This window comes from Tachysurus vachellii, chromosome 7, assembly GCF_030014155.1.
Source record: "Tachysurus vachellii isolate PV-2020 chromosome 7, HZAU_Pvac_v1, whole genome shotgun sequence".
Lineage (NCBI taxonomy): Eukaryota > Metazoa > Chordata > Actinopteri > Siluriformes > Bagridae > Tachysurus > Tachysurus vachellii.
In genome coordinates this window covers 13218554-13290642 of record NC_083466.1, presented here as the reverse complement: position 1 = coordinate 13290642, position 72089 = coordinate 13218554, and the positions used below count along the sequence as shown (strand labels likewise).

The 72089-nt window shown below is 39.9% G+C and overlaps 2 protein-coding genes across 2 annotated transcripts; one reads left to right on the top strand and one right to left on the bottom strand.

Moving 5' to 3' along the window:
• Nucleotides 1-13264: 13264 nt before the first annotated feature.
• Nucleotides 13265-48616, bottom strand: LOC132848574 (adhesion G protein-coupled receptor A3-like). The gene is made up of 19 exons (XM_060874411.1): nucleotides 47672-48616; nucleotides 38758-38829; nucleotides 33554-33625; nucleotides 27227-27298; nucleotides 26291-26362; nucleotides 25048-25208; nucleotides 23811-24024; nucleotides 21695-21859; nucleotides 20905-21106; nucleotides 20502-20651; nucleotides 19687-19842; nucleotides 19334-19534; nucleotides 18956-19145; nucleotides 17639-17847; nucleotides 17173-17297; nucleotides 16719-16842; nucleotides 16336-16481; nucleotides 16031-16126; nucleotides 13265-15101 (listed from the first exon to the last, which is right to left on the bottom strand). Exons 1-19 carry the CDS (start codon nucleotides 47878-47880, stop codon nucleotides 13622-13624), a joined length of 4116 nt encoding a protein of 1371 aa, XP_060730394.1. The 5' UTR covers nucleotides 47881-48616; the 3' UTR covers nucleotides 13265-13621.
• A 3468-nt stretch (nucleotides 48617-52084) lies between these two features.
• Nucleotides 52085-57098, top strand: LOC132848573 (cytosolic beta-glucosidase). The gene is made up of 5 exons (XM_060874409.1): nucleotides 52085-52254; nucleotides 52352-52576; nucleotides 53438-54240; nucleotides 54349-54472; nucleotides 55187-57098. The coding sequence occupies exons 1-5, from the start codon at nucleotides 52170-52172 to the stop codon at nucleotides 55393-55395; spliced, it is 1446 nt and encodes a 481-aa protein (XP_060730392.1). The 5' UTR covers nucleotides 52085-52169; the 3' UTR covers nucleotides 55396-57098.
• The last annotated feature ends 14991 nt before the right edge of the window (nucleotides 57099-72089 follow it).

The following is a 72089-nucleotide window of genomic DNA, read 5'->3' as shown; positions in this document are numbered from 1 at the left end:
GTATGCCATACTTACAGCCTGTTAAAAATTCCACAAAATGGGAAGCTAAACATAAGACAGTACCTTGTTTGTCTATAAATTTAGATGATCTACATACATTAGCTGACGATTAGATTTGTAGTCCATCTTGAACATTGTCCCAATGTTCAAGGTCTCAGAAGTGAAAGTTAATGTGGGTCACTGGCAAAGAGCTCTACCCATCTGGTCTTATGAAGTCACGACAGTTAGTTCCACGACAGTTATTCGATAGGTTCTGCTGTGATGGAGTGAGCTGGAGTGCTTTGATTGCAGGCCAAACACAGGTCAGCTATTAACACTGTGACTTCCAGTAACACTTGGCTTCCATTAACCCACCAGCTAATAGAGAGAAAAAGCTCAGAAAAGCATTAAAATGAGTCTAAACTAATGCTTTCACACCAAAGCCATTCCAGGTGCTTTAATACTACCCGGTAAGAAACTGTTAATTAGTTTCTGTTGGAATAAATGCATGCTTAATTCGTTTTATTTGTAAATCAGTCAAATCGCTAAAACGCTAAATATGGCATGAAGATCTACATATTGCTGCATATCAGTGACTGCTTCTGCTTTTTATTAAAAACAACCTAACAAACAAACAAATAAACAAACAAACAAACAAACAGAAAAAAAAACACTTTTTCATAGCAGAGTAAATTATTAAAGTAAAATCTTTAACCCTAGCACATCGAATCATTAAGCTTCATATATTTAAAAGATGTTCATCTCAAAACAAAGGTTTTCTCTTATCTTATCTTATCTTATAGGCAGCACCAGGTAGGGGCTAGCAGGTGCTTCAGCATCCCCAAGAAAGAACAAAGCTCCCCATAGCAACCCCAAACATTTTTTTTTTCTTAAAGCATTAATATAAAGACTAATTCATAAAATGTTCTAATTCATAATTTAGTTAATAAAATAAAATAAAATAAAATAAAGTTAACAAATAAAATAAAGTAAAAATGCTTACTTATTACGTAACGTCACGTGACATGAGTTGCAGCTACACTGGCATAAGCATAATATCATTACATTTTATCTTAAAAATGGATCGGTTTCTTGTGCCAAATAAGCCACCTAATTCTAATTCAAACCTACACATAAACATACATCAGCCCGAGATACAGAGCGGTCCAGATGTTGATTGATCTCTTTATTATTAAATAGTACAGTTTGTGTTTAGTAAAAATTACAAAAGTATAAAGCATGATTCATGATGCTTCGGGAAAACATGCATGATGAGATGTTCTGTATAAATGAAAAGGAAAATCTGAATTCAGGTTAAAAGAAAATCAGGTGGTAGAGGATTCAACAACTTGCAGTTTATTCTGGTAGCTTTGTAAATCCAGATAATACAAACAAAATGGACCAAAGGACCATCACGTCTGAATAAATCACTCAAGTTCTAGATGTAGAGATGACCGGAAAAATGTTTTTTGTTCCATTATTATTGTATAAAACTTAACTCCAATAGTGAATGTGACTACATCACATCATCAGACTTCATCAGTCATCTCACAGGAGGCGTTTGGTCTCCACACAGGAAGTTTCATCATGGCACATTAATTTTCTTGTAATACCAACATTACCTGGTTACAAAGAAAATGAAATTACAACCATTATTACACTATGACTTATGTCTGGTGTCAGTCATGTACAGGGCAGAACTCAACTCTCTGGGAAACTACTTAGTTTGTAGGCTAAATATTACAGTTTTACAGCACCAGTAAATGTTTAATAAATCAGTTGCTTAAACTTATCAGTTGCTTTCGCTCTTAAAAAGGAAAAGACAATGAATGTCATGTCATCATTCTAAATACCTACAGGATGTAGTCTTGATTGTATATGACTATGGTCTACGATACCACCAGATGGTGTTGAAGAGAGAACACATAGTGACAGATGCATAATCCACATCATTTAACATTTATTATTGTAAAAACACACCGAGTTGAGCAGTTCGGGGGACGTGCAATGAATAACATTTACACATAAGTAAGTTGCTGCTCAAATAGAACAATCAACAATTAACAATATTAAAATTATTTTTCTGTTCAACAGCAACACATTGGAATTGTAAGAAATATATAATAATATATAGTAATTATACTATTATTAATGTCAGGACTCAGCCCGGACTTTTGGTCATGTGCCTTTGTTTACGTTCTTTACGTTTACGTGCCTTGCTCCCCCCACCTGCCTCGCCGTGTGTCTTGCTCCCCACACCTGCCTCGCCGTGTGCCTTGCCCCCCCACCTGCCTCGCCGTGTGCCTTGCTCCCCCCACCTGCCTCGCCATGTGTCTTGCTCCCCCCACCTGCCTCGCCGTGTGTCTTGCTCCCCCACCTGCCTCGCCGTGTGTCTTGCTCCCCCCACCTGCCTCGCCGTGTGCCTTGCTCCCCCACCTGCCTCGCCGTGTGCCTTGCTCCCCCCACCTGCCTCGCCGTGTGCCTTGCTCCCCCACCTGCCTCGCCGTGTGTCTTGCTCTATCTGGGTCCGTTTTATCCTGCGTTCATGACAATTAAAATATAAAAAAAATTGCAAAAATTGAAAAGCAATTATAATTAAATAATAAAAAATTGAAATAAATCAATAATAAACTATTGATTTTATTGTTGTTATTGTTATTATTATTATTATTATTATTATTATTATTATTATTCAATAATAATTATTATTATAATTCAATTACAAAAGTCATCTACTTTAATATATCATAAAAATAAACTTCTGGGAGTTTATTCATTCATTCAACTTTTCAGTGATAAAGTCCCAGAAACATTGAGCACAAGGTGGGAAAATCCACTTAGAGAATTTAGAGAAAACCCACATAAACTCCACACATACTGTACAGTAACTTGAGCTCATGATCAAACCTGGACGCAACAAACACTACTTTCTGTAAATAATATAATGATCATGTATCTGGTTAATCCCAGTTTAATTTTAAGTCTAGTTTTAGTCAGGTGTTTTATTTGCACACAAATGGATGTGGCTATAAAAGCAACAAGTCCCAAGTTAAGAGAATATTAATATCAATATTTAAAAATAGACCATATTTTTTCATTTTTGAACATAACGTTTAAGATTTTGTCACCATTTGCTGTTACATTAACCTTCAGCTATCGAAAATAACCTTTTATAATAGCCTTAACATGGGGTGCAGTGTTCCAGTTCAGGTAGTAGGGTTGAGATCAGGGTTCTGTTCAGGCTACTCATGTCCTTCCACTTCCACTTCCATGTTTGGGACTTTTAGTTCCAGGGAAGAAAAAAATCTTAATGCTACAGCATTCTATAGATTTGGAACACAAGGTCCTTCAAACTCTTTTTATTTACTGTCGTATTATCAGTATAAATATACCAGTGAATGCTGAGCATGAGATGGTACACTGTACAGTCTAACCTTTAATGTGTTTTGCGATGTTATGTGATGTGAGCAAGCGAGAGTTATGAACAAATGTGTTCTTTATAGCTTATTATGTTCATGAACTGTTCCTATTAATTTCCTTCATCTGATTTTTTTAGTGTTACGATAATCTCACAACACTGTGCATTACAGGAGGCTATTTTTATACTCTATACAGATATCATACTAAGACTTAGAACTAAACAATGACAGTTCTGTCTGTAGGTGTTGCAGTGGAAGCATGTCTGCAATTCTTTGAGCTAGCATGTAAAAAGTTCAGCCACTGGATGTCAGTCTAACACGCAATTACAGCAGGTACAGCACAGATTGGGCTAAACTACATCGGTTTTCCAGGCAATTTGCATGATCAATTTATTGAACAGCTCGGAGAAAATAATTAAATGCTACTTTTCCTTAAAATTACAAAAGCTCAAATAAAATGTTAAAAATATCAGTGCACATAAGTGTGTTTGACTTACCGAGTACTGAGAACACTCCTGTGTTGGCTCTTATCTCTCCACATCAGAGATGCTTCCATGCACTTAAAAATCGGATGTTTGTTTGAAATAATCAGAACTAGCTAGCTAAACTGCAGTGTAACATACAAAATTATGTCTGGTCACTTCTGATGTGTGTGCTTCTATTTGAATATCTGTGCATTTACCTCTATATCCTGCCAAACACATAAGACAATAGCTAAATTGTGTGACACTAGCCAAAACACAGCAATAAATATATACACACAGAAAAAACAAGCAGTTGCCCCTGATGACTCACACTCACCCAATATAACCACGTTTGAAATAGGCCTACAAAAATACACAGGAACTCACCAGCACCTATGTCACTGGCCAATGACAGCATGTAAAGTCTGAATGGGAGAAATTGCCCAAATTCAGGGATGCCGGACTTGCAGAGACTTGTCCTAGAAGATCCAAAGTTGTAATTAACGCAAAATGTACTACTAAAATTATGATTTTCAGTAAATCCCTGCCCCTATTCATTTGTTGTTATGGAATATTATGTCTAGATTGATGGACATATTTCAAATTAAATTCAAATGAAAGTGTGTGTACACGTTTGCAAATCTGTTGAGCTCTGAATACTTTCCAAACCCACTGTACTGTATCACAATCTCTCATACTCCTCTTTGCATTGCTTACACTATCACAGTCTCTCCTCTATCTCTTTCGTTCATCAGATTGCCCATCGATCACCATGTAGTCAGATTTCTTCTGATCCTCATGTTAATGTATTTGAGTCAATTGATGAAACATGCGTAAATAATTCCCACTAAATTCATTCTGACACCCCCGACAGAGCACTTACTGTCAATTATTATTACAAGACTGTCAGGGCAACTCACAGACGCTCATGAACATCTTATTACGCAGAATTTTCTGTCTATTAAATACACAGTAATCTCAGTACCCAATATCCAGTAGACAGTAATTGCAGTCCTACTACTGCATGTTTCAACCGTTAGTTTCAAACCACATCAGTTTGCTATGTATTTAATGCATTTATATTATTCCCCTGCATATGTATAAGTGCTTTTAGATTCTTTGGACCGTGACATGATTTAGTGCTGAACAGGAAAACTACTGAATAAGAACTATGTTCAGATGACAGACAATTGCATCAGTGGTTTTTAATCTTCTGCAGTTGTTTGGTCTTTGATTTTGTCATCTTTTATTTAACTGTAGTCTGTACACACATTCTGATATAATGGGTTGTGTAATATTATTATGTCATAGTAAGCCGGGTATACTCAAAACCAAAACCAGTTTTAAACTAGAAATCCTTTAAGGACAAACCACAGAAAATAAGCTGTTAAATTACATGATATAAATCTAACACACAAATGTAAACAACTTTACAATTCCCCAGAAAGTCAAAGAGATGCAGTTTAAAGTGATGCTCAGAATAAATAATGGAGGATATTTTCTGGCAGTAAATCTGTACTAGCTGGCATGAAAACTGAATTCATCAATGAGGGAGCGAGTACACGGTATAAACAAGCCTGGCAGGAGATTCTAAACACGAAAGCATGTCCACTCTCATTTTGGCGCAAGGGGAACATAAACAAACGCCTTCTGTTGGTTACTGCGTGGAAGTTTATTTCTGAATCTGTCTTGTCCCACCACCCATCTCGCCTGGCACAGATCCGACACCAAGCAGCCATATTAGCAGATGCTTACTAGGCCAGCACATAACAAGCAAAGACACAACAATTGGCCACAAACCAAACAAACCTTATCAGAGAAAGCCTGAGAAGGAAAAGTTACTGATTAAGGAAATTAATGTCAGAAGTCCAAAGCTTAAACCAAGGGTATTTTTCTATGATCATTAAAAAATGAATATTGTGTTTGTATGTGTTTGTGATTACAGAGCTACTAAATTACTATCACTAAGGACAAGAGTATGTTTAAAGTACATCATTGTCTAAAATGTCTTTGAATGCTGAAGCATTAAGATTTCCCTTTATTGGATTATCTCTTTATTTATTTAGCAAAGTTTTTGTACAAAAACATGGTGTAGCAAGGTTATAATTGAAGTGTTCTGTTCAAAACTATGACCTCAATCCCACTGAACACCTTCGAGCAGATCTGGAGCACTGACTGAGCCCCAGGCTCATTGATGCCTGACCTGACAAATGCTCTTGCGGCTGAATGAACACAAGTCCCCAGAAGCCTTCCCAGAAGAGTGGAGGTTAACAGTAAAGGTTACTAAATCTGGAATAGGAGGTTCAGTAAGCACTTCTGGGAGTGATTAATCAGCTGTCAGCATATTTTTGCCCATACAGTATATGTCGAAGACAAGTAAGTTGAATCATTGGGTTTGTTTGATCATCTATGGCTTGTGTACTACAGTTCTCAGTTCCCAAACACTATACTAAACTAAGTGGCTCGTATTCCATAATGGTTTACCTCTGCATTCTCTGGGTCCCAAGCTTTAGCCTTGTTTGCTTTTCAAGCATGGCAGTATGATTCAACATGAATGAAGTTTCAAATTGATTTGTATGATTGTATTCCTTCGTGTAGACTTTGTAGATTTCACAACACTGATGCAAAATTCAGAGGTGTAAGATTCATCTTCCCAAACTGACATAAAGCTTCATTTTATGACAGATTCAGGACAAGGTATTCACCACTGTTTTGGAAGAAAACACAGCACAGCTTCAGTAAAGGCTGTGAGACTGAAAGAGCAACTCATTAGAATGCAGCTTTTCATTGCATATTAAGACTCATGGGGATAAAATTGACAACATGGGGACTCGGTTCGCTGCAAGAGGAGCTCACAATCAACAGAATCAACATATTTTGAACTCTGCACCCACTTATAGGGAATAAATTGTATTGAATCATTGTATAAAATCTACAGGTAGAAGCACAATCCAGTTCTCTTAATGGACATCAATCTAACATCTTTAGGGACTGAGAAAGCTCTCAAGGTAAAACCTCACTATTTAGTCTAAGCTTTTATTTATCAGAGCATTTATTCAGACTTACAGAACAAAAGTCAAAAAACAGTTTGTCAGTTTATTTGATTCCATTTTGGAGAAAAAAACACAGCAAGTTAGTCTCTAATTACAGCTTCTTTTTTTTTTTACAATAAACATTGATATTCCATGTGAAGCCTTGAAATGTTGTGATTTATCTGCTTTTTTCTGACTTTTATTTTTTCAGTGTTGACTTTCATTAAAGTCAAGCCATATACAAACTTCCAGCTTTATATTTTTCATATGTAAAGCTTAGGTTCTGTAATATATCCATAATCACAGACACAATTATTATATTATATATTAAGTCCTAACAGTCTTTTTCTTCACACTACTACTATATTACACTCTTCTAAGATAGTACTTAATGTGCACCAAGTCCACATGAAGCATGTAAAGTAAGACATTCATTCCTAGGGCTTTTATGGTTGATTGTATGGGAGTCCAATACCAGTGCACACATTAAAAAAAGGAGGAAAATAACCACTGGTGGCATTAATAAAGTTATTTTTTACCACCTCTGTAGAATTAAATGCAGCAAATTGTCCAGGATTTTTCAGTATTTCTCTCTGCTGGGGAGAAAGAACTAGAAACAACTGCTTCTAATAAAGCAACAATGTTTATATTCATGGATTACATGAGAATTGAGTTTTATATGTATATCCAATTATGACCTTTATTACAGGGCAAATATTACTGCACAGCAGAAGGTTAACTATAGCAGAGGGATGAGAATTGAACTGCTTTTTGAGCATTATGCAATGTGTTTGACTCTAATGGCATCATTTTGCGGAATGCCAAATGGTACAAACAGAAAAAACAAAACACTGGCGTAATATATCAGATAAGCTGAGCCAGTACTTAATGAAGTAAACTAGGATGTATGCACTGCATGACACACTCTTATTGATACGGGTGATACTTCCACCGTTTTTCAAATGCTGTTGTAGAACCTAAATGTGATTGTTTGCTCATGCGGCATGAGAAAATCACGGATTCATTCAGGAATGTCAAAGCAGATATTGATCTTGATCAAATTTCAAATTCATGTTGGAGGAAAATGTTCTATTTCTTTCGATTTTTTTACAGTTTCTGTAATTTTCCAGGCATGATGTTTTTGATATCAAGACTAAAAAGATACAACGTTCAGCACAATATGGATAGGAGTTCATTTGATACTAGAGTGGAAGTGAGAAGCTGAAGTGTTGTGACAGTGCTGTGGTAACTCTGCCAGGAATATAAAGTGTCTATACAGGTCAATTAAAGCTTTAAACAAAACTAAACAGAAAAGCTGCACTATGAGATACAGGTACTACATTGTCCTGTTCCTTGTCACTGGGGTTCTCTACATATAGTGGGTATCTTTTACATAAAATTTGGGTATAAAACGTATATTTAACATGCATTTCAGGGTGTAACATATAAAATAAAGGTTGCCAGGTATATAATAGAGGTTGCCAGGTATATTATAAAGGTTTGCAGGTATATAATAAAGATTGCCATCACCAGTGAAAATGAAAGATACAGTTCTAGACTATTTGTCTTAAAAGTGCACAACATCTGTCTTACTCCATGCTATACGTCCATACTTAAACATGAGTCAGAAGGCAAAAGTACAAGCATGACTACACCTTTAACAAAACCACATGCAGGTCCACATTTAACTTTACTCCATATAAACCCGTGCACTGGTAAAGGTTTTCATGCACCTTTGTTCCTACCACTGGTTGAACTCGCTGTGGCTCGCCGAGCACGATTGCTGCTCTCGGATATATTTGCATCCATAATGTGCAGAGACGTTGTCGTTGTATCGAAGCTACATTAAAGATGCGCGCGCACTGTTGATCTGAAAACCGCTCCAACTTCTGCTGAATGATGCTGAACGCGCGCGCGCGCGTCGCCACTTCAGTAAACACAGTAATCCAGCGTCGCGCGCGCGCGTCACTACTTAGCAAATGCTAAACCAGTGTTTTAGCTTAGGTCTTGCTATTTATTCGTGAAAAAAACACACACATAACAACTGTCACACCTCGTGAGGAACACGAATAGGACGTGAAGATCATTTGGTGTGTCCAGGTTTTCGACAAAGTCCAACTTTTTGTCGAATTCGTGGTCTCCATACCAAACAAGTGTTTATATAATCATGGTCCCTCATGCATCTGCCCATTATGTTGGTAGTTAATGTCTGTTTTATGAGAATAATTACTATAAATAAAGTTCTAGTAGTGTGGAGAACATCCTTAGAACCCTAGAGCCATCACCTAGCCGAAGAACGCCTGAGGAACAATTTTCTTAACTGCTCTATAGTTGAAGTAATGCTGAAGAGATTTGGTCAAAATACACACAAGGCATCAGATCAGTTATATAAAAATGTTTAAACCAGCCTATCAGGCATCAACAATCCTGCCACAATATAATATCTAACTAATTATATAGGATATTAGATGTATAAATGTGTGTGTATGTAGGTGTTCCTAATAAAGTGACCAGTGAGTACTTAATAAACACTGTTAGTCTATGGTATGCCTATTCTTTAAGGCAAATGGCATATTTATAACTGCTTGTCTAAGCTATTAACATTAAAAATATTGTTATTCCTGGGGCCCAGCATGCCTTCATGGCACATTCAAACAAAAATAAATAATCAGCTCTGAGTGTAATGGCTCAGTGGCACCATTGAAAGATCTCCCATTCAGACTGTAATTATAATTAGCAAATGATTCCAATATTGATTCTTCTTTCTCGAGAGATACTGCCTTTTAACTTTGTCTGTTCTACAATATACAGCATTGTTCTGGCACATAGAGAAGCTGCACAGGGAAATGAAAGAGACAGAGAATGAGAAACCCAACACTCGAAATCTGCCAGATGGTGCAGTTGTGTTCTCCTTCAGGAAATTGTTTGAAGGCTGAAAGTTTTGTGGTAAACTGAAATAAAGCACATAGCAGCAACTACTAAAATTTAATAGAACGTCTAACGAGAAGTGACGTAAAATCAGTACAGATAGATTAAACTGATATAGATGTTTTTTTTAACATGTTTGAAAACAAGTAGATTATTTAGTAGTCCTATTTAATCGACTTAATGGCATCCACCATTCTGGACAAACAAATATTTAAACAAAAAGTAATATTTAAACAAACTGAACTGAGTTTAAGGCTGGAAATGGTTCCTTAAAATTTATTGCACTTTTTTTTGTTATAAATATTGTTATAAATTTGGAGACCCTTATATAGAAAATCAGGACATTACCTTAGTGTCTGAGCTATTAACAGTGAGAAGCCTATGTAGCCAAAATCTGATTCATGCAACATATTCATGCAATGTAAAATAGAGGAAAGTGGAGATCTGCAGGGTCCAGTCACACTTTACAAATATTGTTCCAGTTCCCAGTTATTGCCAAGTTATGCAGAACAAAAAAGAGACTCAAAAAAAGATGCTTATCAAGTTCTGTGAGGAGACAAATGTAATCATGAGAAATGCTTTTTTTTTCATTTAAAATTCACTTACATTTTAAAAACAATGTAGTAAACCAAATTTAAATTTCATTAGAGGTAAGTTGAAAAAAAAAGGATTTGAACTTAACCTTGTCTTTTTCACTGGTCGTCTGAAGAGCTAGTCCTAAATAACAGCTGTGTAAAATGAGTAAAATGAGCATAATGAGTAAAATAAGCTCTCATCCCTGTAAAACTTTATTGGGAAGTTTTTAATAAACATGTTTTGTTTTTTTATTTCATTATTATTTATTTAGAATTCTTTTCTTATAGATCCTTTATGTGAATAAAATAGCAGTCATTGTTTTATTCCCAATTAGGCTGCTGCACAGAAACTCTTTGTTCTTTTCTAAACTTGAACAAAACTATTTCTTCCAGGCACAGATGGAGGACTTTATGGAAAATATCACACTTCGTTTCTGAGACACGTCTTCGCACCACTGCCTCTTACATCCACATTTTCTGAGTGCTGAAATATGCAAAATCATCACTTCTCTGCAAGCACCCATAATGTGTTAAGTACACATGAAGGAAAAAGTAATAAAAAATTGATGGAGTAAGGAAGTGAAACATTGGCCATATTCAAACCATAAACACGTACTCAAGATCTAAACAAGATTTTGTTAACGTTTGCTGCAAACAAAAACTAGTGCCATTTTTTCATTCATGTGTAATTCTAGAGAAAATGCTGTTCCCAGATAAATATAACAGGCATCTAGACCATTCTAAGCATATAAAGGACATATGAGGTAAAGCAACAGATTGATTCTTTCGACTTGAATATCAGCATGATTACACCCATCACTAGTCAAGTCATAAATCTTCCATGCACAATTCAAACCCTTATTCAGTGTTTTTTTTAACTCACAGATAGCCTGGTAATACATCTTTGTCTGACTGAAATGTCCCTGTAATCGATAGCAGAGTGAAAATGAACAACTTCTACCTAGAGTTGCTGCCAGCAGATGACAAGAACATGAGCTGCTTATTTATACTTTCCTTATTAAAAATTTTAACCGTCATGCAATAGTTTAAATCAATTAGTCAAAAAGTTTAAGGTGAGTTTTAAACTTACAGGTTCTTTGCCAGGGGTGTCAATAATATGGCCTACAGCCTGGGACCAGCACAGTAAAGGTTTAAATCCAGTCTACAAAATGGTCTTACGGCCCATAACTGAACTTGAAAGACTAAAAATTTGTCATTTTATCAACTACTGATAAAATGTGCTAATAATATCTAATTCTTCACTTGTAAAATGTTTCTTCTCAATAGAATTCATTTACGTTTAAAGGCAATAGATTTAAATATCTTCTTAATAGAAATGCTTTTTAATTGTAAATTATGCAAACTATATAGATTCCCCCATTGTATTATCAGAAATAATCTGAGGAAAAAAAATCAGAAATTTATGAATTCAGAGTGCATGTCAAAAACCTGACAATTCATGTAAAAAATTCTGAATCTGAATAGCATCATATGTAAAAATTCAGACTTTTTCACATTATCAAAAAATACTTGAATTTAAATAGTGAATTCATATAATGACTAATCCTATAATTAGTGCTGAATCCTGATATATTACATTTTCTATCTTTGGAAACTTTAAATTGATTGTTAAAACATGTGTATGTTCGGTTTTGAATGGAAACAAATATACACCGTCCCCTCCAGAAGTATTGGAAGACATTTAGGTTGGAGATTAATTTAGGTTTAAGAGTGTTTTTTTTTTCCATTTATTAAATTAGACTAGATTCTAAATATTAAGATAATAAGTCTATATAAATGTAAACAGATAATTTGGCAGTTTTTGTATTTGATGTGCAGTTAATGAGAACACACCTTTCAGATAGATTATAACACATAAGAGGAGTGGATGACGTGAATTGATTTTTTTGGTTCAGCTCACGACATTGGCTTGATTACAGTGTGGTTCGTTACATAAAGTTCCACACCCCTGCACAAGACTGAATAGAGAGAATTCCTACACTTAAATGCTTTATCTATGATGAAAACAACATAGTCAGCCCATAAATAAGTGGACAGTGATATACATAAGGTGCTCAAATGCAATATAGTTTTTGATTTCCATTAAATTTTCTTCTCTTAAATCTTCTGAATTCTAATAATAATAATAATAATAATAATAATAATAATAATAATAATAGTAATAATAATAATAACATGGATGGTGAGAGCTCAGTTTGGTTGAAGGAAGCCAAATAAAAATGTGAAGTCCCTACACTGCTCAGACATGGGAATAATAATAGTGCGTCAATGAAGAAATCTGTGTTATTTCTATGCCCTGCTTCAGTACCTGTATCACTCCAAACACAGTATTGTGCAGTTTGTGAGAGCTGTTAGCATGTACATGGATGAACATTCAGATTAGGCTTCATGTCAAATCTCTAGTAGGTCACTAAAAACACAAAGTAAATGTCCAGCTGACTATACTGTATATGGACAAATATTGCACACTGCTGTTTTTTTTTTTAAATCCAAGAAGAATTCATTTCCAGCGTGCATCCAGTAAGCATTAAGCCATATCAGACATGGAGAAAAAAGAAAAAACTGGAGAAAAAAGTATAGAGGGAGAGAGACAGAGGGTCTTTAAGCAGGCAAGTACAGTGCAGGCACTGATCCAGGAAGTAGTTGGCCAGGATAATCTTAACACTGCGGTTCTGGCACCTCCACAGGCTTTTTTTTCCAACCGCAAACATTTAAAATGTATGACATTTTTGGAAAGAGATACTATGTTGAATTGTGAATGAATCTATTACGTTATCTCAAGTCTGGATAATAATCCAGATAATGATGAATGCTTAGCTATTATTCTGATGTGGTACAGGATCAAACCCAAGCAACTGAGCCGTTTTTTTTATTTCACAAATGCAACTTGCAACTGCTTAATTATGCCAGAAAAGGTTTGAACAAAAGACCAACCCTATATATGCTCACACGTTGTGCACCTTAGTATACAAATTCATGTGCACATATGAAAAAGAAATAATTGATATAAAAATAGATCATTTATAGATCATCTATAACAATTATCAAGTGGTATACTAAGAGGTGACTTCTTTAAAACAACTCATTTATAAATTCTGTTTTCTTCAAACACTTAAAATATACTGTCAAAAACAAAAATGAAAAAAAGGTTCACAGTTAGAAAGGAAAAGTGTAAATAGCAGTCACTGAGGATGGAACTTTTGCTACACTGTAGTTTCATGTTTCCACAAACCAGTCTTAATGGTGGCTGAGCTGTCTGTATTAAGAGGTGACAGGTTCTGTTGCCTCTCTGAGCTTTTAGCAAGTCTGTTCTCTGATGCCAAGTTCAGCCCATATGACTTTGGCTGAACTTCCAGCTCAACGGGGAGGGTCTGCTTTGGGCAGTCTTTGACTGAGTTTGACACTTCAGTCTCAGCTTCCTCCCCTACTACACATCCATTACTAACCCCGTTACTTTGGCTGTTGATTGTCCCACTACCAAGGCCACTTCCTAGACTGTTCCGAAGGCGCCTGTTACCGAGGCCATTGCCAACGGCTGTGCCCGTGCCTTTGCTGGCGCCCCTGTCAATCTGGCGTGTACGACGTGGCAGGCTGGCACTTGCATCGCTACTGTCCTGCTGAAGCTGGCTCTGTTGGCGCTCACGGTATGCCAGATATGCTGCACGGCGGCTGTTGCGGGCATGTAGGCTTTCGTGGTGGTGGCGTCTTTGGGGGGCACTATGCTCACTGCCCTCCACACTGGTGGGCACGTCGTAGGCGTACTCCCGCAAAACGGTAAGTCGGCTTGCACGGTGCGCCCGTGCTCGGTTCTTGTGGTGCCTCCCAGGATGTCCATTGATGTTGCCATTGGCACTCCCCATTACAGGATGGCCATTGCTGCTAATATTGGGACGATACTGGACTTCAACCGGAGCAACGTGCATCTTGATCTCATTATCCAAAGAGTGCTCGGTTAAGCTGTTGTCTAATACTGCAGTGCCATTTGTTGGTGCAGAAATTGCTTTGCACTGAGCTGCTTCTACTTGCAGATTAGTCAGTTTGCAGCCTTGGGTGGAGTTGTGCACTGTTGGTGCGCTCTTATTGGTACAAGATGACTCGGTTCCACTAGTCTGGCAACGTGCTACCTCACCATTGCCTGTATTGGTTGACCCATCCCCAGAGGCCCTTGTCATCGGTGCCAGGAGGGCATCAACCTGCATGGTATACCTCTGGTGTCCAAGGCAGCAGGCCTGTGCCCAGTGGCGGCGCATGTCTTGGCGCGTAACACAGTGATGGCCAACAAGGAAGGCTCCCAGGGCCAAAGAAGCCACGCCAAAGAGGCAGGAGAAGGCCAAATCCAATGGATGCTCCTGAGATACAGCAAGGGCACCAAACAGCCATAGCAGTGTGTAGAGTGCCAAAGCTCCAGCCACGCCGACCAGTTGCGCTAAGAACGTGTGCTCATTCTCAAGTGCTGACAATGATATTGGTCCAGATGTCTCTTCATGGGCAGAGGTATCGCCAGCAATCTCAGTCACAGAGAGCCTTTGCTGCTCCTCTGGCTGTTCTTTAAGCTCAAAACGTCTTTCTGGGTGACGCCGCAGCTGAAGGAGTATACTCAGGAAGTACATGCAGTCCACAAAGATGATGAAGGCCACTGGACCATAGAATGCGCCCAAACTAGGCTCCCACGCCATCCAACAGCTGAGGAGATAACACATAGTTCTACTTAATTAAGTGCAATAAATATTGTGCACATTATATCCTAGCACTAAGCATTTACATTCATTTAAAACTATTCAAGAGTAGAGAAAGATGCAGATGAAGCTACCGTGGAGCTGAATATTAATAATGTACACTTATGAATGAATTATGAATAATGCATGAAATGCATACAGTGGTGCATTTCTGTTTCATTTTTCCTTTCTAATTAAGCAGATGTCTGCTTAGTGTCCCTTATCCATATATTTAATCACACTGCTATTGTTTAAATGGAACAATTTAATTAAATGCTAAAAAGTTCAGATAGTACAGATGTCCAAATCACTCTCCTCTTACATAACCCAAACAGTTATGAGAACTAAGAGGCTGGAAAACTGGATGGCTAGGCTTTGGCTAAAAATAGATTCACATTATGTGTGTGTGTGTTATATATATATATATGTGTGTGTGTGTGTGTGTGTGTGTGTGTTATATATATATATATATGTGTGTGTGTGTGTGTGTGTGTGTGTGTGTGTGTGTGTGTGTGTGTGTCAGTGTCATAATGAGGCTCACATAACTTCACAGTGTCTCAAGTTATTGCCTCAGCAAAGTATTCATTATTCACACTGAAGCATATGGGCAGCATATGCTAAAAAATATTTTGTAGGTATACATAACTATGGATATGTCAATTGCTTCAACTAAAAGGTAGACCAGTAATGTGTGGAATCAAGGATAAATTTTGCAAGTGCACCAAAACACTTTTCCACAAGCTCTGTAGGCAGTTCAGCAAATTTAAAGCAATGGAAAATGTTTTGCATAATCTATTTTTCCACATAGACACACACAAGTCCTGAGATATTTGTGCTAAATCACCCAAGCCTCTTTCATACAACAACGGTGATGGTGCTCTGAAGCAGCATACTTACTAAGGTGCGCCAGGCCGACTTCCATAGTTTTTAATGTTAGCAGCTGCGGTTATGCCACACACGATTATGGGAATGCCGCCACCTATTAAGTAAAACCTAAAGAACACAACAGAAAATTAAGTAAACATTTATTCCTGACAGTCTAAAGAAACAAGAGCTTTGCCTGCAAACAAATTTGATAAATGACAAATTTATAACACACACTTTTGATCATCTCAAAAGAGAATAAGTATAGCTATTAGCATAGATTCAAAGCGCTTTTTCTACACGTTTCCTTTTTTTAGCAGAAATGGTTGAGTGGTTACCTCAGCATGGGTCTGGGTGGGGGAGGAGGTTCGTCCAGCTCCTCGTACTGCTTGGTCTTGCGTGTGACCTGCTTGTAGATATTCCGAGCTGTGACGCCTGACCATAAGGCTGTAGCCAGTGTAGAGTAATGCAGCACTATGCCCACCTGACAGACACACACACAGACACACACAGACACTGTTAAAACCAAGCTTAACAAATTCATACATATCTACACAAGTATTAGTGGAGCATGTATTTCCATGCAGATTTACATACACATCATAAAGAGGATCTACATTAAACTGAAGGATTTATGTTTAACGACAAATAAATCAAAACATGTCATTTCATACTAGACTGAAAACACGGTGTAATGAAGCTATATTCATGTAGCTCATACCGCTTGGCACACACTGGCATAGGAAGTCTGGTTGATGCCCCCAGCGAATGCAGCACAGGTAAGGAGCATATGCAGGCACACACTAACCAGCATGTGCCAGCACTTCTTGCTAACACACACAGATCTGTAAAGACACAAAATTAATGTAATGAATTAGAGGCAAGTTCAGTCGAAGCTTTCCAGTGAATGTAGCAGCATTAAGCAGACAAATCTTCAGAGTCCAGCTTCAGAGATTGGTTCATGCTAGTCTAGTGTGTCAGTCTCAGTTCTGTACTTGTCTAAATACCTCAGCATTTTCTGTGCCACTGCACTGCCAGGGCTCAATAAAGACTGAGACTGTCTCAAGTGAATTAGACAGAAAACATATCAATATTAATCCAAACTATTTCAGTATTTAGATTTGGACACTGTTATGCTGGCTGCTAGCTCCTTTATGGATGGAAGGTGTTCTTACTTGTGATGATAAATGTAGCTGACGATGATGGCCAGCAGACAGAGACTAAGCATGATAGCAGTGATGTAGACGACTGGGTGAAGAGGCTTGAAGCTGTACATGGTGGGCTCTGTCCTGGTCAGATCCTGTTGAAGACAAGCACCAAACAAACCATCTATTAATACACATGCATAATATCTGCAGCCATTTTTGATTAACTCCGTTTTCCATGTTGAGCTGCACGTATTCACTGTTAGGACATATTCCTTTATTCCATCACACAACTACCTAGAATGTCAGTTTTGTACTTTTATAGACAGATGATAAGGACCTTTTAGGTTGTAGCTCCTGCTTCATTAACGAAAAGACAAACACTTCTAAAAGGTGGAACAGAAATGATTTCCTACTGAAAAGACAAACCCCTCGTGTTAACAGTCTAGAAATTTCTTTGTTTCAAAAATGGAAAGTCAGCTGAGTTAGTACTGACCATTAGAAGGGCGTAGTTACTGAGCGAGTCACACGAGAGTGTGGTGAAGTTGGCTTCATGCTGGAGGACGGTGCAGCCCTCTGACTGCCAGCTGCCCTGACCCTCATGAGCAGTGAAATCCCAGCGTGCAGCCACAGGGTCCAAACCCTGCACAAACCGCCGCAGGGTCACGTTCACTCGGCTGCGCAGAGACTGCAGGGAGAGTCCCTCTGAAAGTGACACACAGGAAGACATTCACATGAGCTCATATCAATGTGAACAGAATTAAATTGGAGTGGAGTTCTGTTGAGGCAAATGTCAATCAACGACATAGTCATATTTATGATTATTAGTCTTTTAATAAAACCTGAAGAACCTTCAAATACAAAATACTACAAACTAAACTCTGGGTGTACGAAGGACAAGCAGATTACTGTCAGGTTTCTCTGTTTCTATTTCCCAGAAATGTATTTTTTATTTGCAGGCATTTGTATCGTGTTGATGAGACAGGATCTTTTTCAGAATCAGAAACATGCTGATATGAAAAATGCTTATGAATCTGAGCCAAATAAAGTGCACAAAAAACAAAGAAATATTAATAGTTGGAGATGAAACAAAGTCAGATTTTGTATCTTACTATCTTTTATTGCAATATACAATATGTTAAGTGCAATATTTCTATCTATCTGCTTGTCTGTCTTTAATGCAGAAACAGAAATACTGCCTAATAGAATAGACTTGAATTGAGAATAGACCTTGTTTAGAAATAGTTTCTTGATGCTTTTATATATTTCATTTTATCTTTTTCCCTTTTATGTATATTATTTTTCATCTGTTTTAATTATTATTTTTTTAATAATATCTGATATATCTGATATATATTGCTTTATGCTTTTTGTCATATTGTGCAGCACTTTGGGCAATTGAAATTGCAGTAAAATGTGCTATATAAATGAATAAAGTTGAAAGTTGAACTAATGACTTTCTGGCTTTTACAGGGTGCAAACAATGTACTACATTAGAAACTCTGAAACGCAGTCAGAGAATTATCATATATAGATCTGTTTTGTAGCCTGTATCAGTGCAATTAACTAGCTAGCTACCACCTTCATTAGCTTACCCGGTTTCTAAGTAAATAAAACATATGACAGGGCAGCTAGCTGGAGCTGTTTTACTTGGCTGGTAGGCCAGGTATTACATTTAATTGGTATTAATATTTAGATTTAGATTGTTCACCCCTGCACTGACTTCTCAGGCATAAAAATGTTAACACCTCCTACTTAACAGCGATGAGCAAATGTGCTGAGGAAGACGCTGGTTCGAGGTGGTGTAGTTTACCGATCTTGGTGAGGATGACAGGAGTGACAACACTTCTCCTCTTGGTTGAGTTGCCTGTAGGGGGGAAAAGCTTGCCGTTGCGGAAAGCAAGCAACTGCAGCTTATAACTGCCATCATCAGCTTGACCAGAGCTCAGCACAGAGGAAAAGAGAGATGGGGGAAGCTGTACTGATGCCTCCACTATAGTGTTCTGTACATAATCAGAGAGAGAGAGGAGTGTACTGTTTACATAAAATGATATCCTAAATACAATACAATTACATACAATTCTATCCTAAATTGAGCATATTTCCTATACACATAATTCCTACTGCTTTTTCCACTTTTCTGGACAGTGCTTAAGAAAAAAAAAGGAGAAAAAGAAGAAAAGCAGCACACCTTTAGGGCCAACGCAGAGAGATTGCTGGTCACATTGCATTTGAAGCTAAGCTGCCGATCCAGGTTGATGTCTGGGTTTAAATTTCCCAGGTGGGGAATCATAGAGCGCTCTGGTGCCACCTTCTGGAACAGTGTGCAGGTCATGCCGTTAAAACTGCTGGCCTTAATCACATGTGCCTCCACTGCAATGTTGTGGGAGTTCTGCAGAGGCAAATGTCCATCAGTCCATGTACAAACAGAGGAAAAAACAAACAAACTGGAATGTACCAGCTATGTCCATGATAATGCAGTTAAACCGACTTTAACAGCAAATACAAGGTAAGACTGAAAAGCAAGTGTTGTATGATATTTACAGTGTAGTATGATCCGCTGGCTAGCCGGAGAACGGCGATCCTTTGTAGACTCTCGACGATGCGTGAGCAAGCTCGTGCCTCCTTCTGTGCCATCCATAACACCCGCTCATCAGTCAGCATCAGATTACTAGAGATATCCACCATCACATCCCCTAACTGACAACAGACATGCACACAAGAACAATGCTCTGTTAATACTCCAGGAGTATTTCCCATATACACACATTTAACCAGCAGTTATAGTGAAAGACACTGAGACATTTATTTATTAGTCCAGAATCCCGATGGAAAACATTGTAATACTATTCTGCATTGTAGGCTTTTTTTTTGCTCTCTTTAATAATTTCAGAGAACCACTTTGAGTTGAAAAACCTATCAAGTGGAACTGCACGCAGGTGTTACATGGTGATGTTTCCCTTCAGCACAGTGAAATTCAAACCCAGGAAAGTAGACCCGAAAAGTGACTTTTTGGCTAAATCCCTCTGCTCTGATTTTATCTCCTCCCGTCATGCCATTTTCTCCACAAACTGATCCACAGAATGCGAGCTTTGTCTACAGTAAGGAAGAATGCACTAGAGGAAACAGTGGCCTTGCCAATTGCTTGTTTTAAGCTGAAATTGATTAAATAATTTTTTAGGGTTTAGGATTAATTTAAGGTTCAATCCTTCTGTGAAAGCACAAATTTCTCAAATTTAGTCAAGTAATTATTAAAACTAATTTACAGATTAAAAATATAAATATTTTGCACGTGTGTGTGTGTGTGTTTTCGTTCTTTCTTGTTTGCATGTGGCTATATTTGCTGTTGGAAGTTTCACCTCTTTGTATTTCTCAGCAAACAACCCAATCTTCTCAATCATCTCAGCCACGAAGATCACGTCCACCTTGTCTGAGAAGTTAGGAGCTTCTACTGTGTAAGCCAGAAGCTGCTGTGCTGTATGCACTGCATTTGTCAGGTTCAGGGCCATCTATTAGACAGACAAGTGAAAAATCTATGAAAATGAGGAATGTGTATAGTTCAGCAAACTGAAAGAGGAATGAATCCAAATATCAAACTAGTTATCAAGAATAAGGAGAGATGAGGCACAAGAAGTTTCATTAGTAGATTACAATGACAAGTCTATTGTTTTGGGCAGTTCTGTTCACGATCAGAATCAGGATCAGTATGTTTGCTAAGAGAAGTGTGAGTATTAATCTGGGAATTTGGAAACAGATGTGCACCTGGTTGATGATGTGAAGCACGCGGGTGGTGTCCTTCATGAACTCGCAGCGAGAGTAATCCTCCTCAGCCCAGTGCCCACTGCGGTCACACCGCCTCCTGGCACGCCGGGCTTCAGCTGAGCTGCCTGAGTAGATGCCTGTGCCTGTTACTTGACGTGCACAGGGAAGGTGCGCCATGATGCCCGCAAGTGTACGAGGCCATCTGCAGAGACATCAGTCATGATGGAGCTTATGCATTAAAAGTGATTAACATAAAATCTGTTCCCTAAATCCCCCTTGGTTAATTACTGCAAGTTAGATCCCAGATAATACAGTGTCCTTGTTTTAGAGATATAATCAGATAGATCATGTGTTCTAAATGGATTCAAATGCAGATATGACTGGGATGAGCACTATTTTTTATTTCTTTTGTAAAAGCTTGCCAGACAGATTCACAGGACATTATGAACTTCAGTGATGTTGCTGATTTTAGGAACCGTCTGAGAAAGAAATCATAAACCGTGCTGACATTCCTATCTCTGTTTATTTTTTTTTCCCCTCAGTGTTTCTGGAGGCATAGTCATAACTTATTTCAGGCCACGCTCTCTTTAGGTTTAAACTCAAATACAGATATTTGGAGCAGTCAGCGTACAGCGTCAGTCAGTCAGCGTACAGATTTATTCCATTAAACTCCTGCACTCTATACAAGACCACTAGATGGCAACAATGAGCTAAAATCGTTAAGCAGGTCCAGTGCATGTTTTGATATGTTTGAAGCAGTGCTTCTGAGGATAAATTGTGCTAAACTCACCTGTAATCTCCTTTATTGTTGGAGACCCTTTCAGGAGCGCAGTATTTGGCAGAGCTCTCTAAAACTACAATGTGCACTGTGCGAGTGTTGTTGCCTCTGCTGGTGCGCACCCGACATTCCCAATCTCCTGTGAAGCCTGGCTGGATGTTAGAGATGGTCAGAGCACTGTGAAAGGACCAGAGAGACAAAACAAAGGATTGCACAAAAGACACTGTAGAAGATGAATGTTTAGACTAAACTACAAATCACATTACACAAGTGGACACACACCTTGAAGGGATATACTTTTATGATTAGGTACAGCTGCATCTCAATGAAGTAGAATGTCGTGGAAAAGTTCATTTATTTTAGTAATTCAATTTAAATAGTAACTCCGTACAGGGTGTATCCTGCCTTGATGCCCGATGACACCTGAGACAGGCACAGGCTCCCCGTGACCCGAGGTAGTTCGGATAAGAGGTAGAAGATGAATGAATTTAAATAGTAAAACCCTTGTATTATATAAATTCAGTACACACAGACTGAAGTAGTTTAGGTTTTTGGTTCTTTTAACTGTGATGATTTTAGCTCACATTTAACAAAAGCCCACCAATTAACAAAAACATAACAAAACCCCAACAGAGACCCACCAATCTCAAAAAAATACTTCATAAGACCAATAAAAAAACATTTTAAGTGAATTGTTGGCCTTCTGGAAAGTATGTTCATTTACTGTATATGTACTCATTACTTGGTAGGGGCTCTTTTTGCTTTAATTACTGCCTCAATTCGGCGTGGCATGGATTTGATCAGTCTGTGGCACTGCTGAGGTGGTGTGGAAGCCCAGGTTTCTTTGACAGTGGCCTTCAGCTCATTTGCATTTTTTGGTCTCTTGTTTCTCAATTTCCTCTTGACAATACAGTATAGATTCTCTATAGGGTTCAGGTCTGGTGGGTTTGCTGGCCAGTCACGTGCACCAACACCATGGTCATTTAACCATCTTTTGGTGCTTTTGGCAGTGTGGGCAGGTGCCAAATCCTGCTGGAAAATGAAATCAGCATCTTTTAAAAGCTGGTCATCAGAAGGAAACATGAAGTGCTCTAAAATTTCTTGGTAAACGGGTGCAGTGACTTTGGTTTTTAAAAAACACAGTGGACCAACACCAGCAGATGACATTGCACCCCAAATCACAGAATGTGGAAACTTTACACTGGACTTCAAGCAACTTGGGATATGAGCTTCTCTACCCTTCCTCCAGACTCTAGGACCTCGGTTTCCAAATGAAATACAAAACTTGCTCTCATCTGATAAGAGGACTTTGGACCACTGGGCAACAGTTCAGTTCATCTTCTCCTTAGCTCAGCTAAGACACCTCTGACGTTGTCTGTGGTTCAGGAGTGGCTTAAAAAGAGCAATATGACAACCGTAGCCAAATTCCTTGACACGTCTGTGCGTGGTGGCTCTTAATGCCTTGAACCCAGCCTCAGTAAATTCCTTGTGAAGTTCACCCAAATTCTTGAATCAATTTTGCTTGACAAGCCTCTCAAGGTTGCAATTGGTTGTGCATCTTTTTCTTCCACACTTTTTCCTTCCACTCAATTTTCTGTTAACATGCTTGGAAACAGCACTCTGAGCCAACAGAGCCAAACAGCCAGCTTCTGTGCCAATGAATGTTTGTGTCTTACCTTCCTTTTGAAGGGTGTCTCAATGATTGTCTTCTGGACAACTGTCAGATCATCAGTAGTCTTCCCCATGATTTTGTAGCCTAGTATTTAGCATTTTGATGGCTCAAGAAACCTTCACAGGTGTTTTGAGTTGATTAGCTGAGTCACCATATTCAAATTTTTGAGATTGGTGGGTTTTTGTTAAATGTGAGCCAAAATGATCACAATTAAAACTACCAAAGACTTAAACTACTTCAGTCTGTCTGTACTGAATTTATATAATACATGAGTTTCACTATTTGAGTTAAATTAATGAAATAAATAAACTATCATGACATTCTAATTTTTTGAGATGAACCTGTATATAATATTTGGCTGCAAATCCAACCGTGACTAATTACTTTAGAATGAACAACAAAATAAAAGTGATATTTATTCCAAAACCATCCTTCAGTTCCTTCATGCTGCATTACCTGGCTATAAGGGAACAGTTCTGCACCATGCTCTTTTCTATGAAGATTCCCTGCGTGGCATCAGACTCCACCATCTTGCCATCCTGATACCAGAGCACCTGCATTTCCTCGTCTACGAAGGAGGCCATGCACTGGAAAGGCAGGCTGTCCCCCTGAAAAACTATCTGATGCTGGGAAGGACTCATGTAGAAAGAGGGGAGCTCCAAAGGTGCATCTACAGAGAAAACAGATAAGAGTGAGAAACTGGGTGTGTTTGCAGTCAAGAGATTTGACCTGTTTTTAAATCTGCACCTTAGTTTCTCCTCTTTTGTAATAGTTGCCTTATTTTCTTCATTTTCGTGAATACTTCTCAAAAAACACAGAACACTTTCTCCAGACTGATCCAAATTAACCAGCCTGAGCATGCAGAGTGAGTTTAATGTGTCTGAAAAAGCAGACAAAAAAGGTCATCACTCAGCTTCATTTATATCACTGTTTCCACTGCACCTCCTCCACAAAATAAGAGAGCTGAGATGAGTATTTGGTGCCAAACCAGGGTTTTTAATCTTATCTGTCAAAGTGGCCTGCATTGTGATGGCAAGGTCCAAGTGCTAGATATCCGTTAAACACTACAGTGTGTCTTGACATCTTCCAGCAAAAACTGCTTCAGACATCCAAGATAACACATTTCTATTTATTAAGTAATAAAGAACTATTTGTTAAATTCAGTGCATGGAACAACACGCAAAAAGCAGAACCTCCTCAAACCCTATGGCACTTTCTAATGCTACATTATTTTCTAAATCCAAAGGGATTTTTTCTTTATTGAAGGTCTCTTAATGACAACAATTGACGCTGTTTGGTATGTATGTATGTATGTATGTATGTATGTATGTATATGTATGTGTGTGCATGTATGTGTGTGTATGTATGCATGTATGTATGTATGTATGTATGTATGTGTGTATGTATGTATGTATGATTGTGTGTGTGTATATGAATGAGTGTATGGGTGTGTGTGTATTTGTATGTGTGTGTGTGTATGTATGTATGTGTTTGTGTGTATGTATGAATGAATGAGTGTGTGTGTGTGTATGTAGGTGTGTGTATGTATGTCTGTGTGTATGTGTAAGTATGTATGTATGTATGTATGTATGTATGTATGTATGTATGTCTGTGTGTATGTATGTATGTCTGTGTGTATGTGTGTGTTTATGTGTTTATGTGTGTATGTATGTGTGTGTGTGTGCTTTCTTACCACAGGTGAGCATTTCAGGCCTGAGGGAGGTTATGAGCTGGCCCTGTAGAGTGCGAGGGTAGGAGCACCGTGTGTCCTTCACTGCTATACCCTTCTCTTTAATCCAGCGCACCAGCCATTGCAGATTACAGTCACACAGGAGATAAGGGGTCTGAAACTCCCTAAAAACACGCACACAGGCACAGACACACAGACACTTAAATCAATAAAGTACAGGCAAAACTATGGCTTTCCATACCATGAAGTGATTTATATTCTGTAACATTTACATTTCCAGGATATGGCAGACACCCTTATCCAGAGCGACTTGCATTTATCTTATTTATACAGCACAATTGAGGGTCAAGGGCCTCGCTCAAGGGGCCCAGCAGTGGCAGCTAGGTGGCCCTGGGATTCGAACTCACAAGCTTCTGATCAGAAGTCCAACAACTTAACCACTGAGCTACCACATCCCCTATAACAGCACTGACCACAGTGAACGCTTACACATTGGGATAAATATGCTATTGTTTGTATAGAACTAATCCACAGTGACCTGTATGACCGACACATCACCTCATGTAAACTTGATAATAAAAAGGTCATTAAATACACATACTTTTGTTATGGTGAAGCTTTTTTTTTTTTTTTAGTAAGCCACATTTATAGGAGGAGTCTGGTGTGTCAGTGCGTCGTAACAGTAAGAGTAGTTGTTTGGCCATGGGGAACAGAGATGACATACAGGATAGAGGACCTGGTTCTTTCTGGCTTCTCTGTTACATGACATGCTGTAGGGTTCAAGAAAGCAAAAAAAAAAAAAAGCCTGGAATGTTTTTAAAACGTGATAACAAGCACTAACCCGTTTTGTGGACATTCCATAACATCAACTCTAAATACAAACTGATATAAAGTATGTTGAGTTGTTTTTTATTTAAATACAAAATATGACCGGACAATGTGGCGTCTGAGGAATAAAACAGTTTGGAGTGTTTCAGAGCAAAATGATAAACTTTAGCTTCCATTATTCCCACTTTTTCACATCTATAATATTTCCTATAACGCCTTATAGAACAGGGTTTCACCTCAAAAGTTGTTCAGATGAAGGCAAGCTAACTGGATATTTCAGTGACTTTTATCAATCCATAGTGACATAACAGGAAAAAGAAAAGGTTTGTGTGTGTTGCATAGCATCTGGGGTAAAATCATCTAGGGAATGCATAGAAACATATATTGAAACGCAGGGATATAAATTGGGTTTACTCACAGTGTTTTCAGAGAGACGAGGCTGTCGAATGTCCCTTGAGAAAGAGATGAAAACATGTTCCCTGAAAGGTTGCTGAAATGACACCACAGGTGAATTGCTACATTGCATATGAGTATCAGGATCAACTAAACTTACTGTCGGCGACATCACTGGGTCAACCACCCGCTATCCACTCAACCAAAGTCAAAGGATTTACCACAAAACACTTTTATAGCTTTTATAGTAGCAATAACACACAGTTCAAAGTGCAGCTAGCGGAGATGATTTAATACTCATATAAAGATACATGGACACAATGCACAATTCTGAGATATTTTTTAATTTTTTAAACAGTGTGAAATTCATTCACTATTAAAATATATTTTTGACTAATTTAATTTTAAAATTATGTGTTTTTTTTTAGACATTGTAGGCACATTTTTCATAGTTTTATAATGAAATGCTAATGTTTTGTTTTGCCCCATCGCTCACCACTATATGTACTTCAGAGAAGTTTACACCTGACTCGTTCAGCTTCCTCATATGTGCTGCCCGACAGACATTTACAGAACAGCTTAATCTATTCTCATATGAGAGTTTTAATCAGAATGACAGCTTTATTTTCACATGGATAGCATTAGCATCACCTTCACGAGGTGGAGAGGACACGCAGGTGTGTGCACTGCTGTTGCTTTACTCGAGGGAGGCGAAAACTAACGTGCTAATCTTACAACATCTGTTCCTCAATTTAGAACCCAGTGAAGGGCAATTACCTTCTCAATTTCTAGCCAAATGCCTAAAATGCTTTGAATATCCTCATTAGGGAGCATTAAACACCGCTTTTAAAACTATTAAAAGCTATCAAAAATACAAAACAAAAACAAACAACAAAAAAACGCCCCAGTGGCCACCAACCTGATTCTGACAGAGTAATAGATAACAAGGAGATTTACTTACAGTTTAGTCAGATTTGTGAGGCCTTTGAATATATCCACATTGAGGCAGCCAATACGATTATTGGACAAATCTCTAAAGAGATGGAAACAATAAAAAAAGTTAAATCGATAACACACTCAGCACTAGGCAGATGCATCTATAAAAATCTACCGACACTAGAATTTAACAGAAAAGTGGCGCTGTAGAAAACCGACACATACATGCAACATTCAGCACCAAACCCTTCTTTGGCTTCAGCTCATCAAAGATGCCTGCAATAATCACTAATGGCTAGTAGGTTCTAGTTAGAGATGTACATGATGTGTGTGTTGAATATCAGATGGCAGATTTAATCCCGTGTGCTATATAATAACCAGACGCTCTTCGTTACATCAGGAGATATGGGAAAGTCATAACGCTATTACGTGTGTAGTAGACAAGTAACGGAAAATCAAACATATCTGGCATTTTCAGAAATTGTTATACACTATATGACCAAGCATGTGGAAACTGTAACGTCACGCCCATGTGTTTGTTAAACACCACATCCAGATTTAATCCTCCTTTTGCTATTATATTAGCGACCACTCTTCTGGGAAGTCTTTCTCCTAGATTACACACGTGGACAAAATTGGTCACAGAAAAAACTTTAATCTGACAAAAGTAATAATAAATAAAAATTCTATGAAATGTTAACCAATGAAAGTCAGACATTGCTTTTCAATCATGCTTCAACGGAATTCATTCATTCATTCATTTTCTACCGCTTATCCGAACTACCTCGGCGTCATCGGGCATCAAGGCAGGATACACCCTGGACGGAGTGCCAACCCATCGCAGGGCACACACACACACTCATTCACTCACACACTACGGACAATTTTCCAGAGATGCCAATCAACCTACCATGCATGTCTTTGGACCGGGGGGAGGAAACCGGAGTACCCGGAGGAAACCCCCGAGGCACGGGGAGAACATGCAAACTCCACACACACAAGGCGGAGGGTTAGAACCCCGACCCTGGAAGTGTGAGGCGAACATGCTAACCACTAAACCACCGTGCCCCCCTCAACGGAATTATAAATAAAAAATAAACTCATGGAACAGGCCTAGACAAAAATGATGGTACCCCTAGAAAAGACTGAAAATAATGTGACCAAAGGGACATGTTCATTCAAGGTGTGTCCACTAATTAGCATCACAGGTGTCTACAATCTTGTAATCAGTCAGTGGGCCTATATATTGGGCTCCAGGTAGTTACTGTGTTGTCTGGTGACATGGTGTGTACCACACTCAACATGGACCAGAGGAAGCGAAGGAAAAAGTTGTCTCAGGAGATTAAAAAAGAAAATTATAGACAAGCATGATAATGGTAAAGGCTATAAGACCATCTCCAAGCAGCTAGATGTTCCTGTGACTACAGTTGCACATATTATTCAGAAATTTAAGATCCATGGGACTGTAGCCAACCTCCCTGGACGTGGCCGCAGGAGAAATTGATGACAAATCAAAGAGACGGATAATCCATCCACGTGTCTTCACGTTTTTTTTTTTTTGTGTGTGCAAACCAATAAATATATGAAACAGAAAGAGACGGATAATCCGAATGGTAACAAAAGAGCCCAGAAAGACTTCTAAAGAGATCCGAGGTGAACTTCTTGCTCAAGGAACATCAGTGTCAGATCGCACCATCCGTCGGTGTTTGAGCCAAAGTGGACTACATGGGAGACGACCAAGGAGGACACAAATCATAAAGACTGGAATATGCCAAACTACATGTTGACAAGCCACAAAGCTTCTGGGAGAATGTCCTATGGACAGATGAGACAAAAATGGAACTTTTTGCCAAGGCACATCAGCTCTATGTTCACAGACGGAAGAATTAAGCATATCAAGAAAAGAACACTGTCCCTACTGTGAAACATGGAGGAGGCTCTGTTATGTTCTGGGGCTGCTTTGCTGCATCTGGCACAGGGTGTCTTGAATCTGTGCAGGGTACAATGAAATCTGAAGACTATCAAGGGATTCTAGTACTGGCCAGTGTCAGAAAGCTTGGTCTCAGTCGCAGGTCATGGGTCTTGCAACAGGACAATGACCCAAAACACACAGCTAAAAACACCCAAGAATGGCTAAGAGGAAAACATTGGACTATTCTAAAGTGGTCTTCTATGAGCCCTGACCTCAATCCTATTGAACATCTTTGGAAGGAGCTGAAACATGCCATCTGCAAAAGACACTCTTCAAACCGGAAACAACTGGAGCAGTTTGCTCATGAGGAGTGGGCCAAAATACCTGCTGAGAGGTGCAGGAGTCTCACTGACAGTTACAGGAATCGTCATATTGCAGTGATTGCCTCAAAAGGTTGTGCAACAAAATATTAAGTTAGGGGTACCATCATTTTTGTCTAGGCCTGTTCCATGAGTTTATTTTATTAAATAATTCTGTTGAAGCATGGTTGAAATGTCTGAATGTTAACCAAACTTTCATTGGTTAACATTCATAGAATTTTTATTTATTATTACTTTTGTCAGATTAAAGTTTTTTCTGTGACCATTGTGAGTTTCATTGACTGACCGAATGGTACCAACAATTTTGTCCACGTGTGTACATATGTGGGGATTTGTGTTCATTCAGCTACGAGAGCGAGCTGATGTTGGGCGAGGAGAATTTGGGTGCATTTATCATTCCACTTCATCTCAAAGGTGTTTTGTGGCATTGAGATCAGGACTCTGTACAGGACACCACATCTTCCACACCAATCTTGATTTTTTTTTTTAGACATTGCAGCGAACAGTATTGCAGTATGACCAGATCCTGTATAACTTCCAAATCAAAACCCATATCATTTCAAAGGAGGAGTAAGTAAATCAGATGAAAGCAAAGCTGCTAGCACACCTTGTCTAATTTTGCCTTCAGCTTCTTAACATCAAAAGAGAGAGTGTGGTAATGTAATTATAACTGTCAGCATTTCAGGCCCTTTAGCATCCAGTGGTACACAGACTTTGTGATGTTTTAGAACCAGGACTTCAGATTTTATACCAAAGTATAAAAATGAGCACATACACAATTACTTGTAATGTCTAACTGAATATGTACATGTATTTGTTACACAGCCATGATTTTTTTCCATTTACTAATTTGTGCATTTAACTTTATTCGGTAAATATATATAAATCACACAACTATAACTGTCTATTACACCGAGAGAGAGAGAGAGTGTATGTGTGTGTGTGTGTGAGAGAGAGAGAGAGAGAAAGAAAAAGAGAATGAGTGCGTGTGTGAGAGAGAGATTGACTGTGTGTGTGTGTGTGTGTGTGTGTGTGTGTGAGAGAGAGAGTGAGAGAGAGAGAGAGAGAGAATGTTGTCATAAGCCATGTAATAGTTAGGAATGCTAACTCTACCCCAACTCTTGTCATTTCCTCAAACACAATGACAAGTGAATTAGAACCAATTTGCTAAAATGACTATTGAGAAGAAAAGTGTCCTCCTTCAACTTCTAATTAATTTACGTTGAAATACTTCAGGGTGGTTTATTCAAATAATAACTTCATAAGCTTTTGATATGATCGCCATAGGTACTGAATGTTTGTATAATTCTTCTGTACAGTGTATATTCCTCAGTAGATTTTTGCTGTATCTGTAAAACCCTGTCTGATGTAATGTAGTAATGCATGTCTGCCATGACAAATGTGCTACACACACACACACACACACACACAAACATTTCACACGGGAAGCTGGAGATTTGTGATTTATTACTTCTGCTGAGAAAGTTGGAGTTGTAAAATAAAAGATATGAGTGTTACTTCAGATCTGTGCTGCTGAATAACGATTTCAGGCTGATTTTGGGTTGTATGGGAAAAATTCTTTGAATTATTTAAGTGGGGAGGGAAACCTGATCCCAGCTCGAAGGGTAGGAAGTAGACAGAAACATGTTACATATTTAAGTCAAAGCGCTCTTTCATCTAGCCGTAACGATTCCAACATGCCAAACAGGATAAGGCTTGGTGTTCCGCGCCTCTCAAGAACATGACATGTTGGCGTCAGAATGGATTTAATACGCCCCGCAGACAGCCACTCCAACTCAAAGGCAACTGCCAGAATCACATGTTAGCTTCTTGTTCAGCTGATGTCTGCTTGTTGACTGGCGAACAGTAGCTGCCTTTTACAATTGTGGCTTTTTGGGAGGGAAGAGCCTGGGAATTTATGTCTAGGAAATTCCACTCTCAGAAGAAGCCAATGGTGCGTTCTAGCAAGTACACTAGACCCAAAATAAAGTGGTGTAGCAGTGGTGAGAGGAGCTACTGAACTAAAAACAAGATGCAGTTTAATTAGTTCAAGAAAGACATCAGCTTTAGCTTCAGGGTGACGGTCAACACGATAGGAGCTTATAAGAAGCATATCAATACGATTCTAACAGTACAAACCATATGACTAAATTGGTTTTGTTATAGAAAGTATGAGTCGTTGTTTTTCTCTTGAACTTCTTCAGCTGTTTAATCCACACATACTACCTTCACTGGCCTCTCTCATCACCTGCATGTCTTTCAAACCCTCTTTCTCCCGATTCATTCCTTTCATTATCGTTTCATCTTCCTTCCCCAGTCCTGACTCAACTTTCCTTTATCTCTTTAATCTTTCCATCTCTCTGCTACACACTCCTCCAAACGCTGTGCCTGTCCCTCTATCCCGAGGCTGGTGACATGTCTCGAAATGTAACAGGGGAAATGTAATTAGCTGTTCTGAGATGAGAAGAATAAAATGCAGATGTGAATAATTAAAGTTTAGACTGTGGAGCGTGTTCACACACAGGGACTCTTGGAGGAATTTAACCAGCTCGTGTGTTGTTCTTCAATTGTAAATGAAAATGGTTTCTTCTTTCTAAAATGTTGTTCTTTGTGATTAGGCTAATTGCTATTCCTGTAGTTACCTTGAAATAGTATTGTTAAAATACTACAGCACAAATAGGTTAAAAGAAATCATATTGAAATCCTTTTAATAGGTCAAGCTTCCAACAGCCTCATAACATTTTTTAGATTATTGTTGTCCTTCGGCTGCTCCCTGTTCGAGGTCGTCGCAGCGGATCATCCGATCCACATATTTGGATTTGGCGCAGGTTTTACGCTGAATGCCCTTCCTCATGCAACCCTCCATTTTATCCGGGCTTGGGAAGGTTAACCCCACAGTGGCTAGATTAGTTCCCTGCCCAGGAATCGAAGCTGAGCCGTGGCATAGAGAGACGTATCCATTTTTTATAACCTTTTTTAAATCTATTTTTTTAGTTTTTCGTTCTTTCCGTGCCGTTATCTGAACACATTTACCTACAAGAAAATCTAAAATCTTCCATAAACACATCACTCATTGGTGCAACACAAATTATAAAATGAATACTAGCTCCTCTTAACTGATTCATTTTTCTCTTTATTTTCTGCAGTTATAACCATACTTCACATTATAGAACATATTACTGATGAGGTCACTTTGAAAGCACTTTGTTAACCAAATATATTCATTATAATTAATTTCTCTCTGTATGTCATGGCCACATTCTCAGTAACAGACCATTTAAGTACATTTTTATTCTACGATTAAAAAAACTAATGTGTTATTTAATCAACAGTAAATGCAGCCATTTTACTGGTGCACTAGTTCTGAATATGAATATTATCAGAACGTGCTGAAAAGGAACTGGCTTATGTTAAGAAAGAATGTTCTTTTGGAGCAGATGAATAGTTCTCCATTTACACGGCCAAGAAGTACTTTATTTTGGCTGGAAATGTGACATGCTAGCAGTTTCTTCATGTGCACAAGTGTGTATGTGTACATTCACACCACACATATATCCCAACTGATCAAAACCCTTCTTGTTTCCACAAAACCCGACACACACACACACACACACTCATATGCACACACACAGACAGACAAATGGGTTTATCAAATGCAGCCGGTCTGTCTTTGCTATAAACGTGTTTCTGGTTATGACAAGTGCAAAAGAGAAACCTGTAGATTTCAGAACAAGGAGATATATAATTTTACAAAATCCCCAAATTTACACCATGTGGAGAGCAGTACACCACACAATACCTTACTCTAAAGCAATACATTAACAATACAAACACTAGTCAGAAATGTTACCTCACACTAGAGAAGATCAGTTATGGAGGGAAAAAAACCCCAATAAATATTCTAATTAGAGTGGATACTGGTTTTATGTACGGATATATTAATATCAGGCTCAAACAACCAATGTCCACAGCATCAGACAAGCACTCAAATCAATAAACATACAGCAAATCACTAATTAACGGTGTTCTCAACATCAAACATGACACAATCTTTACTTACAGTCTTTTAAGAGCAGTAAGTCCAAGGAAGGCTCCTGGCTCGATGCGGGTGATGAGATTATTCTTTATGTCCCTGGAAAAGAAGAAACGGTAAATATCACTATTCAGTCAACTTCATAAACATTTATTAATAATTAGACTTTAATACGAGTACATTAGCATGACAGACCAGTTTAGAAAAAGCTAGTAACAGAGCGTTTAGCCTGGCATGTTGACAAAATAAGACTGAACTCACATGACCACCTTCACAATGCGAGACACAAGAAAATATTTGCCAAAGTCAACACCTTGAACTCTTTGTCATGTTGGTCAAAGTATTCCTGAATCATTTTTGCAGTGTCAAAACCTGCTAAAAGAGGCTACGATCATTAGGGAATACCACTGAAACTAAGCAGATTATTTGGTTTGCTGTTTTTATCTGTGTTTGGTAGGTGCTAGAGAAGTTAAAGTAACATTAACATGTATGCCAGGAGCAAAGCTTATCGAGCAGAACACTGCTCAGTCTATCACAGCATCTCTGCTGGCTTGCCTTCTTCCCATAGTGCAAAAGCAATAAGAATTTTAGACAGACAAACAGGTGGAAGGATGAACAAACCAAAAAACAACATAACTACTTAATAAATAAATAAATAAATAAATAAAAATATCGCCGATTTTACATAATGTCTAAAGTTTAGACATTTGCAAAATGTAAGGCAACATTGGAACAAGACAACTATAAGGCCAGCTTGTGTCTTCCTGGTTGTGTTGGAGACACTCCTACAGCTAAACACCACCACAGTATGTGATGACACACTCCAGTCCTCAGTGTTCACAGGGCAGTGATGTGATGCTTACAGACCACACCTGCGCTAGTCAGCCAACAGCTAATCCTGTTCAAAAGCTTCAATACACACATACCGCCGTCTCAATGGCTCAAAGCCCCAAAGCCTTTTGAAGTCCTTGCACTGTGGTTAGAGTAGAGGACAGACAGAAGGCTGGGTGGTTTTGATGTTCTGGCTAAAACATGATGAAGGCAGAGGTGAGCGCGGTGTGGAAAGATGAGTGGAATGGAGTGGTTCACCTTTTGAATGCTACTTTTAAACAATTGCAACTAGACAAACAAACAGGGCATGCAGTGATCTGAGAAAATTAGGCCTTCAGAACTAGCTAGAATTTTTGTTTTTCCCCACAATTGTTTGTTTAACCTTTATTTTTACAGGCAAGTCATTAAGAACAGGTTCTTATTTACAATGGCGGCCTGACAAGTGGAATAACCACTTAGGGAAAGGGAAGTAGGGCTAAAATAAATACAAAACATTAAAAATACATACAGGTTAACAATTACATAAATACATTTTAAAACAAAATTATGTAGAGAAGCAACAATCAGCTATCTATCTTCTGTTAATGGTTGGGTTAATTTTTATTTATTTATTTACAAAAAAAAAAAAAAACCATTCTAAAAGTCTTGGTGTTTGATCTCACTGCACTTTTCAGACCTTTATCAGAAACTGGATTGGTGCCAGTGTTTGGTTCATGCTCAGGATTTCCACCAGGAGCTAAAGCTGCAGTTGGATACCGATTGGTTAAACCCACCACATCACAGAGGGCAATATTACATAATATCCTTCACCACTAAAGAAAAGAAAAGAAATAAAACAGCAGCACAAATAACACTACCAAAATCAACCAAAGTAGAAATGCAATCATTTTCCATCCTCTATACCACAAATGCTGGTAGTAATTGTACTATTAGTAGTAGTTTCATTGGTAGCACATTTCTGATCAGAGCAGCATTGTAATCCTACAGTGTAATCCAACAGCAATGAAATCCTAAGCATGGGTTAATGTCTTTGCTGCGTTTGCATGCTCTCCCCATGTCCACCTGGCGGTGAGGATAATGCCAGTTTGAAATAACTGGCAGGAAATTACTTCACCCGGCAGTGATGATGAACTTGCAGTAGTGCACTATTATGCAGGCCAGCAGACGACAACTACGATGAGAAAGCCTGCTTCACTTTACACAGTTTTAACCCCCCTTTTCACATAGTGAGATTTTAAAAAGATCAGCCAACATAAATTTTTTGGTCAAAAAAAAAATACTCAAAATGCTAACCCGGCGGGTCAACGAATTTTAGGCCGAAAAATTTTCCCCAAATCCGATTCTCACTAAATTCACTATACGTGTAAAAAAAAAACCAATATTAACTTGGGATGGACATTAGTTTCATCCTATTATGCAGAGATTCTGTGATATAGCATTTCAAACTCATTGCTTATTAAAAGGCAGGGACAAAAGTGAAGAACTGCGTTCCAGAAAGCATTCTGCTGTGGTACTCATCAGTAAATAAAAATTACTGGGGTTGTTAAAGACAAATTGGTCCTTCCTTTGTTGTACTAATGCATTGAGCACATGGACTACTTGGCAACCTGTCCATCAGGGCTGTTAAAACAAATAAACGAGGATCGAGGCCTTATTTCACATATGGAAAGTTTGTCTTGCTCTTTCATTTGACAGACCAGCAAAGGTTCCTTAACTTCAACAACACTGTGTGTAGCTTCTCTCTGGAGAAGAAAAACAAACAAAGATTCCAGGGTTTTACTTTGCCAAATTTCTTTAGCCATGGACAAAAAAAAGAAGTTCTTTGCCTAAGCACCTCAGGAATACATTTCTGCAATCTGTCACAAAAAACAAATCCAATGTTGGAAAGCTTCTACTGCAATCAAATAGGAATTTTTATTAATACTTTTATTAATAGCTTCACTATATTGAAATCAACTACAACGCAGTATATTTAAGCTGTTCCTCCGTTTTAGCAACGACAGCGACAATATGGAATGTCTTTGGATTCTGAGTAAAAACAGTACGGTGGCCACAGTCAAGCTACAATTTCATGGCTGAGGGTTTAAGGTGAAAGGTGGGCTTTTATTGATTCTCCCATGCCTGTCACACTCAGAGTAAAGAACAGCTGCAACGCCAATGAGCTTTGCTGTGGCGTGAGCTGGAGACTGCAGTGAGGCTTTATTTGCCATGAAAAGGGACGGTAACTCAGCACTCACTCTTTCTTTCCAGCACACAAAAGCTGCTAGAGGCACAGAGTTCCAGGGGAATCAGTCTGTGACACCTCTGGCCCCTGCTAGCGGCATTAGCATGAGAAAGGCAGCGTGTCGCACACTGTTAAGTGAAAGTGAGGCCTGAGTTATATTTCTGAGTGTGAGAATCAACAAATGTGCTGGCCTATGTACCTACTGTTAAATTGGGAATATTTACTAAAGCAGGATGCACAGGAAATACTATACTATCACCTATAATGCACAGGCATATCTGTGCTCCCTGCATTTACCCGCTAAAATTTGCACCTCCTGAACACAGTTCATACTCAAAACCAACCCTTGCTTAGGCGAATAATCTCAGCTCATTACTGTGGACTTAACTCAGAGGTTATTTTAGAGCTAAGTGCGTTCATGCTAAAAAAGGAAACAAAAAGTTGAGGGTTTTTTTTTGTTCGTTGGTTTTGATTTAGTTGAAGTTTGGGAATTCACATTTCTGAGCTTTAGTCAAATGCAGACTAGTATTTAGGATCTAGAGCATTGTTCTCAACCCAGGACTCACAGTATGCTGAAAAGCAATCAACTTGCACAGAGACATGATTGAGAGTTGAGAGTCATGATTATGATCCCACATTCCAGCATCAACAAAAATAAAAGTATGGGTTTCCCTTCAGTGCCTGGATCACAAGGCTGACACAAAACTGTAAAGCTGGTGAAAAATAAAATGGAACTGAACAAAATTGCATTAACAGATAGAATCTTCAAAATAGAAAATCGCCTCAGTTCTGATTCTTGTGTTTCGGGTTAATAGCAAACCCCATGCTGCATGGACTCTATTACAGATACACCTGGCAACTACCCATAAACCCCTTCTCTAAATCTTTACCCGTACACTTATGTGCCCTCGGAGGAATGTACGGATGAAAGGCAGGAGCAAAACAGCAAGAGCAAAAGAGCTTCACAGACTGGCTGACTAACAGACTTAACAAGAGAAGCACAGCTCATTTCCCCAGGCTTCTGGGGTACAAAAGGATGAAAGTGTTTATACATTTAATGGGCTCTAAAAGACATTTGTTTAGCTTATGCTTGTGAGCTGTGCATTTTTGTCTACTTTAGAACAGGAAAAAGAACCTGAAACATATAAAACCCAAACATATAAATGTACATTTTTCAGAAATACTCGTGGAAGTGCGAGTTTTCAAGAAGCAGCTTTGCACTTGGAACACACCGAGTTTATAAAGGAAACGGTTCAGAATTCAGGGGACCAGTAAATACCAAACTGATCTCAACCAGCCATCAGAATAAGTCTCATACAACAAAATGTTTTTAAATCCAAATATGTTAAATTCATTTTCAGTCAATAAAATAAATCGGGCAGAAATGCCTTTGATAATAGTGAAATTCCTCAGGGTGCATTTAAGGGCATAGAAGGGTCAAAGGCAGAAGAGAAAGGGCTCGGCATGCCAGTGCTGTCAGAAAAATACCCAAGAAAGGCCCCGAGCCCTGAGTCTTTCTCCTCTTCACACCCAGGACCCCTATAATCACAGTAAATATGCCCTTGGAATTCCAGTCCGATTGCATCATGTTATTTTAACCCTTGCTGAAACACAAGGGCTGCTAATGGACTGGTTAGGTTTTTTTTTTCCCTTCTGCACAAAGCCACTTTCAAGCAATAAATCACCACAAGAGCTTCAAAGCACCTCATACACACTGGTCTCTTATGCTTTAGGAGAAAATTCACACACATTTTAAGCCCATAATAGGTAAATATGTGCTTTAAAGCTCTTTATAAAAGAATCAAAAGTGCCAAAGACCCCCCAAAAAAACAAAAAAAAATATGAAGGACTTTTTTCCCTTTCCAGTAAACTTATAGTTAACTACTGCATATTTAGTATAAAGCAGGTCAGACAATAGTGGTCCCTAAGGGCAGTGTCTAAAATTAACTGTCCCTTCCACCACCCTCTCATGCCAGACACCTAAAGATGCCTCCACCTTACTCTGGCAGCTGACAGGCAAGATAAGCTCTGTGTATGTGATACTCACTAAGCTTGTGCAAACCTACAGCCATTTCTTTCACACAAGATGTGTATTCAGGATATTTTATTCTATTATATCATGCAAAATTATCAGCCTTCATAAGTAACAGAGAAAAGGAAATTAAGGTCAACTTACAGTCTCTCGAGCATGGACAGACCGAGGAAGGAGCCGTTTAGGAGTTCCTGGATTTTATTGGTGCTTAAGATCCTGTGAAGTAAAACAAACACGTCGTTAATAAAATGTATAAAAGCAATGTGTAAATAACAGCTTGCTTCACTGTCCAGACCTACATTTATATGCAGAAAAGTACTGAAAGTGAACAATCTTTAAAAGTTTCAAGAGCATCATTCAGCCTGTTTCATGAAGAGAAAATCCACAGACTTTTACAGTATCAGACTTCAAGCAATGCGCTTGAAAGGCTGGATATTTTCCACAAATACCACACAGATGGTGCTTAAGCAGAGTAAGCAAGCATATACAAAACCAGTCATTTTCCACTAGTGCTGAACGTGCATGTGTTAAGCGTTTAGCGATCATGTGGTGAAATGCGTTCGTTTAATTTTTGAGAAACGTGCAGCACAATCACCTTCAAACACGGGAAAAACTCTGCTGTATACTAAAGTGTTCAAATATAGTTACTAGATCAGCAAATCATAAGAAAGCAACATTAAGGACACAACATTGCACGAAGGAAAGCATTGCCAGTCAGAGTTACAGGATGTAGAGGCTCAAACACTCACCCTTTACTCACACAGACATACTTTTATTACGAGGTGCTTTGGGCTGGTTTTATTACAGGCTAGTGCAGGGATTTAATCCCCCACCCCCCATTCCAGGAACTTAGAAGAGTTTGCGTGCGAGATCCTGTGCGCTTGCCATCACACTATAGCAGATATTAGCATTTCAAATGCCATCTGCAAATTTTGCAAGATATAGAATACACAAACACTTCTCGACTCAGAACATAAACTGCTTGCTGTCTGTGCTGGAAAATATTTTCCATATTGTTTGTGCTTCACATGCAGAATGGTTAAAATATAAATGGTATGATAATGAGGTAAATACATGTCATATAAACACACACACACACACACACACACACAAACATCACTAGCAATAAACTAAAGATCAGTTTAAATGTGTATTTGAAACACTGCTATCTAAAGTTTAATAAAATTTAAACCTCATTTAAACCTCAATGAGGGAATCAATTTAAAAAATAATGAGTATGCACATTTATCAAGCCTCAGATGATGCATTTTGTGGATTCAAACTGTAATTAATAGAGCTAGCTACCTTGAGTGCATGTAAAATATGAGGCTTTAGGATAAACACTACAAAGCCCAGTGAAAATACACTGTTAAAATGAGTGTGATAATTCAGGTGTGGAAGGGCCTTATACAGATATACACAAGACAAGGGAAAGGTACAGTGTTCAGTACAGTACACACACACACACACACACACACAAATACACACCCTTAAATAGTTATTTAAACTTGCATGCGATCAATAACTGATTTGAATACTGCAAAAAATATTCACAATTAAAAGCCTAACAGTAAGAGCTGAAGTTTGGTAAAGAGGGGATGCAAGTTTCAATCGTCGTAAATAGTTATGTCATCAAAAAGCTAAACCAGGTAATTCACGCTTAGGGTTTAGACAGAAGGAAATGAAAAGGTTACGCTACAGATAAATAGTTTTGATCTTAATAAGAAATCCAAACCATGCTGTTATCTCTGCAAATACTTTCAGCAATTGTTTTAGTTTTTCCATGATCTGTTGTCAGGACCTGCCATGATGGGCTCTTAGAAATCAGCTTCGGATAAAAATGAGGCTGCTACTTGTGTACAAGTTTCCTTTCACTGTTTACAGAGACCTAGGCCAGGTTCTAATGCAGAGAGCGTGAGTACAAGCTATTACCCAATCTGCAGTGCTCAGCTGATTCAAATCACTACTTAAACTTTTACTAGTACGCTACACAATCCGTTCCTTATGTCAGGAGTGATTTAATCCTGCTGATTCATCACCCATGAGAGTTTAATTCCAACATCCCTGGCTCTAAAACAGTTTGCCTAAAAGCACTGATTATCACAGATAAGGTGTTATGGGTTGAGCTAAACACAATAGGGACGAGGAGCCCAAGAACTGGACTATAGCACTGACGTCTTAAGTCTCCATGGGCTTGCTTTAAGGATGAGTAGAAGACAAGCATATAACCCCTAATAAGCTGCTTTAAATGTCTAGAGAACGGAGAGACAGCAGGAATAATGAAGTGGAGGGGAAGGCAATTCTGACTGCAGATCTGGCTTCTGGCCTCTCTCGGGATGTCTTGACAATTAGCATGTAAATGTACGATCATTTGCGTTGGTGCCTGAGGGCCTCATGGTCCCGGTGACAGGAATCTTCTTATCTTCCTTATCTTGATATTTTAAAGAGACTTGGTGCCTAGATATAGCAAAGCTTTTCAAGGACATACAAGCAAACATACTAAGAAATGCACTGTATGAATAACTGCCTAACTAATAGGCTCCATATGTTCCAAATCATGGCAGGAGAATTGTTTAAATGAAATTTAATAATTACTTACAACAGACTTTATCATTTACAAGACTAACAGCATGGAACTGATAAAAGCATAGAAAAAACCTTAAGAAAGATGTTCCTTTAAGCTTTTGGAGGCCCGGATAAAAAAATAAACAGTCGGCCAAGATTAGTTCACTTTACAGAAGTCTGTCAGAGACAAAACAAACCCATTTATTGAGTCCCAGCTTTTACTAAAAACGTCCAGCTAAAATACACGTGAGGAGTGATGACAGAGTGATAACACTGTGATACTTGCATGTACACTGCATCCTAATGACACTTGACGGATGCTCAAACGTCTCTGTTTAGACTCATTAAACTTGTTCAGACGCCTCTCTTAAAAAGCTGAGACGGGACAAATGCTACATTCACACATGCCGCGACTTGCAGCAAAGTGACCGGAGACCGCGCATTTCCAATGTCAGCTGCTGAGTTCCAGGGACATAATGACAGCAACTGTTGCTGACTAGATGTGGGCGTGCCCAGTGATGCAACAATGGTAAGAACATTTTTACATACAAAATGGAGTAAATTGATGCAGCGACTACCAATGGGAGTGAAGACGGTAGAGCGTGCGTTATCTGAGGCAGAGCACAAACACTGCTTCTCCTTCATCTCCTATGATACGATGCAAAAATTCACTGCTGAATCTCCCTCCAGAATGTTTCATTTGAGCAGCAAAAAAACTAATTTGTTGTCAATCAAATAAAATGCCAGTTGCTCCGCCCATTGATAGCTATTATCACTATGGCAACCAGAAGCATGACCTCCCAGGGGATTTCATAGTATATCGTAGATGCAAATACATGTATCGTAGAGTAGGCGTAATGTTACTTCCAACAATACTTTAGTCCAGGAGACGTTATCAAGACATCTCCGTTTATGGTCTAACAATTACAGTGGTCTAAAAATGCTTACTCATCCTGCTGCAGGTGATCCAACTAAACGGCTTACATTTCTAAATCCATATTGCCACAGCCAAAATTTTGTGCATACTAAAACAGACGATACAATATAACTCGTCCAAAATCCTCATCTTTTTTTATGTGTGAATTTTGTCACAAAAACCAGGCTGAGAAACACAAGGTGCAGTCCAGGCTTAACAAACACCACAGCAAAATGTCTCAGAACATTAAGAAAAGTTCAGATGATATTGGGAGGAAAAACATTGAATCAAATTCACACCCTACAGTATGTTATGGAAGCTGGTAAGTATTATCATGTCTCAACATGGTGAAGTCAGGAAGTAGAAAAATGCTGCTTACTGACTAGCGCTCGGCTTTTTACATGCAGACACGGCGGAGCTCATACAGTCGTCTTTTGTCCACACTGAATAAGTTTAAACTGAATAAGACGGTGTTATGAAGGATGCTTAAACAAGGAGGCTCTTCTTTAACAGGAAGCTCTCGGATATCCATTCTAAATCTTTTCTGCTCTAAATGGCCGACGGGATTAACTTTAAAACCCAGGTGTAAGTAACATCCAGCACACAGTACGATAATGTTAGCATTTCCTCCTCATCTCCTTGACCCCCATCTACAGAGGAAATCAACAAACTCCATTATCCAAATATATTACACCCATATCTGCTTATTTCACAAGTCAACATATCCTCTTATTCAAATAAGAGAGACTTCTCTACAGTTTAATCTCCAGGAATCGGACAGCACAAAAAAAGCCCCCAAACCAAACACATCAGTATGCAAGAAGTAAAGAAAAGCAGCTGCAGCAGTGCATGTTTTTCTGGGCGCCGCTTACAAAAACACTTGAGATGATCCTAAGTTCACCTTTTTTAGGAGACAGCAGCTAGACAAATCAAAACAGCCAGGAAATGATTTTACAACCTGAAGAAATATACAAGAAAGAGCTTTTAGCCTCAGAAACAGATTCATTTCCTAATTTAAAAAAATGCATATCTATCTAATTAAGTGTTATAATACATTAGAGACAAAGGGAAAGTTTCTGTTGTAGTTGGACAGAAATGCGACTTGGGATTTGATTTGTGGTCCCATTAACCATGCTGATCTGGTCTCGCTGTGAATCACGATATTTACTGAGACTCGGCTGGACTTTCAGCTTCCTGCAGTGGGAGGAATTATTGTGTCCTACAGTGCATTGCTACAGGTGCCAGGTGTGTGTCAGAGAGAGAGAGACTTTTGGACTTTTTACATCCTTTATTTGCACAAGTCACGTAAAAAACAACAGAGTGACTCAATAACTAACTAACTAACTAAATAAATAAATTAGAGTATTAAAATAACTCAAATAAATTAGGTAAACTGATAATAATCATCATCATCATTAGCTTAGCTCTGGTGCAAAGTTTAATTCTCCTTCAATGACAGCGCATAGAACATTCTTACAACACCACACTGACTGAAACATGTGCAAGTTATTCATGCTTTTATAGAAATTTAAATCCATCAGTACTCTTGATTTAATAAGTCTGGAGAAGATTACTTTAGACTCACAGTCTGTATTTTGAGCAATTTTGTTTTTTCGGCTCAGGTATATTGCCATTTTTGCCTGACCAAAGATAAAATTGCTAAAAACTGTCTCTCCTGACATATTTAAAACCAAGAATAAAACACTGAAAAGTAAAATCAACATTAAAAAGACCTTCAGAAGCTCCGCAAAAACACAAAGAAAGACTGTAACCTGGAGCAGTGAATAAAAGCATGAAAAACTCTCCGTTTCTCTCTGTGAACAGAAAGGACAGTTATGTGCAACATCGGGGTTTAAAATGGAAATATAAAAGTTCACAGAGAGAATACAGTGTAAAATACAGCTGTAGAGCAGCTTCCCTGACACTGTCCCAAAGAGAGAGTGAGAGAGAGAGAGAGAGAGAGACAGAGAGAGAGAGAGACAGAGAGAGAGAGAGAGAGAGAGAGAGAGAGTCAAAGACAGAGAGACAGAGAGACGCTCAAGAAGAGTTATTATCCTCATACTGAACAAGCACAGGTGTGTGTGTGCACTCATTCATACTCATTCACACACAGGATGTGCCATTGTCATCTCTTTCTAAAGGCATATTTTAACAGGAATAAAATATTGAATGTCTGCAAATGCTTTTTACAGTACTAGATACAGCTGAAGAACAAACATGACAGTTTATGATCTGCAGTAAAAACACACTAGAGGAAACAGTCTTGATATTAAATGTTCATTAATCATCTTATGTGAGAAAAATAACGGCAAAAAAAATATCTGTTGCTGATGGAAAAATCCCCAAAAACATTACCTGGAAAAAATGATACCTTTCCCTATATGATTGTTACGGACAGCAGAGGAAACTTGATGATCTTATAGTGTGTGTTTATGCGAGTTGGCTTCCGTCTAGATCAGCGGAAATACCCTGTCTGTAGAGGTCAGGGGAGTTACAGCAGGACTGCAGCATCTATCAACTCAACCATGAACTATACAGCTGTAAAGTTTGATATGTGTGTTCGTGTAAAGCACTTCACGCCTAACTAAATCATTTGGACCACGTTAGACAGTCACATGTTTCATGCTCATGCAGTCAGCGAGCCACCAACAGCTAAATGTGAGCGTGGATGAATCTCTTAGTTTATTTGAACTAGTTTTTAATCAGTACTTGGTGCACAACCCTAACCATGAACAATGTCTCTAAACACCTCGAGATGTAAAAGAGTAAACCTACACCTTCAATTCCTGCTAAAATCTTAACGAGTATGACTATCATAATTCTTACTCCTCTAAATGCACAGATATGCAAATCAATGCTTCATTACAGTGACGGCAAATCAGAGTTACATCGATTTCAGCGTTATTGTCAATGACCAACTCTGAACGATTGTTAAGAACAAAATACTGAGTTAGAGCTGTAGACATATTTTTCCTCTCCTCATGCTGAGTTCTGCATGAAGATGCTGCAGCTCCTCCTTGTGAGGTTTTATTAACACCAGATTGAATCAGCAAGGAAAAGGTGAGCGCGTGTGTGTGCATTCAATGCTGTATTAGTTGTATATTTCAAGCATTATACTTGGTTTATCATACACATATGACAGATTATGCACTCTGTAATGTTTCAGTCCACAAGTCACTGGTTTACATGGCAGGTCAAGTGTTTTCTTACACCGGATCTTAAAGACCTGGGATAAATATTCCAGTTCCTACTTGGTAGTGAACAGTTTGTACACAAACATACTGACTTGTGAAAGCATTGGACCGACCTGCATAAGAACCTCACGTAATATAAGCAATATTTTATTAGGAATAGCTTAGTTTATTATTCGGCCTGTCGAATTGATTGCATTGATTGATACACAGAAAAAAAAAAGCTGTACGACAAGTCGTATCATTACAGTCCGAAGTAAAGCAAAACAGTAAAACAAAGCATTGGATAGAAGTAGCAGCAACCCACCGTTGTTTAGCACCAAGACAAAACCGTTCCTCTACATTTCAATCGGGCAGAACCAGAGTTTCCAGTAAAATAGAGTTTATTCTTGGCTCAGACAAATAAACACGGCTTTGTTCAGACAAAAAGTCATTTTCCCAAAGAAACTAATTTGACTTGATAAACAAAGTCCTTGAGCAAAAAAACGGCAGAGCTAATTGCAAGTGAAAAGTTCATAAGATTCACACAGTTTTCTCCTTGAAAATGAGACGGTTATTATTCAAATATCTATATAAACATCTTGAGTACATTTTATGTGCGTTATTCAAGCACATCTGGAGTCTGGAAATGTTCCATCACTTTAGCACAGAGATTCTTTGCACAATTAATTATGAAACACTGGTTACATTTGAATGAAGACTACCAGATATATCATGCGAGCTGATGATTTTTTTTTTATTCCCCGAACAACAGGGCTGGTTATACCATGAACATGTGCAGAAGAAAACTGTATACATTGAACAGAACTAAAAATTCAAGATGATAATTCCTCACAGCAAATAAATATTAGTGAACTTTCTGGCCAAACAGCTCTGACAAATGCTCCAAGTTCAAAGAAGGATCCCAAGCCACAGTCTAATGTCCAATACTCTAAATTGCACTGCATGTTGTGTTATGCCTATAGCTAACATAAGCTAATAACAAGGCAGGGTTAGGGCTGAAGATCAAGACTTTACGTGTAGGTATGCTTTGAGTAACAGCTCTGCACCATGCCACAGAAAAAGTCTGTTGTAACCTTCCCGGTTTTGGAAACTCCTCATGGTCAATACATAAATAATAAAGAATGTGGTGGAATATTACGTGCAAACGCACAGACATGGAAATTGCTTGTTGGATGCAGAGTTTGTATGGCAACCGGACACTTATACTGTTGTGAGCTACCAGCTGCCAAAACACAGGCTGTGTTGGTCAAATTGTTAGACCTTCTTTAGACCAGATTCCTTAAGTGACTAAGCTTATCAGTGTTGGACAGAAAAGCAAAATCGACTCAACCTTGAGGACTCATTTATTATGTGACAGCTTTATATCTAAGTAAAGAATAGCAAAACACACACGCACATCACCTGTATGGACTGCACAGACCTACACCAAATACACACACTTCCAATATACATCCATCAACCTGTTTACATGCTGTTTTTGCACACTTTTTTGCTCTTTGCACATACTGTCTAACAAAATTCTTTACATTATCTCAGGGACCTGCTGCTATGAACCTGTGTTCATTATAGTATTACTGCATGCAATATTGTTGAACTTACAGTATTTACACTGGTCTGTGCTGTTTCTGTTAATTGTCTTTTGTGTATTGTCTTGTAATTTTTTGTTTGCACTGTCTTGTCCTGCACTGTCTCTCGTTTGTCTTGTCCTGCACTGTCTCTTGTTTGTCTTGTCCTGCACTGTCTCTTGTTTGTCTTGTCCTGCACTGTCTCTTGTTTGTCTTGTCCTGCACTGTCTCTTGTTTGTCTTGTCCTGCACTGTCTCTTGTTTGTCTTGTCCTGCACTGTCTCTTGTTTGTCTTGTCCTGCACTGTCTCTTGTTTGTCTTGTCCTGCACTGTCTCATGTTTGTCTTGTCCTGCACTGTTTGCACCAGATTGCACAGTTGCACTTTATGTATCTAGGACTAACTTACTAAGTCCTTATAGCCCTGTCTTTGTTTTATGTAGCACCATGGTCCAGGAGAGACGTTGTCTCATTTCACGGTGTACTGCAACAGCTATATATGGATGAAATGACAATATAAGTTTCTTGACTTGAAGTGGTTCTGATTACTGAAGTGTCACCACTGTATCCAGCCTATTAAGTGCAATAGTACAAAAGACGTACTAACAGTTTGTATATAAGCTCCACGCTGTCCAACAGATTTAAAATCAAGTCAAGTAAATGAGCTGAACGTAGTGGCGTTTACTAAAAGCTGGAGCCATAGGAACATAGACTGAACTGTATAGACCTTCATTCCTTCCACCAGGAGCCCAACGTGCCAATAAAAACCTGGTGGTGTCACTCAGGGTAAACAAGACGACATCATGAGGGTGGTTACTTACAGTGTGACGGTTCTGTTAGGGAAAGAGGTGACTGGTAGCACCTGCTGGAGCTCCATATTGCTACACACCACCTTCTTGTCCACTGCACCAGACCGACTGCTGGCTTTAGACCGTTCTTCACTGGGTTTACATTCAGGAGAAGCTGCACAGTTTACCGTCCTGAGCAGCACAAAAGCCAAGAAAATCCCACACCAGCTGCTGAGCGACATTGCCTGGTTTTTTCTGTCGAAATGCACGAGATGAGCAACTGAATGAAGTTAATATAGTATCGAAATGCTGGATTGTTGCTTCAACAACGAGTTTGTTGCTTTATATTTTTATGTATAGACATTAAAAAAAGCTCCAAATCCAGGGCAACACAATTAAAAACACACATGGGGAAATCTGCTCCAGTGAATATGTGGTCATACTGAAAGCTTGGTATCCACATTTACATTCGGATGCGCCATGGCTTTGTGTGCTCCACATGAATGAATCAGTTCAGAGAAGCGCTCCCGTGATCCTTCCTTTGTTATCCAATCGGCTCGTTTTACGACTCGGTTCCATGGAGTCGGTTCAGGCTCAACAAAAGTCTGCTCGGCAGGGAAAAAACTTTAACTCCAGAATAAATTTCTGTATGTAGCTGCATTTGCTGGTTGTAATCCATGTCGCGTTGTGTGTGTGACACAAGCACCAGCTTTCTCACTTCTCAGAGAAGACAAAAGTTGAACGCAGCACGAACGACCAGATCCGTAAACATGTTGGGAAACACAGCGCGACTCGGGTTTCGTTTAGTCCCGACGACACGGTTCGGTTCTTTTTTGTTTAGTTTGTACGTTAAGAAAGCTTGTCGACGTATAAAATAAAATAAAAGCAAACGAGCCCGTGAAGCAGCGGTGAGAACTGTGCAGCTCGCGGTTGTTGAACTCGTTAAAATCCGCGTGAATCCCGGTGCTCCACTTCCGCCGGTGACGTCACCGCGGCTCTGTTACCTTTCTCATAAAGTCCACGATGGAGCGCAAGTGTCCTGGATCACACACACTATCACCATTATTCACTATAATACAAGAAATAAATCACTGCCATACGACATATAGCCATCAAGTAAACTATAGAGAAGAGGATCTGAATAACTCTGAGGGACTTCCAGTTGTTTCACATTATTATTATTATTATCTTATTTTATTTCATATAGCAATGAGTAAAGTATTTAAAAAGCTGTAGAAATCTATCAATCTATCTATCTATCTATCTATCTATCTATCTATCTATCTATCTGTCTGTCTGTCTGTCTCTCTATCTATCTATCTATCTATCTATCTATCTATCTATCTATCTATCGAACATTTGTTTTCCTCCTCTGTAAACTGCATCGACAACAAAATAATCTGTTTATTAACTAAATTAAAATCATGTGTAAATGGTAGATGAGTTGTGGCTTTTTTTATTGTGCCACTTGCTTAGTTTTTCTTCACGTAAACAAAAATGTATGTGTCCTAATGAACTAGAAACTCGATTGTGCTTTATATGAGAGACCAATATAAAAAACAATAATTGTACACTTAATATTTAATGATACTTATATCTTACCTGGAGCAGAATAAATAAAAAATCACTATACATTTAGGTAAACTAACTAAACCACATTCCTATTGGAGACAATTTAAAGTATATCCCTTTATATTATATTCTGTGGTGTTAACATGTCTAATCATAGCCTAACAATTGAACAAGCTACTTTTAGCTAATTGATAAATTCCATTTGTAACTGCTCACTAAACATTAAACAGGTAAATTACCTGCCAACTAAACATATTACAACTGTAACACAATACTCCTCAACCCTGTCTACATTGTGTTCATTGTGGGTCTAAAGAGTTCAAGCAAGTTCAGACTCGCAGCTGTGGGTAACCCATAACAGAGAGGAGAGCAGACATTGCATGCAACTGAATAAAGTAGGAGACTTGTTTTTCTATATGAGCAAGTTTGGACACTCCTATAATATAAACATTATTTTATGTTGACAATTTTGATGCAGAAAGTTTATATATGAATGCTTGACTCACCAAGGGACATTCAGTGGACTTCTAAGAGTATAAAGACATGATGTTACACCCTTTGTGGTGTAGAAAGGCACCCGTAAGCTTTTTGCACTGTATCAGTACTATAATAGTCTAAAGCAGTCATTCTCAAAGTAACATCTGGGGACCCTCCAGGGGTCTTATTGATCATTTTTATTTTATGTGGTTTTTAGTATAGGGGGCACGGTGGTTAGCACGTTCGCCTCACACCTCCAGGGTTGGGGGTTCGATTCCCGCCTCCGCCTTGTGTGTGTGTAGAGTTTGCATGTTCTCCCCGTGCCTCGGGGGTTTCCTCCGGGTACTCCGGTTTCCTCCCCCGGTTCAAAGACATGCATGGTAGGTTGATTGGCATCTCTGGAAAATTGCCTGTATTGCGTGTGTGTGTGCGCGCGCCCTGCGATGGGTTGGCACTCTGTCCAGGATGTATCCTGCCTTGATGCCCCATGACGCTTGAGATAGGCACAGGCTCCCTGTGACCCGAGGTAGTTCGGATAAGCGGTAGAAAATGAATGAATGAGTGGTTTTTAGTATTTTGACTTGTTCTTATTCAAGAGAAAGAACAACTTTCTTGAATAAGAACAAGTCTAAATACTAAAAATAGTATTTTATTTAAAAATAGTTGTTGCTGCAACAGCAGCAGCAACAACAACAACCACCACCACAACAACAACACAACAGCAACAACAACCACAACAGTTGACAAACCCTGAGATGGGACACTCTGAGTTTTCAGTTACAGAACAGCTGAAAAGAGTTAGTTTTTTTGGGATTTGGGATTTGGGATTTAGAAAATAATGAATAAGTAGATACCCGAACTACTCGGGTCACGGGGAGCCTGCGCCTATCTCAGGCGTGATCGGGCATCAAGGCAGGATACACCCTGGACGGAGTGCCAACCCATCGCAGGGCACTAGTAATTATTACATTAATCTAATTAGACTTGTTGAAGATGTAATTTGTAGTTAGTAATTAAGAACTATTTTAGAGTAACTTCGCAAAGAAACGTAAGGCAACGAAAAGTCATAGGGATGTGACAAAAATCCACTCAGGGCTCAAACGAATTAATACAGACTCTTCATCAACAGGATCGTCCATAAAAGGACACGCCATTTCATTCATTTTACATTTACGGCATTTACAGACCCCCTTACTCAGAGTGACTTATATTTTGTTTCAATTTATACAACTGAGCAATTGTGTCCACAAAAGCTTGGTGGCCCTGGGATTAGAACCCATGACCTTCTGATCCAGTGTTACTCATTGCGCGGCTCGCGAGCCTCCTGCGGCTCGCCAAGCTTTAATATGCGGCTCGCATGGCAGTAAATAATACGATGATATGATCATGTGGTTAAAATTTATTTTTCATTTAAATAACATTAAAAACAATCAGGGAAGCATAGAAAAACGAATGTGCTCTATTACAAATAATAATATATATTTATATATATTATTTGACTCGTCACAGACTCACTGCGTTCTGCGCAATAGCCAGTTTTTGGCGGCCTGCCAGAAGCTAGTTTGTGTTTCATGCTAGTTAACAACTTGTGTTTACTGTACACACGGACTAAAAAATGGATCGATTTCTTATCAAACAATCCCGCGCACAAAATGAACAGCAACAAAGCAATGTGACACTGACAAAAGAGGTAACTGATGGGGAGCATGCATCATCCGCAACTCGAGTAATTATTTTATTGCAATATTGTACATTGTATTTAAGCAGATAAGCTATTTAAGACTGAATAACTTGGCATACTTTGCGGTGAAAGTGGCTTTCCTATTGACTTTGTCCTATCAGTGTAGCTCACATGAAAAAAATAGTGAAGACCACTGTTCTGATCAGTAGTCCGACTCGGCGACACCTTAACTACTGAGCTACCTTAACCACATCCCACAGTCCTTTGCTGCTCTCTACATAACTAAAATGTGGGCAATGAATGAGGTGTTTAAACGTCGCTTCCTATTTAAAAAAGGGGAGGAGACCGAACAGAAACTCTGGGTTTAACTGAAGAAAACCTGCTCCCGACCAGGTTAGGTTCACAGAGTAAGTTACTATGGTAACTGACTCCGAGTGTAAGTTACCTCTCTTTCAGAAACGGGCTTAACTTAACCTGCTTTCTCGGGTTTAACTTACCTCCCTTTCTGAAGCGGAAAACCCAGAGTTTCCATCATTTCAGAGTTAACATACTCAGAGTTTTCACTTAACCTGCTTTCTGAAACAGGAACCCTGCACAATTAACAGATATTTTTTTTCCTTCCGTACGTGATGACGTGTTTACACACACACACACACACACACACACACACACGCGCGCTGTACGTGCTGACGCAGCACGCTGGATTTCCTGGCGCTGTACACGCTTTAAGTTGAACGCTCAGTGTCAGGTGAAATGAAGGCAGTGAAGTCTGCAGGTCACTCACTGATTAACGCAATCTAAATGGCGCTTTCTAAAAATACCCCCGTCGAAGGTTTTCCCAGTGATTTTGCATGGGGAGCTGCAACAGCTGCTTATCAAATCGAAGGTAAATGTAATAAACTTTAAACTGAACTTAAAGTAAATCTACTGAAATCTCATGTGACTGTGCCAGTCATTATACATCCTGTGTTGTTGTTGTGCAGGGGGCTGGGATAAGGACGGTAGAGGACCCAGTATATGGGACACTTTTTGCCACAGTAAAGGCAGAGTGTTTGAGGATCACACTGGTGATGTGGCCTGTAACAGCTACCAGCTGTGGGATGAAGACCTGAAGTGTATCCAGCTGTTGGGTCTCACACACTACAGACTGTCCTTCTCCTGGTCACGGCTGTTTCCTGATGGAACCACAAGTGTTGTCAACCCTAAAGGTGCTCTGTCCAGACTGTAATCCATTATTTAAAGCTTCAAACAAATCTATCTGTCTGTCTGTCTGTCTGTCTATCTGTCTGTCTCTTTACCTGCAATCTATCTGTCTATTCATCATTCTGTCTGTCTGTCTGTCAATCTGTCGAACATTTGTTTTCCTCCTCTGTAAACTGCATCGACAACAAAATAATCTATTTATTAATGAAATTAAAATCACGTGTAAATGGTAGATGAGTTGTGGCTTTTTTACTGTGCCACTTGCTTAGTTTTTCTTCACGTAAAAACAAAAATGCATGTGTCGTAATGAACTAGAAACTCGATTGTGCTTTACAGTATATGAGAGACCAATATAAAAACCAATAATTGTACATTTAATATTTAATGATACTTATATCTTACCTGTAGCAGAATAAATAAAAAAATCACTATACATTTAGGTAAACTAACTAAACCACATTCCTAATGAACTGCATGGAGACAATTTAAAGTATATCTCTTTATATTATTATATTCTGTGGTGTGACTGTGATGTCTAATCATAGCCTACAGTATTAGAAAACAGTACACAAGATCTACTTTTTTACAGATAAGTTTTGGCAATATCCATAGATACAAAATCTCAATTATCTAATCATAGCTTACTTGTGAATATTAACAATCCTTTGTAAAATAAAATAAAATATTTTATTTTAAATAAAATAAAAATAAATGCACTAATGGTTTTGGTTAGAGTATGTTTCTTTCTATTAATTTATCATTTCTCCTAATGCTCAATTGCAAATGTTTATTTTAAACCCTGCAAGCTTATTGAGTTTATAATCGATATGTTATTGCATATCCCTGCCTATATGTTTTATTCCCAGGTGTAGCCTACTATGACAAAGTGATTGATGACCTAATTGCAAGCGCTGTTGTGCCCATGGTCACCCTAAACCACTTTGACTTACCTCAGGCTCTGCAGGACCGTGGTGGATGGAAGTCTCCAGAGATTGCAGATGTTTTTGACTCATATGCTCAGTTTTGCTTCAAGACTTTTGGGGACAGAGTGAAGCTTTGGATTACACTGAACGAGCCTTATATCTGCGCTAAACTTGGGTATGAGAATGGACTTTTTGCCCCAGGTCTTAAAGAACCAGGGACCTCGGTCTACATTGTAGGTCACAACATGCTTCGTGCCCATGCTAGAGCCTGGCATAGCTATAATGCCCACTTTAGATGCCTGCAGGGAGGAAAGGTGTCCATAGCTCTTAACAGTGACTGGGCAGAGCCTTTAGACCCATGCTGTCCTGAAGACATGGCTGCTGCTCAACGATACATGGACTTTAACCTGGGCTGGTTTGCTTGCCCAGTGTTTGCCACAGGGGACTATCCAGAGTCCATGAGGTCCAGGATTGAGGCTCAGAACCTTAAACTAGGATTTACTGAGGTACAGCGTTTGCCCAAGTTTTCAGAGGACGAGCCTAGTCCCTTAGGCACAGCAGATTTTTTTGCACTGAACTACTATACATCACGCAAAGTGAAGGACACAAGCTCTTGTCCCAGTGAGCTCAGTTTCATCAGGGACCAGGGAGTGGAGGCTATAATAGATCCATCATGGCCAGTGTGTGGTGTGTCCTGGCTTGCGGTTATGCCTGAAGGACTGCGCAAGTTACTGAAATACATAAAGGTATGTTTTTATTTATGATGTGCTATAATTTTATGCATCATGTATTTCCAACATGTTACATTTACAGATTCACAACTTTTGTTTTTATGTATGCTATATGCTATTTAGGACACTTGCAACAACCCGGCCATTTATATCACTGAAAACGGCTTCTCACAGATTGGGCCTGTGGAATTTGAAGACATTGAACGCTCCCAGTTTTATCAGGATACCCTTCAACATGTATCAAAAGGTGTGGCAATGTACTTTATACATCTCACTTGCAGTAATAAATCAATAAAAATGATATGGTGTACTTTAGTAGAAAGGTCAGGGAATTAAATATTAATCATAGTACACAGTTGTTTAGGCTGATATACAGTCACATCAGGAACACATGCTTATTTATTCAGTTATTCATGATAATCTGAAGCTATCATGGGCACAGACTCACCCAGACTGGACAGTCGAGGTTGAACTCAATGAATTGTTCTGACAATGTTTTGTGCATGTTGATATGCTTTTCTCTTCACCATAGCTGTAAAGAGTTATGAGTTAGTAAATCCTTCCGTGCAGCTCAAAACACTCTGTTTTTTATCCCCTCTGATCCCTCATATATCAACAGGGCGTTTCTGCCTACAGAATTGTCATTCACTCCGTGTTTAATGTTTTTTTTTTTTTTTTCTTTTTGTGTAAACTTTAGAGACTTTCTGAAATACTCAAACCTGCCCATCAGGCAGAACAGATATCACACAATCTGCTATTTGATGTGAACATCAATTGAAAGATTTAATGCATTGTGCTGCTGGCACATGATTGGCTAACCCTACATAACTGCATAAATGAGCATTTGTACCAGTAGATGGTGAGTGTAGGTGACTGTATGTGTATACATATGCTGTACACTGAAACTTTGACATATTATATTGTTTTCATACCATTAATGCTGTTCTGTACTGCTTTCTAGCTATTACAGAAGATGGTGTAAATGTGAGAGGATATTTTTCCTGGTCACTTCTGGATAACTTTGAGTGGTCAGATGGCTTCAGTGTGAGATTCGGCCTCTTCCATGTGGATTTCTCCAGCCCTGAGCTAAAGCGTACAATGTACCGCTCTGGTAGAGAGTATGCAGCTGTAATAAAAAGATACCGCACCTATACCAAGCCGGATAACTGAAGTCAACACTCTGATATCTATACTGGACATTAATTTGATTGTCTGGACACTGAATAGCACCAAGAACAAACAAAATTGCTGAAAACAATATTGATGACTGATTTTGTAGTTTTTAAAATCTAAAAATATACAAATCTATAGAATATAGCACAATTTAATGCACAGAGTAGTGTGTTTTTAGCAAATCCAAGGATTTTTTTAAATATGATTTGTGATCATTTTGATATAGAGGAGATTTTACAGTAGACAGTAACAAACAATAGTGGAACCTAAACACTTCAAATTACTTTATTTATGTGTGTGTATGCGTGTGTAAAACCTTAGGAAAATCATTAGATGAGGTTAAGAGCAGAAAGAGGTAGTTGCTGGAGGTGGAACTTTATAATGAGCTTCAGGACCACAGGTGATGATTACATACCTGATTGATCATGTAGACATTGACATCTACATGCTGTACAAATTAGGGAATAAACTTGAAAAGCTAAATAAATTACAGCTGTGACACTGGATTGATTTGACCTAGTATATGAATGACAGGGAGAGGTTGTGGCCAGGGTGACCCTGTTTACATTTTGTTGATGAGCACTGCCACACGGTGGTGTAAATTGGTATTACATGCACAGATGATTTAAGTCACAGCAGAGTGCATTAGGAACTAGCACCTCATTGCCTGCTGCTGAAAAGGAGACTTTTACCACAAGTGTTAATGTAATGTTTTGTTGTTACTGTTTTATTCTGATAATATTTTGGATCTTTATAGATTTTTTCCACCATAGAAGATGATTTACTTCCAGACATCAGGCCTCTTCAGGAGTAATCGCAAACTATTAAAACACAGATAAATAAATCATTTCAAATTATAACCTCAACATGAATGATAATCTCTATCACATGGAAATAAATACCATTTTGTGCCTCATATAATTATATTCAGCCAACTTTCATGCAACTCTATTTTTCCTTTGTTTCTACTTGTTGAAATCACCAAATGGGATTTAAAATAATATATAATATATACTTTGCAATATATATCTAATGAGCCCTGTAGGCCAATATACATGTATTGCCATATATATATATATATAGAACCAATGGCATTAAAACCTAATAAGTGAATGACTCTAAGGAATACCACGTGATGGCTCAGACAAGCCATAACACCAGTCAGTTAGGAAAAGTATGATTGATGGTCTTCCACTGCTCTCGTTCACTAATTCTGTTTGCCATTCAAATCATTCATTGTCACACTGTACTTGAACCCTGCCTCATAAAAAATATATCCAGCAGTGTCATAAAAATGACATGGCAGATTGCATGGCAGTTTTTAACATTACTTAATTAATTGTCATGATAGCGGTCATAATGTTTGTTGTCATGTCGATTTATATAGCACACTTTTTTGTGTGTGTTCCTGTTAAGCATAAGATTTGATTACATCTTTTATGTTATTACACACAAAGTGTCAAAATGCCTGATGAAATATGTTACCATCACTCTGACCTCATAAGAAATATGACTTTTCAAACTACATTTGGCATCGCTATGCCTATGGCAGGGCCATAATGTCATTGTCGGTTTATTTAGCTAACATTTAATCCTCGCCCTATGTATCAAAAGATTACCATTTAATGCTCGTCCTCATGAAAACATCTTGGAAGATATTGTCCTTCTTTCTTTGTTGCAATTAATTAAAACATATCCATACATGTTATTACACTGTATGTCATCCTTTCAGTGTAAATCTATCTGTCTATATGTTTTAGGGTTTAATGTTGGCTATACTTTTTATTTATTATCATTGTCATAGTTACATAGAATTCGTAATATTAAATTAGTGTTTTAACTGTAGCTGTGTTAAAAATGATAAAGTTTAAACAAACGAATCAACACATGAAAAAGTGGCTTGGACCAGGTTAAAGCTTTTACTGAAGAGTGAATAATTGTGGAAAATATGCTCCAGGATGCTGCAGAAGCAACCTGCCATGTCCTATGTGCTGCTATGCTAATGAATGTGTCCTTTCTTTGTACTTAAAGCTGCATATTGAAACGTATGCATGTGCTCCCACCTGCATGAAAGCAAGAACCACCCTCTGCTGTCTGCGCAAATCTAAAAACCTTCAACTCCTCTGATATATTTTTTTTTTTTTTTTTGCAGTCACAGTGTAAACCTCTTTCTGTTCTTTTAGTTAGAAAATAACAAGACACCTACCAGACAATAAGAAGGGAGTTTTATCTGTGGTGCAGTGTTATTACAGTTTTCATAAGCTATCTTAACGTCTGTCAAAAAATGTATACCAAACAATGGTGTCATGTCAGTTAGCAATAATGGAATAATAACACTCATATTGTTGAACATAAAGTCATGTCACCTTACAGATAGAAAGATTGCAGTAAAAATATAAAACCGGGATAAATCATGTCGGATATTTTTCCATCTTTAATGTCATATAGCAACCAGCTAAATTCAAGATAAACAGAAACCTAGAATTGTGCCTAGAAATATTCAATCACATTAAAACACAAATGTTCATCTACTTGTCATGAATGTAGTGGTTGTAATTAACCACAAATAAAGAATCAGCCGTTTCTGCAGGATTTTCTTGGTTTCAACTGATTGCTGAAGCCGTGGTTGTCAAACACCTTGAGGAAGCATGACAGGGACCTCACTGTCAAAATGGACAGGGGTACAAAAGAAACCCAAAACATTAGATGCACCCTGACACATTATGATGTCTATCATCAACTAGAGGGAAAAAAATGGAGCACTTCAGTGGCATTACTAAGAACAGGATGTCCCTCAAAAATTGATTTTAAAAAAAAAGGACAAGGAGGAAACTTATCAATGTGACTGCCAAGAAACTAAAAAAGCTGCAGGAATATCTGTAAAATAATGCTCACACTGTGTATCTCTTATATTCTTCACATGTCTGGGGTATGTGGTAGAATCTCTAGATGAAAAGGTTTTTCTTATTAAAAACAAATCAAAACAAATAAAGTCTGCTTAAATTTTGTAAAGCCATACATTTAATCCCCCCAAACCATGTGGCAAAATGTATTATGGTCTGTTCAGACAAAAGGTTGAACTTTTCAGCGTAATGTACAAAGTTTTTTTTTTGAACCTGAAACAATACAGCCTAATACCCCAAAATGTCCATACCCACGTTGAAGCATGGAGGTGGCAGCATCATGATGTGGCTCTGACTTCTCTTCAGCTGGGACTGGGGCGCTAATCAAGATAGATGGAAATATAGACAGCTCCAAATACAATTCTACTTTAGCACAAAACATTTCACCTTCCAGCTTGTCGAATAAGGCAGTGAGGAAGATGAAGACTTTCATCTCACTCCCCTACTGTTCAGCCATGGAGTCTATATTGTAACCCACCCCAAGTGCCTTGTTGATAATACTTGTAACTTGTTATACCATGTCCATGTTTATATACATTTATATATTTCTACACTCATATCTATCTATCTCTATCTCATATATATATATATATACACACACACACACACTCACCAGCCACTTTATTAGGTACCCCTTACTAGTACCGGTGTGGTCTTCTACTGCTGTAGCCGAACCGCCTCAAGGTTCGACGTGTTGTGCATTCAGAGATGCTCTTCTGCATACCTCGGTTGTAACGAGTGGTTATTTGAGTTACTGTTGCCTTTCTATCAGCTCGAACCAGTCTGGCCATTCCCCTCTGACCTCTGGCATCAACAAGGCATTTGCGCCCATAGAACTGCTGCTCACTGGATATTTTCTCTTTTTCCGACCATTCTCTGTAAACCCTAGAGATGGTTGTGCGTGAAAATCCCAGTAGATCAGCAGTTTCTGAAATACTCAGACCAGCCCGTCTGGCACCAACAACCATGCCACGTTCAAAGTCACTTAAATCACCTTTCTTCCCCATTCTGACACCGGTTTGAACTGCAGCAGATCGTCTTGTGGGATTTTTTATAAGATAAAGATACACCACGGCCCAGGGGAAAGATGAGATGAGAAAAACGTGCATCAAGAGTCAAGTGTTATACTGTGCATAGGTCAGGAAGCAAGCAGGTCGTCGGGGTCAGTGATTGATTAACCACCCCTATAGGCTAAGAATACACAGAAACCAACTCGCACACACACACAGGCAGAAAAAGACACGCGCACACAGCATTGAGGGAGAACTGAGCAGAAGGGTTTTAATAAAGAAATGCACAATCATAAAGAGTCACTTCTTAACATAAAAAGGTTTGACAGCATAGCGAGGAGGGTGTTGAGTCCTTTTATTGACACGCCATGGAGCTTGAGTAGCCTGAGTATGTGTAGATGGAGGTGGAAGAGTCTGAGTAGACTTGGTAACAACTGTAGCAGTCTGTGTTGAAACATCAACCCCCTTAACAGCAGACGTGTCGCTGGGTCGACCACGACTCCCCATATCCTGGATATAATGAGTAATGACCTCAGTAAAAAGATCAGCAGTAGGTGAAGGTGTGGAAAGGTCGGTTTCATCCAGAAGGTGTGCGACCCATGCAGAGATTGAAGCTAGAACACACCACAAGCAGGGCCTTAGTAAGCATATGCAATACATGGCCACTGGGGTAATGAGTAAACCAATGACCACTGCACACCATCTTCACAGAGACTGAACAGTAGAAGAACAGGTTTTAATCATATAGAAGAGGAAAAAGTGCTAGAGTACAAGGAAAATCCATACATACCCATGAATAAGTGTGTTATGTTGAGTTGTGTTGAAAAAGACCCCAGAAAAAGAGAATAAGTCAAAAAGCACATGAAACCAACTTATAAACTCCATGGCCTGATGACGTAGGTCCAAAGTCCATGAGACCGGGGCCCTCCGGATGGAAATAATGGAAAATTGAGAGGGCCTAAAGCACGGGCAAAACTTTCCAGTGTGGAAATAATGGTAATTTCTGAAGCGGGCGAAACTGTGTACGTGAGCGGAATTATGATTGGATAACGAAGGGGGTATGGCAAAAAGGGGGGGCATGTCAGAACTGTATATAAGCTTGTTGCAATCAGCAGTGCTTCGGTGCAAGTATCGTCTACTGGACAAACTTGTATCCCTGGTACCAGCTGGTTAATTGCTGTCTATACGACTGTCAATAAACCTACCTCAACTGAATCCAGTCTTCGTGAGTTTGGCTGATCATTTCTTCTTTGAATTTTTACTTAGAACAGTTGTTTAAACTTATAGTCAGATTGCAGGAGCTAGCCTGGGCCAATGTAGGTTGGAGTCGGTTTTCTCCTACATTGTTTTGGCGAGCCAGCCAGGAGAGTCCACGGGGACCCCCGAACCCCGGACGTGGGGAGCCATAGCGCCGCCGTCCAGACCAGACAACTTTGGCCATCATAGAAAAAGGTAAGCAGAACGCCTGTTAGATCAAAGTATCTGCTATAGTCTTGTGTGGTCTGTACGGCCGGAGCGGCCCCATTTCTGGGACGGATCAGCTCCGTGACTCTCCTAAAAAAACCTAGTAAGCAGTTCGATTTTATAAAGATCCAAAGGATTTATTAAAGTTTGATTGACTTATAGAAAATCCAAAGGATTGTTAACAAGAAATCCTTGATTATTGAAATCCAAAAGATCTTACTAAAACTTGTAATTGACTCATAAAACCAAAAAACATTGCTCGTTTTCATGAAAGATATAAAGACTGGATTTGGGAGAGATTATGTGAAGTTTGCAAACATTGATTGGTAAAAAGTGTATGTGAGACCGCGGGTAATAAATGTTTGTGCACATGAAGGTTATTGTTTCATCTGCGGCTACCGCTGTCTTTGAGTAAAGACAGGTCTGAACGGGCAGATAGTGTAAGTTAAAAATTTCCCGAGATACCGCTGGGGTATGTTGCAGCACAAAGGTGAATAGAGGAGAAAAGTAGATTCATTGTCTTTATACAGGGAAGAGAAAGAGCAAAGGTGAGCAGAAAGGAGTAAGTGAAAAGGCTCATTGCGAGCTGTCAAGTGAGACGGCAATTTAAGTGTTTGTTTCTCTGTATAAACAGCTGCCCCAGGGCTGCATGGTCGGAAGGATCTGAGATACCGCTGTGAAGGGCACAGGGCTGCTTGGTCAGATCGGTGTGAGGATATTGTGTTAGAAGCTTGTGAGAAAAGCGCTGAAGTGGAATTCCATTGATGTGTATGATTTTTTACGTGTGAAAAAGAAGCTGAAGTTGCTTTGCATTGCTGTATGTGTGGTTTTATGTGTCAAAGGCAGATCTGCATTACTGTGTGTATGTATATGTGATAAGAGTGGGTTTGTGTGGCCATGTGTGATTGCTGTGTGTAATTTTCTATGACAAAAAAGCTCATTTTCATGCTGTGTGTAATTTTCCATGACAAAAAGCTGATTTCCCTGCTGTATGTGATTCCTATGACAAAAAGTTGATTTCCCCTGCTGTGTGATTTTGTATGGCTAAGCTGATTTCCCTATATTGTGTTTCCTGATAAATGTTAAAAGTACAGTAGGAATACTGGCTTATCAGGTTTGTAGGATTTAGTGTATTACCAGTGCGTTTCTCAGTGTGTGTAGGAATTAGTCTTATTCACTAACTGTCGTATTTGCTTGTATAACTGTTGATGTATTACTAGGCTGACTGTTGATGTATGTGGACTGTGGACTGTGGACTGCCATAGAAATAGCCCTTAATTTGCATATAGTGTCTTACAGCTCATTTAAGTGCTCAGTAATCTGAGCAGAGGGACTCCGAAAGAGCCCCAGTAATAGATTGCAGGAAAAGTGAAAATAATATAGAGATTAAACAAAGATAAGTGTTATACTACTGTAAAATACATTTAATAGGACTAAGACAAAGTAAAAATAGCCCCGAATGACGCTCCACATGTTGGTTCCCTGCTGTGTAGGCATCGAAGAAGGCAATAACGTTAGCATAGCCTCAGAAATTTGTCGCACAGTAGCTCCTAATCATCCAATTGTGCAGCTGTTGTTGGAAAACCCATCTTATGATTTAACAGAGAACAGACTAGAAGGCGATAAGCTACACCTCATAAGATACAGATTAATTAGATCCCACAATCAATATAGACTAGTGATAAGATACGTGGAAAGCATCATTGAACCAGAAGAAGAACCCCTGAGGTAATACTCCAAAATAAAACGTAGGGTTAAAACTGGACCCACATTGAACATAGAATAATCAAGTCGCTTACGTATGACTACATGGTGGTACACCGTTTTAGCATTATACCCAAGTTTTTTGAGATTTGAGGAAGAATATAGAAGCCAGGTCCCCCCAAGAATATTGACGGTATCGGCCGACAGCCCACTAGTGTTACTACTCCTTACCAATCCAGGTCGTGACTTAATAATCACCCAGTATTACATCGAAGGCCGACGTGTTAGAAGATTTAAGCTCCAGGATTTTCCGGGAGGTCACATAGTGGTAGTTACTGAATTTTATGACTGTCTGCAGTGTAGAAACAGTGAAGCATCAGAAGAAAACTAGTATCTAAAGGACGAACAGAGTAAAAATAATTATCACCTGGTACGATTGGCTCCCTCTGGTGGTTGAGAGTCTTGTGGCGGACAAGTTGAATAGTTAATGGCACCACAAGATATACTTATAGAAACGAAAGGCATAAGAACACACTTTTGGGACGAGCGCACATTTAAGGATAAGTGTGGAGTTGAAAGGTGGCAGTCGAGAGAATTAATTGCTGCTAAATTGTGGTATCTGACTAAGTGGAATAACTTGTTGAATTTACAGGTTGAGTTTCCTGAGATTGATTGGACGCAAACGTTCAAAAAACTTTGGGAACCCACACTCCTAAGTCCCATATTACGGAGACTAGTGGAAGATCCTAGTGCTACTAAGGCCACCATCCCTTTGTTTGATTTTATAAAGGATCCAGACAGTGAAGAAGACGAGCCTGCGATAGATTTCAATCAAGCTCGACCTATCCAAAACAACTACTGCTCAGGACTTACAGCAATAGTTACTGTAGAGTTAAGGAGTGTGAATTGGGAGAGAGGATTGGCAGTATCATCATTGATAGATAAGATAAACACATTGTCAGAGGTATATAGGAGGAAGAAACCAGTCAGACCAGCGATAACTGTCAAGCAGATAAACGTACATTTGGTTTGGTCAAGACACAACCAGAACTTAGGAGAAAGAAGCAGCGCCCACAGAGCGCGACAAGGGTGCGTCATGGGGAAAGTAATAACAACAAGTCAGCCAACACCGGCGGAAGTGGTGATTGCTAAACACAAAACAGATGAAAAGTACATTAAAAAGTGTATGATGAAATGGCATGACAGGACACAGGGAGTGTTGCAATGGCCGAAGGAAGGGACATTTAGGCTAAAAAGGTGTGAAGAAGTGAAAGAAATGTTGCGACATTGGAAAGTAGGGAAAGAAGATGATAAGACGAGAGGAAAAAGGATAAAGAGGCTAGAAATACTTAGCTGGTTTGAAGAAGAAGGCAGAGAAATAGAAAGAAGAGAAGAAGAAATACAGAAAGTGATACAGAAGGAAGAAGAGGAAGAAAAGAGACGACAAGAAGGAGACGGGTGCAGTGAGGAAAAGCTCCCACCCTATATGACACATCGTGGACTGCAAACACACAGGAAGCGATACCCAGGTGTAACACAAATGGTGGTGCAAGAAAACGATGAGAAATGGACGAAAATTGAAGGAACAATAACTGGAAGAGTTAAGCTGTCCGGAGACGTAGACGGAGTGGAATCAACAGGTCATCAGGACAGTATAACGGAAGATCAAGATGCACCCATAACAGCTAAAAGAAAGCTGCAGCTGGATGGACTAAGAGAAGAAAGCAACAATTATCTGAAAGAAATAGGTCTCTCCACCAGCACACCCTCGGCACCAGAGGAAAGCGAGATGGAAGAAGAATGTCAAGCTAACAACACCCGAGATGAAGAACACTCCGCAGAACAAGGACGATGGAGAGAAATATCAGAAGAGGAAAGCACCAGAATCAGGACAGCACCAGACAACAGTGACACAAGAAATGCAAATGGGCTTGTTGAAAGAAGAGTAAAGGGGACACTGTACATAGAGCCAGAAGCCACAGCATTGAGAAGAAAAGAAGATCAACAGATGCAGGAAGAACTGGTAAAGTCACTCAACCGACTGGAACAACAACTGAAACACACTGAGGAAATCGATGCATATGCTAAAAGGACACTGGAGAAAAGTTCTGCAGAAATGGAAAAAAGAATGCGACAAATAGAAGAAGCAATTCAACGAGAAGATGACAACCTAACCGAACTGGAAAAGAAAGAGAATCACAGACGCTGGGAGAGTAACTGGCCCAGTAGTGGACGCCGGAAAGGTCAACAAGAGAAGCCGGAGAGTCCACAACAGAGAAAGTCAGGTAGACCGGTAAGGGCACCGCGAAGATATGGGACAGAAGAAGACCTACCAGCCACTGTGATGGAAGAACCGGAAGTGAGCCAGTGTCCCTTAATAGCAAAGGGAGGAGAAGTGCGTTATGTGCCCTGGTCATTTATGGATATGACTGGGTTAGCAAACCAACTCCCAGACATATGCCAGGGAGGGCAGAAATGGATAACAAAGTTTGAAGAAAAAACAACTGGCCACCTGCTGGCAGTCGGAGATATCAAGGCCATACTGGCCCAAGTGATAGGAAAAAGCAAAGCGACCGAAATATTATCCGAAGCAGGATTGAAGAATACGATGGATTCAGAAAGAGATGACGACTTGGCCTTCGGAGCCTACAGAAATCGCGTGTGGGATGCAATACGTGACATGTACCCCACCAAGATGGACCCAGGTAAACTGGAAGCCACAACAATGGGCGAAGAAGAAAATGCCTTAAAGTTCATCCAGAACTTCCAGACCAAATGGCTAGAAGAGACGGGTACAGCCTGGAACCTGAATGAGACAAACCAAGGCTTGTTCAAAATGATGCTAAAAAGATGCATGCCAGCGGCAGTACAAGAAGCACTAGAAAATGTGGTCGGCCTGAATACCCTACCCTGGGAAACATTTCAAGCTCATCTCGTACATCACATAGAACAACACAGGAAAAAGAAGAGAGAAGCTAAAGATGCAACCGAAGCACTAATGACACAACTATACAAAACTCAACTAGGAGAACTCACCAAAGCCAGAAGAGAAAAAGAAAAATCAGGAAAGATACAAGCCTCACTGCAAGCCCCAACAGTTGAAGCAGCAGTACTGGTACCTGCTACATCAAATATAACTCAGATGGCACCGACCCGGGCACCCCAAGTAACGACACAGACATACATGCAGCAACCTACGCTGCCTCCAGCACAAATACCCCCAGGTACTCAACAACAAATGATGTCACAAGCACCTATGCCCCCAATACATGTCCACCTCGGTACTCAAGGGGCACCACAAAACCGCCCTATGAGGGGACCAGGCCCGAGACAGGGGCCAGGACGATGGCAAAGATGGGCCCAAGGCCCAGGACCAAGACAGTTCGGGAATCCCCAGGCTAGTGGAAACAACCCACGAACACAAACCCTTGAATGTTGGGGATGTGGTGGAAAAGGACACACCAGAAGAAACTGTCAGGTCAATCCATGGGAAAACCAACCAGGACAGCCAGAACACAGAGGTCAGCAAGGGATAGTAACTGGTCCCAACCAATGGTCAGGACAAGCAGGACCCTGGACAGGGCCTGCAGCGAATTGGAGTTGAGGATGCCCAGAGAAGCCGGAGGGGGAGAACATGCAGTACGTCACCACACTGCATCCAAGGCAGGAACCAACAACTATGGTGTCTATTAACGGTACGAAATCAGTTCCCTTTATGATAGACACTGGTGCCACTTTCTCATGTATAGGACAGGAAGGCTCCGGACTCCCCCTCTCACGTAACTCGATTAAGACTACTGGCTTCTCGGGGACAACACAGATATTGAAATTCACGGAGCCCCAGACCTTAACAGTTGAAGACACCACAATAGTGGCACCACTCTTATACTCACCCCAATCCCCAGTGAACTTACTGGGAAGAGATTTACTGTGCAAACTAGCAGCAAAAATACACTGTAGCCCAACAGGAGTCTGGGTGACTTTCCCAGATGAAACGTTGGCAGGTCAACACCTACTAAAGGAAGCGGACAAGGGAAGGACACAGGATACAGTGTATTGGCTGGAATACATCACCCCTGAAACATCTGGACTAAACCAGACCTACATGAAATGGAAAACGTGGATACAGGCCATGCGGCCAGACTGCAAGGAACCAAAAAGCCCCTTGCATTGTACCTTATACTATGACTATAACAGCGAGAATGAAGAGTATGGACAACTGTGGAATGGATTGATGGAAACAAAACAGTTCGAAATAACGACAACAGATGTGATAATAGGCCCACAAGGAGTAGCCGCCATGACAATCCTGAAGGATGAGCTAGAAACGTGGCATCACATTCCAAGTGCAGCCCCACATGTCTCTCTCATGGTAGCAGAGGGATTTGAATCGAAAGATTTAGGACCAATGGTTAGGGATGCAGCTCAAGTCAGAGAGTGGAAACCGACGCATAATGCTTACATACACATTTCACCAGATGGCAGGTACACACGCCTCGCACAAAAGGCAGTAGATAGCGTGATAGCTACACACACATGGATAGAGAGGCACATGCCGTTGTCATCGCATACACTAGCACTCAGGACAGAGAATGGAGTCGATGAAGACGAGTCACTGCTGGAAAGGGTACCAGATATCTTGTGGACAAAGCATCAGACGGATGTAGGATTCGTTAAATCAGCAGGTCAAGTCCAAATTCAGGTTAAACCCAATGTTAGGTTACCTTATCAACGTCAATACCCGTTGTCAGTACAGGCAAGAGAGGGAATTAGACCTACCATTCAAGGATTACTTGAAGCAGGCGTCCTAATTCCAACTAGCAGCTCTTGCAACACCCCCATATTTCCCGTCAAGAAGCCCAACTCTGACAAATGGAGACTTGTGCATGACCTACGGGCAGTCAACAGAGTAGTACAAGCAGAGATACCTGTAGTGCCCGATCCGCACACCCTCCTGTCCAATATCCCAAAAGACTCAAAGTGGTATACGGTAATAGATTTATGTTCAGCTTTTTTCAGTGTGCCCTTACATCCAAATTCGAGACATCTGTTTGCGTTCACATACGAAGGTAATCAGTATACGTATACAAGGCTCCCACAAGGGTATTGTGAAAGCCCATCAATCTTCAACCGTGTGTTGGCGGAAGACTTGGCCTCGATTGACATTTCTAGCATTCTAATTCAGTTTGTTGATGATTTGTTGATATGCAGCCCAACCAGAGAGCAGTGCAGAAAGGACTCACTAGCAGTGCTCAACATGCTTGCAGAAAATGGTCATAAAGTCAGCCGAGAGAAATTGCAGTTTTGTAAAGAGAAAGTTGAATACCTTGGTAGGATGTTACAAGGAACAGATAGGTCTCCTACACCAGCTCATGTGGAAGCGGTACGCACCGCCCCAAAACCCCAAACAGTGAAACAAATGCTTTCCTTTCTAGGCATGGTGGGCTATAGTAGACAATGGATCTGTGACTTTGCGTTAAAAACAGCTCCTCTGCGTGCACTGATACATGCAGCCGATCAGAGAAATGAAAAAGCATCTCTTACTTGGACCTCAGAGGCCCTCGCAGCATTTGAGCTGCTAAAAGGTGATCTGTGCTCCGCACCAGCATTGGCTGGACCAGACTATAGCAGACCATTTCACCTATACGTCTCTGAGAAACAAGGCTTTGCGACTGCAGTCTTAACTCAACAACAGGGCCAGGGAAAGCAGCCTATCGCTTACTTTAGTACGTCACTTGATAACGTGGAAAAGGGAATGCCTCCTTGTTACAGAGGGTTGGCAGCGGCTGCCTTTGCTTATCAAAAGGCATCCACGATAACTATGGGCCACCCAACAACCCTGTATACGACCCATGCACTGCATGCCCTCCTGACTAGCCCAGCATTCGTAATTACCCATGCACGGAAAACAGGATATGACGTAATTCTGTCAGCACCTGAATTAACAATCCAGAGATGTCGTACGGTGAATCCGGCAGACAGGATGATGACCCCTTTAGAAGGAGAGCCACATGATTGTCATGCTGTCTCCAGTGCGCATCTAAAAGCGCGGCAAGATCTCGAGAATCAGCCACTGCCACATTCAACTCTGACTTATTTTGTCGACGGTTCGTGTTTTAGGGGAACGGAGGGGAATGTAGCTGGTTATGCGATCGTGGCCCCCAGCCTTGACCTATCATCCTTCGAAACCGTCCAGGCTCTGCCCGTGAGTCAGCCCTGTTCAGCCCAATTGGCAGAACTAAAAGCATTGACAGCAGCATGTGTATTGGCCAGTGGACAAACATGCACAATTTACACTGACTCAGCATATGCTTACGGAGTGTGTCATTTATACGGACCAATCTGGGCCCAGCGCGGGTTTCATAGGGCAGACGGCTCACCGGTTACGCATGGTCAGGCCATCTCAGATCTGTTACATGCCATCAAACTCCCAGCTAAACTAGCTATTGTGAAGTGTGCTGCTCACAAAACGGATGGCACATTCGTGTCCAAGGGAAATGCGGCAGCGGATGAAGCCGCTAAAAAGGTGGCATCACAACGAGTAGATATCCTAGCAGTTACTGTCCCGCATGACACTCCTCCACCAGAGGCCAACTTGGCATCTTTAGCTGCCTCACAGAATGCAGCATCAGTCCATGAGACTACACGATGGGAGGAAATGGGAGCACGGAAACACAGGCAAACTGGCCTATGGCGAGGGCCACATGGACACTTTGTTGCCCCTGTATCACTTTTGACTACCCTGATCAACACTGCGCATGGTTTGGACCATTGCGCAAGGGGGGAGGTGGTGAAAAGGCTTAAGAGAACATGGTGGTCACCATTTTTAGGCCCAACGATCGATCATGTATTAACTAGCTGTGAAATATGCGCCAAACGTAATATCAGGAAAAGCTTTACCGCTCCAATAGGGCACATCCCACAGCCCGACGGTCCATTCCGACATTTAGTGATTGATTTCATCGACATGGTTGAGAGGAAAGAAAGGAAAAGATATGTTTTGGTGGTAGTGGACAGGTTCAGTAGGTGGGTGGAAGCCCATCCTACAGCACATGCTGACGCTGAGACGGTAGTGAAATTCCTTTGTAGAGAAGTGATACCTCGATTTGGAATTCCCGATAAGATCAGTTCGGATAATGGTATGCATTTCTTGAACAAAGTTGCCAGCAAAGTAACGCAGGCCTTGCGGATAAAGCACAGGTTTGGATGTGTGTATCATCCGCAGTCGCAGGGTATGGTGGAAAGGGCTAATGGGACACTAAAAGCAAAATTGGCTAAAATCTGCGCAGAGACCAAATTGACATGGGTACAAGCACTACCATTGGCATTAATGAGTATGCGCATGCAGACGAATCGCATCACACACTTGACACCACACGAAATGCTTACGGGTCGACCCATGCCGGTGCCGTACTTGAGAGGTCCCTACAAAGGCCCCCCACTCGAACAATTAGAAGAGGAACTGGCTAGTTATGTAAAACACCTAACCCAAATACACAGAACTTTGTTTCAACAGGTAAAAGGGGCAACAGAAGCGAGAGCGATAGAACTACCCGACGAACTACGAAAAGTAGGACCAGGAGACTGGGTGTACATCAGAGCCTTCAAAAGGAAGTGGAACGACGTAAGAAGGACAGGACCATACAAGGTAACCCTAGCCACACCAACAGCCATAAAGGTAGAAGGTAAGGCTGGATGGTACCACCTCAATCATTGCACACGTGCTCGAGACCCAGCTGCCCCCTCAGCCCCAGAAGTATTCACCAGACAGGCACAGGACCCAGCACCGGAGACACCTGAAGCACCAGAGACATCTGAGACACCTGAGACACAGGAAGACGAAGACACACCAACAGAGGACCCACCACCAGAAGAAAGACGGCCTGACGAGACCCAAGAAGGGAGGGTGCCGCCAGAAGAGCACTCTGATCCGTGTCCGGCACCGCCAGAGGTGCTACCTGAAACATCAGCAGGGGCCCCGGGAGACGACAGGCTGGGGCAGCCCGAGGAAGGAACCTCCCAGACAGCGATCAGCCCACAACAGGAGAATCGCTGGAGGGTAGGAGTAGAACAGGCACTAGATGCACTAAGACGCGAAGTGGAACAGATTCCCGAACTGCCCCAAGCAGCAAGAACACAAGAACGGGCTGGCAGCCCAACCCTACCTGAGGCTGAGATACCGTCCACTATTAACAGGGCAGAGTGGGAACAGATACTTGCTGGGTGGGACAGCATAGATCAAGGGATAGAAAATATAGGGCCTGAAGATATAAGGGGTGGACCAGCATCCAGAACAAGAGCAAGAACTCGGCAACAGGAACACAGCCACCGTCGGGAACCCCAGAGCAGCTGAAAATGGCCCCAAGTGGCACCAGAGAACAAATGAAAATGACCCAAAGAGATGTTAGAAGAATAAACCCAATGTCTGCAATATTAATAACGATGGCGATAGCAGCTATACTCATAATAGCAGCAGGGCTGCTGAGAACCATAAAGCGAACAAAGGTCCAGATAGACTGTACTCAAATGTGGAAGATAAAAACTGGAGGCGCAAGGGGCAGTAATGTAAAATCATACGCCCACAACATGACCAGCAAGAGCCAGGAAAAGAAGAACCCAGAAGGCATCCAGCAAACACGGGTACCGCGTGAAGCAAAACAAACAATACTGGAACACTTGGAAGAAGTCAACCAAGGAACGGAAAATCTGTACCTTAAATGGCTGATGTTCACTGCCAAAGAAACTGTGAAAACAGACTGTGTAATATGTGCTCGGAGGAACTTACCTGTTAGGGTGGTCCCTATTCCAGGAAATTTAGCAACATGCCAGATGCGGAGCTGCAAGCTTATGTCACCATGCACATTCCAGGGATGTGTCCCGTTCTGTCTGAATCGTTTCTTCGACCCAGCTATTCCATCAGTGAAAAGGCCGATAAGTAAGCCTGGAGAAACACCAATAAGGTATGGCACTAAACATCTGTATGAAGAAAGCTGTGAGAGCATAGCCTCCCTAATAACAAGACCAATAGCTTCCAAGCCACCCGGAAATGTGAAAATAGCACACGATCTACGATTTCCCCACTGCTACAGAGGATATGGCCATAAAAAACTGGGAGAACTAAAGAACTGTGAGGAAGTGTGGGAAGCCAATAAAAATGTACGAGTATCATCTTTGGGGGTAGACGGGAAAATATCGAAACATATCTGGACAATCTCCGACCTGGTGAAAAAAGGAACGCTGCCAATAGCAGATGTATTCTGGTATTGCGGACAGGGACAGTCATTGCGACAAAAACTTCCAGAGCAATGGGGAGGAATCTGTGCCCCAGTAATCCTGATTGGGGCCCTAAGGGTTCTGCCCATAGGACAGATAGAGAATCCTGTACCGACTCTCGGACCAATCACGAATCCTGCGCCGACTAGATTGCCAAGGAGGCGGAAAAGGTTCAGCTATGATGAGGATAAATCCGTTTATGTAGACTGGGCAGGAATTCCGGTAGGCATCCCGGATGAGTATAGAGCACAGGGACAATCGGCCGTGGATAACCTCTTAGTGTTCTTTCCATGGTTACAAATGAAGAAAAACGCAGAGTGGATCAACTACATATGGT

Excerpts from the sequence above, each read along its gene's own strand:
- LOC132848574 (XM_060874411.1), bottom strand. The coding sequence starts at position 47,880 with ATGTCGCTCAGCAGCTGGTGTGGGATTTTCTTGGCTTTTGTGCTGCTC. Across the intron at positions 38,830-47,671 it reads CCTAACAGAACCGTCACACT|GATCTTAAGCACCAATAAAA; the intron begins GTAAGTAACCAC and ends TTTACTTCACAG. Across the intron at positions 25,209-26,290 it reads CTCGTCTCTCTGAAAACACT|GGAGTTTCAGACCCCTTATC; the intron begins GTGAGTAAACCC and ends GCGTGTTTTTAG.
- LOC132848573 (XM_060874409.1), top strand. The coding sequence starts at position 52,170 with ATGGCGCTTTCTAAAAATACCCCCGTCGAAGGTTTTCCCAGTGATTTT. Across the intron at positions 52,255-52,351 it reads AGCTGCTTATCAAATCGAAG|GGGGCTGGGATAAGGACGGT; the intron begins GTAAATGTAATA and ends GTTGTTGTGCAG. Across the intron at positions 54,241-54,348 it reads AGTTACTGAAATACATAAAG|GACACTTGCAACAACCCGGC; the intron begins GTATGTTTTTAT and ends TATGCTATTTAG.